Raw genomic sequence first — 70,122 nt, 5'->3', positions numbered from 1 at the left:
TCTGTTGATGGATTTTCAGTTTATTCTGTTTGTTCATTCAACAAATATTTACTCCTCGTCATTATCAGCCAGTTCTAAATCTTCATCCTACCTGAGCTGTCATTATCCTTAAGGCAGATGATCACCTCCTCCCTGAACCCTTTCAACTAGGGCACTGCACTGGCCTGGTTTTTCTCTTCCCTTCCTGACCAAGCCCTCTCAGCCTCTACTGTTGGTTCCTCCTCAGCTCCCTCCTTCTTAATGTTGCAGTCGGTGCCACAGGTTCAGTCCTTATCCCTCTTCTCTTGGACTGCCCTCACTTCCCAGGGGATCTCCTCCAAGCTCATGGTTGAGGGACTCTCTCTCTGCCAGTGACTCTCAAGTCTCAGGTGCATTTCCTCAGCACACACCTCTGCCCTGAGCTCCAGACTGCGCATCCATTGGTTTGCTCATTTCCACCTGGATGGCTATAAGGTATCTCAGACTTTAACCAAACTCTGGATTCCCACCCCTAACCTTTTTCTCCCATAGTCGACTCAAACTTGACAAGTGGCAGCTCCATAAATGGTAACTCTTCAGTGACTCTCACCAAAGACCTTGGAGTTACCTCTCAACTCCTCAGGAAACTCAGTCCAAGCCACTATGATCTCTTGTCTGGGTCACTGCCGTGGCCCCACTCTTGTCTCCCTGCTTCTGCCTTTGTCTTCATCTCCCCTCAACAGCCTCAGATTGGAGGCTCTGCCACTTGCCCTGTTCTCACCTGCCGTGCCAGCCACAGACTGACGGTCTTGGCCCAGTGCTTTTCCCTTTCTCCTGGGTCAGCCCTGACCTCTCATTCCCATAGGCCTGGCTCCTGTTCCTACTACACTAGACCTCCTGATGGTGACATCAGCTCAGAAGTGACACAGACAACTCTTCTGTTCCTACCCATGCTATCTCTTCTATCTGTCCTCTGTCACTGCAGATCCAGTATTTTTGTGTCCACACTTAGTAGTCCTGAGGAAAAAAAAAAAAAAAACAAAAACAGCCAGGCCTAAATCTCCAGGCCCTTGGCCAATATCTGGGGCTCAAGAGCCTGCCAGGAGCTGAAGGTCATGGGGCTGGGGATGCCAAGAGGGTGGGGTATTTCTTTTCTGTTAGGCTTTCACATTCCCTGTCTCCTTTAATTTCCCCCAGATCCCTGTGAGGCAGGAGTAATTTCCCCTCCTGTAGGTGAGGGGAAGGAGAAAAGAGAACTCACTTGACCACAGCTGCACAGTTAGTTGGGATCGGAACCTGAGCCACCTGGCCCCATGCTCCTGCAGCTTGACCTCCATGGTCATTAAAGACCAAGTCACATTCCTCCCACCCTTCATACCTCCCCCTCCTCATTTTTCATTTACAGAAGAGGTCACTGAAATCCAGAGGTGGGGAGGGCCTTTCCCAAAGTCACAGAGTGGCTCGGTGACTGGGCCTGAAGGAGTCCCAGGCCTCCAGGCACTGCTGTTCCCCAGTGGCCCAGAGGCAGGACGGGCACACACCCCAAGGCCAGCCCTCCCCCAACATGGCTCAGTTCCTGCCTCCCAGACTGAGGTCTGGAGCCCTAAATAGAATAAGCACCGCCGTCTCCCTTCTCAGGGAGGGGAAGCCAGCTGCGGCAGTTGTGGCGGGCGGAGAGAAATTTTCCCTTTCTGTAGATTGGATCAGTCACTCTCAGAATTGATGGCAACGGCTTCATCACAAAGATCTAATGCTTTAATTATGTTGTGACATGACCTGACATGGGGGTGGCATTTGATGGATTCTCTGGTGTCATCAGCATGGCCCTGACATAGGAAAGTGGCAGAAGGCAGGGGGTGGGGAAGATGAAGGGCTCTCAGTGGGAGACGTGTCCTTCCAGGGCCCCCTACCTTCCCCTGCTCTCTGTCTTCCAAGGCAGTCCTGCAGCAGTGGAGACTCAGGAGAGGAGGGGGAGCAGCCCCTGTGCAGGGGAGGGTGGCTGTGCCCTTCCGGGATGGACTGGATCCTGGGGGCCCCGTAGGAGTGCATGTGTGTGTGTACCTGTGTGCATGTGCCTAGATACACAGGGACATGTCGGAGCGGTGAGAGGGATTCAGACCCATGTGGTAGAAGTAACAGCTGCACTGCTGTCTGGCCTGCAGAGGACTAGGAGGTGGAGGCCAGGGCAGGACACCTGGCTGGTCTGCATGTCCTGGGCTGTCGTGAGCAGAAGGAGCAGATGTACTCAGGCAGCCTGGGAGCAGGCTTAGCTCAGCCAGAGAGAGGGCTCCCTGGCCAGGGAATGCACAGCTTTAAAAGGCACTGAGCAAATGTCTCTGGGAAGGACTGAGGGGTTGCTACAGAGCAGATCTTTTCCCTTGGTGGACACTTGGTGACTCCCTACCTCTGGGGTTAGGATTGCATGTATCTGTGGGTGAAGGGGTTTGCCTCCCTCTTTTCCTCCCACCCCAGCTGCCTGCTCAGAGCCTTATGGGGCCTTCGGTGTGGCAAGAGTGAGAAGCAGGCTGCCGCCACCCGGCCAAGCTCATTTCCAGGATGCTGGCACACGCGCCCCTCCTCTGTCCGCTTTCCCATCCGTTCCTGTGGCAAGCTCTTCTTCCCCAAGGCCGGTGGGCTCTAGGGAGTCCCACTCCTCTGCCAGCCAAGTGAGAACGCAGGCTTGAAGGGGAAGGAGGAAGAGAGACTTGTTGGCGGGGCTCCTGCTGGGTCAAGAGCAGTGCCTTCTGGAGGGATGCAGCGTCTTGAGGAATCCTCATGACTACGGATAACTGGGGGTGAGCTGGTATCTCTCTCTTACACTGGAGGACAGTGAAGCTCAGAGACACGAAATTGCCTGCTTAAGACTACACAGCTAGGAAGGAGTGAATTGGTTTCAATTTAGCAAATGTTTGTTAAGTGACACCTGCATACCAGGCCCTGCCGAAGAAGTTGCAGGTCCAGGCCCTGCTGAAGAAGTTGCAGGTCCAGACCCTGCCCTCAAGCAGCACAGCATGCCCGCAGCTGTCCCTGATTCCGATGACGCTGCCCCTTCCACTGCTCTGCTCTGCCTTTGCCAGGGGTATCTGTGGTCAGCAGCCCAGGGTGGGGGGAAAGCATCAGAGCAGGTGACCAGGGAGTGGGGTCTGGCTCTGGCGCCTCAGTCACCAGTCCTGGTCTTTGGGGAAAGTACAGTTTGAGAAATATAAGACTGGAGGGTCCTTTCAAGCTCAGTTTAGTGCTCTCCTCCCGCCCCACCCCCATGGTGCAGAAGAAGAAATTGAGGCCCAGAAAAAAGACTAGATGGGCCCAGGGTCACCCAGGAAATTAGAATAGGAGCCAGGATTTCGACCTGGTTCTCCTGACTCCTGGGTCAAACTTGACCATGGCTGTACCCAGGGGCCGGTGCTACCAGGCATGGTCAGGAAAGGCTTCCAGGGGAGCCTTGCATTTCTTCTAGAAAGATAAGTTACAGAAAGACCAGTCAGAAAGGAAACTCCCAATGCCTGGGAAGGTTTCACAGCCTGAAGAAAGCTCCACAAGCCCATGCTCATTCCTAAACCCACCCGAACCCAGCCTCAGAGAAGGGTGTGGGAGGAGGCCTGACTGGTGAGGCCCGAGGTTGCTTGCTGCTGGGGCTGTGTCTCAGAGATGTCAAGGTGGGGAGAAGGCAGGAGCTGTGCCTTGATTGGTCTCTAAAATCCCCTGCAGGACTGGATGCTCGAAAGTGATGCTTGAGCAAGACAGGAGAACAGAAGGGCCTCCCTGATATAGAAGCAGCCGCAACATGTGTCTGGACATGCACAGAAGCAGGTGCTTCTGTGTGTAGCCTGGGAACTGACTGTCCCCGGGTGGCAGGAAGACTTTTTTAGTAGCCCCATGAATGAGGAACTGACGGTCTGCACAGGTGAAGGTTTGTGAGCAAGAGCTGGGTCAGAGAGGAGGCACCTGTTCTTCCAGAGGGGCCTGTGTCTGGGTGTGATGGGGTAATGCAGTGTGTGTGGTGCGCCGCTGCTGGGTGACTACCCAAGGCTTAACTGTGGCTGGGTATTGTGGGTGTCTGTGTGTCAACGTGTGGTCAGGTATAGCCATATCTGGCCAGGCTGGTATGGACACCTGTTCCTGTCTTCATGTCCCATGGGTGTAGCTGTGTGTACCAACCCAAGTGTGAGTCTGAATGGAGCTGGACTTTTTTTTTTTTTTTTTTTGAGATGGAGTTTCTCTCTTGTTGTCCAGGCTGGAGTGCAATGGTGTGATCTTGGCTCACTGCAACCTCTGCCTCCCGGATTCAAGCGATTCTCCTGCCTCAGCCTCCTAAGTAGCTGGGATTACAGGCATGTGCCACCACGCCCAGCTAATTTTGTATTTTTAGTAGAGATGGGGTTTCTCCATGTTGGTCAGGCTGGTCTTGAACTCCCGACCTCAGGTGATCCGCCCACTTCCCAAAGTGCTGGGGTTACAGGTGTGAGCTACCACGCCTGGCTGGACTTTTAGTGACTGTAGCTCCAGACATAGCCATAGCCCCCAACAGCTCTGTGTGCTGGAGCTGTACCTTTGTGTGGGTGTGTTGGAGACGGCCTCTGGGGTAGCCTTGGCCCTGTGACCTGGGCTGTTGGAGCTCTGTAGCAGGTGGCCCCCATCACAAGGGGGCACTGTGCATCTTCCTAAACCATCACCACCAGCTGGTGGCCAGTGTGTGGGCAAGGAAGGCTGGGAACTGGCACAAAGATGCCCTCAGCCAGGCCCAGCGCTTCTGCCCCTATTTCTCTGGGCAGTCCTGGCTCTCCTCAGAGTTTTTGCCCTGGGGGAAGGGAAAGGATGTCATTAAAAATCCTACCTAGTAAGTCTCATGGGAGGGATCCATAGCAATGTCTCTCCCAACTGCCTCATTTGACAAGTGGAGAAACTAAGGTTCAGTTGGGAAATAACCTCTCTCAGACCCAAGCCCGGGATCACTTCCCAACCCTGAGATAAAGCCACATGTGCAACATGTTCCAACGTGTGCAACAGCTTCCAACACAGGCCGTAAGTGCCCATTGCAAGACGGGTACTGACAGTGCATGTTGGAGCTGCTCTGGCCTGGGTTTCTGGTTCTGACTCCATCACTTACCTGGCGTGTGACTCTGAGTCTCTGATGCCTTTCTCTGGGCTTCTTTTTCCCATCAGTAAACTGAGAGGATTGATGCCTTTGCTCTTCAAGCCCCTCTTTTCCAGCATGGGCCTTCTAGTTCCTACAGGTTAGAGGTCAGTGTGACCTGGGAGCAGTGATGGTTCTGTGCACCTGGTGGGTAATTATCATTGTTAAAGACGGCTGGGCATTAAGCATAGCCCAGAGAACTTAGGGTCACACATGACTTAGTGGCTGAGTCAGGATGAGAAGAAAGTCAGGCCTCCTGGTCCCTCACCAGCGCCCGCTGCCCTACCCCAGCACCCCCTGCCCTACCCCAGCAGCTATCCTGACCCTCTCTCTGGGCATAGGTATCAGTGCTTCATTGATACAACCCTGTGTTCCTCCTTGAAGTTGTCTTGCCATTTCCCAAGTCATCTGCCTCCCATATCCATGCCGGGTAGGTCCTGTGCTGGAGACTGTCCTCTCCACTCCCTTATTGAGTCCTAGGAGAAGCCCCATTTTACAGATGGGGAAACCAAGGCTTGATGGAGTTAAGAAATAATAGAGGCTATTATTTTTAAACCTTCTGTGTCTCAATGCCAGACGCTGTGCTGGACACTCACTAAAGTGGGCACAGAGTGACTAGTCCAACCTCCCAAATATTCCCCCAAATGGTGCTGAGACCTGCCCGGGATCTGCCAGCCTGATTTAGACAGCAATTTGCATACAATTTACCCAGAAAGCTGCACTGTGAAAAAATATAATTACTTTTTTAATATTCTCGCTCTGATGTGAATGCTTACTGCCCGGTAATGAATTACTTGCTTAATGAAGATAAACCTGAATTGGAGATGCACTTTGGAGGGCTGCTGGGGCGTCCGGTTTGATGCCATCATTTGCAGCTGTTAATTTCTGAAATTGATGCCCTTGTTGGTGGGATCATAAATTGAGGGGGAAATCTATGAGCTCCAGCACTTCCAGTTTTTTACTCTGTGGCATTGGTGGAGCTACTTAGCCTCTCTGTGCCTCAGTTTCCTCATCTATAACAAGGGTATTGGGGTAAGTTAGAAGTATATTAATGTGGGTCCATCTCACAGTAAAGTGATCTTTACTGGAGAATGATTGAGCATCTACAATGTGTCAGGTGAGAGACAGAGGGGAAGTGATTTATTCAAAGACACTCATGAACTCAGAGGCTTCTGAACTAGAATGAGTAGCCACAGCTTTGTGTCCAGGTGCTACACTTGGATCTCTTCTCCTAAATGGCCTTGAAGACGCCTCCTGACTGCTGGTGATGTGAAAGAGAGCCAGGCTGAAGTCAGACACTGGTAGGAGGAAAAAAAAAAAAAAAAAAAAAAAAAAACTGTGGAGCTGTGGCCACTGGAAACTCTACCCGTTCCTCTACCTGATGCTAACCATGTCTGGGAACTGATCACAGAAGAGCACAGGGCTGGGGGCCAGCACAACAAGCCAACGATTCAGCAAATATGTAGTTACTGCCATCTATGGCCATATGTTTTAGGCTCCTAGCACACAGCCATGAGTAAGACCAGCAAGGTCCCTGCCTACATGGACCTGAAATTCTAAAAGATGTGGTGAACACATAGCGATAATAGATGAGTTAACTAAGAATAAAGATAAAGTCAGATAATGATAAGTGAAATAAAATTTTTTAAATAGATAATATGAAACAGATCAATTGAGGGGGTAATTTTGACTTGGCCTAAAAGACTTCCCTAAAGAGGTGACACCTGGACTGAAATGTAAATGATATTAAGTCCCAGCATTTTGGGAGGCTGAGGCAGGAGGATTGCTTGAGCCCAGGAGTTTGAGGCTGCAGTGAGCTATGATTGTGCAACTACATTCCAGCCTGGGTGACAGAGCAAGAACCCATCTCTAACTAACTAACTTAATAACTAACAAACTGAATGAATGGATGAATGAATAAATGATATTAAGGAATCAGCCCTGTAAATATTAGAAATGTGATTCCAGGTGAGATCAGAAAAGTAGGTAGGAGGTAGATCATAAAGGGCCTTATAGGTTGTGGAAGGGACTTTGGTTTTATTTTTTGTGCAAAGGGAAGCCACTGAGGGCTTTCATAAGGGGAGTGATATAATTTATTGGCATTTATGAAGATTATTCCATAAAAGAAAATAGAAAATCTGGAAAACGATATCTATTAAAGAAATTGAATTTATAATATAAAAATTTCCCACCCAGATGGTTTCACTGGTAAATTCTATCAAATATTTAAGGAATAAATGATACCAATCATACACAAACTCTCAGAAAATATATGAGAGAACATACCCCAACTAATTTTACGAGCCCAGAGTAATCCTCCTGCTGAATTATTTAGTTCTCCATAGCTAACTATGCTGATAAGTAGTGGCTTAAAACAATAATTTGTTGTTATTATATCTCATGATTCTAGGGTCAGGAATTTGGACAGACCACAGTGGAGATGGTTAATCTATGCCCCACGGTGTCTGGGGCCTCAGCCGGGGTGACTCAAAGGTGTCTGTGATATGTAACAATTGGAGGCTGAGTAGGCATCTTTCTCTCCTCTCCAGGTGGCCTCTCGGTGAGCTTAGGTTCCCTCACAGTATGGCGGCCTCAGGGTGGTTGGATTTCCTACATAGCAGCTTGGATCTCCAAGTATGAGTATTGCAAGAGGCCTGGGAAGAAGCTTCAAAGCTTCTTACAACTTTACTTTGAAAGGGCAGCTCTTCTTCTTCTTCTTTATTTTTTATTTTATTTTATTTTATTTATTTATTTATTTTTGAGACGGAATCTCACTCTGTCACCCAAACTGGAGTGCAGAGGTATGATCTCAGCTCACCACAACCTCCGCCTGCTGGGTTCAAGCGATTCTCCTGCCTCAGCCAGGTAGCTGGGACTACAGGTGTGCACCACCATGCCCACTATGTTTTTAGTTGAGATGGGGTGTCACCATGTTGGCCAGGCTGGTCAACTTGAGCAACTAGGCCATGATGGTGTGTGACTTACTGAGATGGAACAACTGGTAGAGGAATGGTTTGGGGCGAGAGGAATCAAGTCTCTGTTTCATATGTACTAAGTTTGGGAGACCCATGAGGCCATATGGAGAGGTGTCAAGGAGGCAGTTGAATATATAGGTTTGGATCCTGGGAAGAGATCAGGACTGGGGATTTATATTTTAAAGTCAATGTGTAGATGATATTCAGAGCCAAGAGGGTGCCAGGTGCAGTGGCTCATGCCTGTAATCCCAGCACTTTGGGAGGCTGAGGCTGATCATTTGAGCCCAGGAGTTTGAGAGCAGCCAGGGCAACATAGTGAGACCCCATCTCTACAAAACATAGAAATTAGTCAGCTGTGATGGCGCAGCCTATAGTCCAAGCTGCTTGAGAAGCTGAGGTGGGGTGAATGCTTAAGCTGGGAAGTTGAGGCTGCAGTGAGCCACGACTGTACTCCAGCCTGGGTGACAGAATAAGACCCTGTCCCACAAAAAAAGAAAGAAAGAAAGAGAAAGAAAGAAAGAAAGAAAAAGTGAGTTAAAGCCATGGGGCAGAATGAGCTCAGCTGGTGAGGGAGACTAGATAGAAGAGAGAAGAGAGCCAAGGCTTGTTCCCCGGGCCACTCCCACTTTTAGAAGAGGGGACAAGCAATAGAGTTTAACACAGGAGCCTGAGAGAGGTAGGGAGACGGACAATTGGGAGAATGAGGTGTAGAGAAAGTCACTGGGCTTGGGGAGGGGAGAACGGGGAATGTGGGAGGGGGCCTAACCCCCATTTTCCAGTGTCTTCTATGTGCCAGACGCTGTCTTGGGAGATTTACATGCACTCCTTCAGGACAATGTTGCCAAGTAGGTATTATTGTTCCTATTTCATGGATGATAAAACTGAGACCCAGATTGGTGAAATGACTTGCCCAAATCATACAAATAGGGATGGAGAGCCTGGATTAGCAGCCAGATCTGTCTTTGAGATTCTTTCCACCACCCTCCAGCAATCATGCCTCCAGCAGGGGTTGCAGGATTGGGGGAAGCCACTTATGGTTTCTCATCTGTAAAATGTTCACCTTTCAGGGTTATGAGGATAAAATGGGATAATCCGTGTTAAGCACCTGGCAGCGCTTAACCGGGTGGGCCCTTAGTAAACAATAATGATTGTGGCTATATGTGCAGAGTGCAACAGAGTCTCGCAGACAGTGACTGGTACTGGGGGGAGCTAGGGGGTGACGGGGTGAGGCTGTGGAGTAGGCTTCCTGGAGGAGGCCCAATGTGAGCTGAGGATTCCGTGGTTTGAAACACTGATCTGTGACAAAGTTTCCAGTGGTTCATGGGGTGAAATGAGAAAAAGGACAACACAATGGGTTTTATGTAAAGCTAAATGTGTTCAATGTAAAGGATTACTCTTTATCCTGAGATTATGTCCTTCCTACTTTGTTGGTATTAAAGCATCCTTTTTATGAAACGATGGTGGTTAGAGGATGGTAGTTATATTTTAAATATCTTTACTAATGAAATGAAAACTTGGCAACCTTCGATCATTCCCCAAACTTTCTTTTGAAGTTTTTAACTGATCCATGAAATTCAAAAGTCTGACAGCCACTGACAGCTGGAGCAGGGAGGGCATTCTAGGCAGAGAACTGCATGTGCAAGGGCAAAGTTGGCGGGAGAGGCACAGGCTGGTCTGGAACTGCAAATAAGTAGCAAGAGCAGTAAGGGCAGCTGGGAGGTCCAACAAGGAACCAGGAGGCCCCATCCTGGGGTGGGGTGGTCACCCTGTGAAGTCCCTACCCTCTCTTCCTGCTGCCCAGCATGGCAGGAGAATTCCCTGTGCACTAAGGCTGCTCCCCAGGGCATCCCATGACCATGTGCAATGTGTGCGTGTGTGTGCATGCGTGCATGTGTGTGTGCCTGCATCCTTGGTGAGGCAAGGAGGCCAGCCATGGACTGATGGGGTCTTGCCTAATAAATCTTGAAGAGACATACAGGATGGAAATAGAGATCAGGAAAGACACTGGGGAGAAAGACACTGGGGAGAAAGACAAGAAAACCCGGGACTATCTGAGTAGAAGGAGCAGTGTCTGCATGTTGGGGCACATATGTGCATGTGTATGTGTGCGTATGTCCCTGAGAGCATGTGGACCGGTGTGTGTGTGTACATTTGCATTGTAAGAAAGTGTGTGCTATTTCTGGGTTATCCATGTGGGCAGGGGGAAAATCTCTGCTGGCTCTATTAGGCTTTGGCTTGAGTGTATGTCCAGTGTATGTTGGGGTGCTTTGCTGCTGGTGCAAATGTGGCACGGTTGTGCATACTGTACATATACAGATATGAGAGATAGGTGAGAGGTGTCAATACTGTGTAGCTCAGTGTGTCTGTGTGCTGTTAGGTGGTCTGTTCAACCTGGGTAATGTCTCTGGGCTGTGTGTGTCTGTGTGTGGGCAGGAGCCACGGTGGGCGTGTACTGATGGTACTGAGTGTGAACTGTGTGTGTCTGTATGTGGGGAGGGAGTCTATGGTGGGTGTGTGCTGATGGTACTGAGTATGAACTGTGTGTGTCTGTATGTGGGGAGGGATCCCATGGTGGATGTGTGCTGATGGTACTGAGTGTGAACTGTGTGTGTCTGTATGTGGGCGGGAGTCCATGGTGGGTGTGTGCTGATGGTACTGAGTGTGAACTATGTGTGTCTGTATGTGGGCAGGGAGTCTGTGGTGGGAGTGTACTGCTGGTATTAAGTGTGAGCTGTGTGTGTCTGTGGGGAGGGAGTCCATGGTGGGCATGTGCTGATGGTATTGAGTGTAAGCTGTGTGTGTCTGTATGTGGGGAGGGAATCCGTGGTGGGCGTGTGCTGATGGTACTGAGTGTGAGCTGTGTGTGTCTGTATGTGGGGAGGGAGTCCATGGTGGGCATGTGCTGATGGTATTGAGTGTGGGCTGTGTGTGTCTGTATGTGGGCAGGGAATCTGTGGTGGGTGTGTGCTGATGGCATTGAGTGTCTGTTGGAGCCCAGGCTCCCCTCCCTTCCCCCACTCTTCTGATGACCCAGGCTGCCAGTCTTGTTTATTTCCATATGTTGTCTGTCTCTTCCAGGCCTATGTCTGACTCTGACCAAGGGCTCATATACATGACCCTTGGAGATGGAGATTGGTACAGGCAAAGTCCTTGCTCCCTTCCTCTCCAACCCTCCCAGGCTCCGGTCAGCCCTAGGCTGCTAAGCCTCAGGATCCTACTTTCTGACCTGAGGAGGAAGAGGCCTTGTGGTTTAGGGATGGCCATTGCCAACCCATGTTCCCAGCTTACTTTGGTCCTGTAGAGGCTCTCCATGCCTCTCTATATCCTTCCCATTCCCTGGCCCCGGCCAGCCTGTATTTCAGCTTTCTCCTGGTCCCTGTGGGGAGGCTTGGGTCAGCCTGCTCATCTCCAGCCTCCTCCATCATCCTTTCTGCCAGCCCCAGGCCCCTTCTCCAGCTTGTTCAGATTCAGGTTTCTGGACCAGGCTGGCTCATGGGGAGCAAGTGTCTTCCCCAGTCCTGCCCTTTCCACAGGGGCCACTTGTCCTCTGCCCAGGAGCCTGCTGAGAGAGTTCAATGGAGAGAAAGAAATGCGGTGGGGGTGAGACAGTCTGTACAATGTAAACAAGGGTTCCCCCGTGAGTGGGTGTTTGTGAGTCTCTGCAAGTTGGGGCGTAGGAGGGGGGTGTCAGTGCTGCCGCCAGGGCCCATGCATGCAGCGTGTGCAGACAGACTGGGTGGGGGCGGGGCCTCACATTTATCCAGCGCTCACTGCTCGCCAGTCAGGATGCTAAGTGCTTTACTCAGATTATCTCATTTAATAAGTGTGACAGTGTGTGAGAGGGTGACAGAGACGGGGCAGAGAAGGGCAGGTGGTCAGGAGGCGGCTGCTTGCAAGTCCCTGGCAGAGTATTTCCTTAATCCATCCCAACAGCGTGCCCTGCTGGGTCTGACCCAGGCCTCAGTCTGGGGAGCAACCTCTTAGCCCCTCTCCATATGGAGACACAGGAGGTGGGAGCAGGCTATGCCCCAAGTTCCCGGCCCACCTCCCTGCCCTGTCCTCAGCCAGAGGATGTCCCCTCCCAGAACAGAGGGCTGCCTGCTCCTTTTCTTTTCTCCTGCGTGTGCTCAGTACAGGGCCCAAGCACTGCAGGTGCCTAATTGGTCCCTACCCCTTAGCAGAGGCCAGGCCGACCTGAGGAGTTGTCTGTACATTCAATCAGCCTAGTCCCTACTCTGTAAATCTCATATAGAGGAAATGAGAACCCCCATGGTTCAGAGGAGCCAGGCCCCAGATATGAAGGAAGCAAAGGGGTCCAAGCTAAGGCCAAGACAGCTCACCGGTCATTCCACCGGAGGGAGCAGGGCTGCAGGCCCCACCAAGGTCTCGGAGTCCTGCCTCTGACACCCACTGCTTCACCTACTCCAATTCGTTGCTGGCTTTTAGGTAAGCTAATATTTGCCTGAGGGTGCTTAGAAGTGAGGACTGGGGTCTCTTGTCACCCAGGTGGGATCGTCGCAGAGGTCTGATGGCAAGGATGCCATGGATTTCTAGAGGAAGAGGGACAAGGAAGGAAGGGAGGAGGGAGGGAGGGAGACCATGAACATGAATGGACTCCCTCCTATGCACAAACTACCCCAGGGGACCAAGCGGCTACCCAGAGACACTCAGACAAGTATCAGAAGACCGACCCTGAGCCGCAACAGGGGGAGGGCTTCCAGGAGGAAGTGGGCCTGGGACCGAAGCTTGGAGGGATTGCCATGGTGAGGAACACTGGGGGAGGAGGTGTGGGAGTGGCAAGCCCGGAGGAACACAGCCTTTCCGAAGAGCACAGCGCCCCCACCTTCCCCGGAGCTGCAATGATAACAGTAGCTATGAGCACCGAATGTTTTCGGGAAAACAAAAATATTAGCCATTATTTAAGGAGTATTTTGGGGAAAATGCCATTATTATTCACCCAAAGTCTGTGGCACCACCAGGTACTCAGGCTGAAAACCTCAGTCACTGTCCACGTCCCCCTCCACAACCCACTTCCACCCACTTCCAAGCAGTCACCAGATCCTGAGTATCCTCTTTCTCAGGGATTGGGGTCAGACAGACCTGGGTTCCATCCCAGCTCCATCACTTGTCTGCTGTGTGATCTTGGGCAAGTCACTTAACCTCTCTGTGCCCCAATTTTCTCTACTGTACTGAGAGGATGATAACAGTACTTACAGGTTTGTTGTGAGAATTCAACAAGTTAACACATGTAAAGAGCTTAACACAATGTCTAGCAGAATAGACACTTAGGAAACATGAGCTATTTTTATTTCCACTAAACTATGTGTTTCCCCAGATCAAAACTGTGCTTATAACACTGTCCTGCTGAGGAACCTGCCAGTGCTGCCTTGCACCTTGCAGCCCAGCAAGGTGGAACAGTCAGGTCTTCCTAAATGCATCATGCTACCTATATTAATTAGTCTTCCACAGTGAAATAACACAAGCTGAGCAGCTGACACAACAGAAATTTATTTTCTCACAATTCTGGAGGCTGGAAGGCCAAGATCAAGGTGTTGGCAGATTTGGTTTCTCCCGAGGCCTCTCTCCTTGGCTTGCAGAGGGCTGCTTTCTCACTGTGTCCTCACATGTTCTTCCTCTGTGCACATGCAGCCCTGGTATCTTTTTATGAGTCCAAATTTCCTCCTTTTATAAAGACACCAGTCAAGGCCACGCACGGTGGCTCACGCCTGCACTCCCAGCACTTTGGGAGACCAAGGCGGGTGGATCACTTGAGGCCAGGAGTTCGAGGACCAGCCTGACCAACATGGCGAAACCTTGTCTCTGCTAAAAATACAAAACTTACCTGGGTGTAGTGGTGCATGCCTATAGTCCCAGCTACTTGGGAGGTTGAGGCACAAGAATTGCTTGAACCTGGGAGGCGGAGGTTGCAGTGAGCTGAGATCGTGCCATTGCATTCCAGCCTGGGTGACAGAGCAAGACTCTGTCTCCAAAATAAATAAATAAATAAATAAACCAGTCAAACTGGATTGGGGCCCACCTTAGGGCCTAATTTTAATGTAATCACCTCTTTAAATGGCCCATGTCCAAATACAGTCACATTCTGAGCAACTAGGGGTTAGGGCTTCAACAAATGATTTTTGGGGCTGGGCATGGTGGCTCACACCTGTAATCCCAGCACTTTGGGAGACCGAGGCTGGCAGATCAACTGAGGTCAGGAGTTCGAGACCAGCCCGGCCAACATGGTGAAACCCCATCTCTACCAAAAAAACATACAAAAATTAGCTGGGCGTGGTGGTGCACACTTGTAGTCCTAGCTACTGAGGAGGCTGAGGCAGAAGAATTGCTTGAACTTGGGAGATGGAGGTTGCAGTGAGCCAAGATTGTGCCACTGCACTCCAGCCTGGGCAACAGAGCAAGACTCTGTCTCAAAAAAAAAAAAAAAAAAAAAAATTTTGGGGGGGGTCGTAATTCAGCCCATAGCGCCACCTTCCTTCTCTGCATCTTTCTGCATGTTGCTGTTCTCTCTGCCTGAAACACTGTCCACATTTTCTCTTCTTCTCCCATGAAGTTCTCCTACTCATCATCTAAAACCTAGACAGAGCGTCACCGCCTCCAGGAAGGCTTCCTAGCTAGACTGCTGCCTCCTCTGGGCTCTCACAGCCCACTGTGTTGACCTATATCATGACATGTATCACACTCTAAGAACTGTCATTTGCTGGGGTGGATGCCTGTTGTTTTGATCTGTACAGCATCCCGTTCCCCCTCTGATAACAGCATCTTCTTCTCTTTGAAGAAGTGACGCCCCCTCACCCCCTCCACTCCTGTGACTGTGGCTCAGATGACTCAGTAAATTACAGTTGCTGCTTCTTGCCACAGGAATGAGCATGTGATGAAGCAGAGCCAATCAGAGTACTTCCTTGAGATTTTTATCTACAAATGTTGGGCAGGAAAATGCTGATCTTTCCTCTGGGGTCCAGAATGACGTAAACTTGGAGCTTTGTGTGGTCATGGCCCAGATTTGTCCTGCCAGGAAGGACGTCTATCTGCAGGGGAAAGAATCAGGCCCACGCCCAAGGGAAGCACCTATGAAGAGCTGGTCACTCTATGTAAATTTTAAGCTTTTCATATGTAATTTTTTGTGTGTTTTGGGCAATACATTTAAAAGGTTCAAAAATCAAAATAATACACACAGCTATACAATAAAAAGTTTCAGTTTTATCCTTGTTCCTGTTAACTCATCTCCTATCACATGGATAATCACGTTTTAATATTTCTTGTGGGTCCTTCCTATGGTTCTTTATGAAAATATAAGTGGCCGGTCACGGTGATTCACGCCTGTAATCCCAGCACTTTGGGAGGCTGAGGTGGGTGGATCATGAGGCCAGGAGATTGAGACCATCCTGGCCAACATGGTGAAGCCCCGTTTCTACTAAAATACAAAAACAACAACAACAACAAAAAATTAGCCTGGCATGGTGGTGCATGCCTGTAGTCCCAGCTACTCTGGAGGCTGAGGCAGGGGAATCACTTGAACCTGGGAGGTGGAGGTTGCAGTGAGCCGAGATCACACCACTGCACTCTACCCTGGTAACAGAGCTAGACTCCGTCTCAAAAAGAAAAAAAAAAAAAAAGCAAAGAAAATACAAGCAAATAATAATATATATTATTTTTCTCTCTTCTTGGAAAAAAGGATACTATACATTCTGTTCTACACCTTGCTTGGTTTTATTCATTTAGCAATATATCCTGGGGTACTTTCCATAAATTACTCTGTGACCTTTCTCTCTCTTTTCACAGCTGCATAATATTTCATTGTATGGATAAACTACACAGTTCCCAGTGATGAAGACCAAGATTGTTCCCAATCTGTTTGCTATTATAAACAGTGTTGCAACAAACAGGCTTTGTGTGTATCATTTCATATGAGTACAAGAGTTTCTGTAGACTTGACAATAAAAAGATAACCCAATTGAAAAAACAAAGGATTTGAATAGTCATTGCTCCAAAGAAGATATGATAAGTATATTAAAAAGTTGCTCACCATCATTACCCATTAGGGAAATGCAAATCAAAACCACAGTGAGATACTGCACATTCACTAGGATGGCTATAATCAAAAAGACACATAATAACAAGTGTCTTAGTTCATTTCAGCTGCTATAACAAAATATCGCAGACTGGTTGGCTCAAACAACAGAAATGTTATTTCTCATGGTTCTGGAGGCTGGGAAGTCCAAGATCAAGGGGCTGGCTGATTTGGTTTCTGGTGAGCCCTCTCTTCTGGGCCTGTAGAGGACCACTGTTGCACTGAGTACCTAGGACCTTTTTTTCCTCTGCATGTGTAGAGAGAGAGAGACAGAAAGAGAGCACACAAATGTATGCTGGTGTTTCTTTCTCTTTTATTTTTATCAACTTAATTTAATTTTTAGATTTCAAATTATGAAATATTTAAAGAATACAGTAAAGTACAGAAAAATATAACTGACCTCTATATAGCCCATTCACTTGATTTAACAAATGTGTGGTATTTTGCCACGTTTACTTCAGAACTCGCTCTTTTTGTAGAAAATAAAAATATTAAAAACATAGCTAAAGCCCAATCTCATCCCTTCCCGCTCCCTCTCCTCATGTTAACCACTAGCCTGAAATTATGTTTTTATACTTTTATTGCATATTTGAATGAGATCATAAATAATATATTGGCAGCTTTTTTCCAATATTTTTATTGTGCTAAAATACATACAACATGAAATTTACCATCTTAACCATTTTAAAGCATATAGTTCAGTGGCATTAAACACATTCATAAAGTTGTGTGACCGTTACCCCCATTCATCTCCATAACTCTTTTCATCTTATAAAATTGAAACTCCATTAAACAATAACTCCCCATTTCCACTTCCCCCTAGCCCCTGGAAACCACCATTGTACTTTCTATCATTATGATTTTGACCACTCTAAGTACCTTATGTAAGTGGAATCATACAGAATTTGTCTTTTTGTGGCTGGCTTATTTCACTAGTATAATGTCCTCAGGGTTCATCCATGTTATAACATATTGCAGAATCTCCTTCCTTTTTTAGGGCTGAGGAATATTCCATTGTATGGACATATCACCTTTTGCTTATCTGCTCATCCACTGATGGACATCTGGGGTGCTTCCACACTGTAGCTATTGTGAGTAATACCGCTATGAACGTGGGTTGATAAATATCTTCCTCTTCTTATAAGTGCACCTATAAGAGCCATATTAGGGCCTCACCCTTATGATAAAGGTATAACCTTTATCACCTTCTCACAGGTCCTATCTCTAATACAATGACATAGAGCTTCAACACATACATTTTGAAGGGACACAAACATTTAGTCCAAGACAATGGATGAGAATATGGAGAAATTGGAACTCTAATACATTGCTGGTGGGAATGTAAAATGGTACAGCAAATTTGGAAAACAGTTTGGAAGTTCTTCAAAATGTTAACATGGAGTTATCATGTGACCCAGAAATTATCCTAGGTATACAACTAAGAGAAATAATAACACGTTCATAAAATTGCACAAAAGCTTGTACATGACTGTTCATAGCAGCATTATTCATAATAGCAAAAAATAAAAATAATCCAAATGTCATCAACTGATGAATGGATAAACGTGGCATATTCATATGATGAAATATTATTTGGCAATAAAAAGAAATGAAGTACTGATACAGGCTACAACACAGATGAACCTTAAAAACATTATGCTAAGTGAAAGAAGCCAGTTGTGAAGGATCACGTATGATTCCATTTATACAAAACGCTCAGAATAGGCAAATCTATATACAGAGAAAGTAGATTAGTGGTGGCCTAGGGCTGGAGAAATTGGTAGAAAATGGAAGTGACTCCTTAATGGGTATGAAATGTTAGGGGAGAGATGAAAATGTTTTAAAATAAATTGTGGTAAAGGTTGCACAACTCTGAAAACAAACTAAAATTTGTTGACTTATACACTTTAAATGGGTGAATTGTGTGGTATGGGAATTAGATCTTAGAAGAGCTGTTAAAGAAAAAAAAAAGTTTCTTGTAGAATAAATTCCCAGAACTGGGACTGTTGGGTCAAAGGGAAAATGCATTAAAAATTTTTTACATTTTTACCCTCATCAGCAATGTATGAAATAGCAAGGCAGGTACATTTTATGTAGGAGGAAACTGAGGCATGGACAATCCAAAATCACATAATTAATAACACCCGAGCTGTAACTGAAATCAGGTCTGTTGGACTCCAAAACATGTGCTCTGCTGCAGACAATTCATTTGGTATTTTTCCAATAGTCATTTGATCTTCTTTAAAAAAAAAAAAAGTAACTTTTGATTGCATTGATTTTCTTTGTTGCTTTTTCGTTTTTCTATATCATTTATTTCTGCTCTGATCTTTATTATTTCCTTTTTTTCTGCTGATTTTGGTTAAATTCACTCTTCTTTTTTCTATTTCTTAAGATAGAAGCTGATAACACTATTTGAGACCTTTCTTCTTTTCTAATATAGGTGTCTAGTCCTATAAATTTCCCCCTAAGTACTGCTTTAGTGGTATCCTACAAATTCTGATATGTTGCATTTTTATTTTCACTTGGCTCAAAATACTTTCTAATGTCTCTTTTGATTTTTTTTTTTAACTTGGAGGTTATTTAAAGTGTCTTATTTTGTTCTCAACTATTTGGGGATTTTCCAGATCCCTTTTTGTTATTGATTTGTAATTTAATTCCACTGTGGTCAGAGAACATGCTTTGACTAATTTTAGATGTATTGAAATTTGTTTTATGGTCAGAATATGGTCTATCTTGATAAATGTTTTTATGTACACTGAAAAATGTGTATTCTTCTGTTGTTGGGTAAAATGTTTTATAAATGTCAGTTAAGTTGGTTGATAGTGTTGTTCAAGTTTACTATACATTCTTGATGATTTTCTGCCTGCTTGTTCTATCAATTATTGAGAGAGGGACATTGAAATATCTCCAACTGTAATTGTAGATTTGTACATTTTTCCTTGTAATTCTATCAGGTTTTACTTAATGTATTTTGAAACTCTGCTATTAGGTGTATAAATGTTTGGCACTGTTATATTTTCTTAACTAAACACTTTATCATTATGAAATGACTCTTTATCTCTGGTAATATTCTTCACTTGAAATCTACTTTGTATTATATTAATATAGCCATTTCAGTTTTCTGTTGATTATTGTTAGCACAGTACATCTTTACTCATAATTTTTACTTACTTTAACTTATTTCATATTTAAAGTGGATTTCTTTCTTTCTTCTTCTTTTTTTTTTTTTGAGAGGTAGTCTCGCTGTGTTGCCTAGGCTGGAGTGCAGTGGCACAATTTCGGCTCACTGCAACCTCCACCTCATGGATTCAAGCGCTTCTCCTGTCTCAGCCTCCCAGGTAGCCACCACACCCAGCTAATTTTTGTATTTTTAGTAGAGACAGGGTTTTGCCATGTTGGCCAGGCTGGTCTTGAACTCCTGGCCTCAAGTGATCTGCCCAGCTCAGCCTCCCAAGTTGCTGGGATTATAGGCATGAGCCACTGCGCCCGGCCTAAAGTGGATTTCTTAGAAACCCACTATGAATCAAGATTCATAGAATTGAATCTTGCTCTGTATAAACAATCTGACAGTTTGGCTTTTTAATTGTGGTATTTAGACCATTTATACAGAATGCGATTATTGATATGATTAGGTTTAAATCTACCTGCTTGCTATTTGTCCCATGTATTGTTTCTTCTCTTTTCCCTCTTTTTCTGCCTTTTTTGGATTGGATATTTTGTGACTTCATTTTATCTCCTTTATTAGCTTAATTAGATACAACTATTTTTTAGTGGTTACTTTTGGGTTTATAGTGTACATCCTCAATCCCAAACCACTTTGAGTAATATTATACCACTTCACACAGAGTAAGAACCTTACAACAGCATGCTTCTCTTTCCTCCTTCACAACCTTTAGGCTATTGTTGTCATGTGTTTAATTTCTATACATGTTATAAACCCAGAATACTTGTTGTTTTGCCTTAACCAATAAATTATCTTTTAAAGATACTTTCAAAATAAAAAAGTATTCAATGTTTTCTCACATAACTACTTTTCCAGAGGCCCTTTATTCCTTGGTGTAGATTAAAATTTCCATCTGGTGTCATTTTTGCTTCTATCTCGAGGACTTTCTTTAACATTTCTTGTAGATCAAGTCTGCCAGTGATGAATGTTTTCAACTTTTTATTTTGGAAAAAGTAATCATTTCTCCTCTGTTTTGAAATATATTTTCACTGGGTACAGAATTCTGGGTTGACAGGTTTTTCCATTATTTTTTTGCCTTCTGTACTCTAATGATGTTATTCCACTGTCTTCTTGCTTGAAATATTTCCAATGAGAAGTCTGCTGTCATTCATTGTTCTTTTGTATATGATGTGTCTCTTTTTCTCTGCTACTTTTCAGATTTTCTCTTTATTACTGGTTTTAAGCAATTTAATCATTACATGCCTTGGTGCTTGATGTTTGTTGGTATTTTTGAATCCATGGTTTATGGTTCATATCAAATATGGGAAATTATTGGTTATTTATTTAAATATTTTTATGCTCCTCTCTTTGAGAGACTCTTAACTACATATATGTTAGACTGCATAAAATTATCCACAGCTCACTGATGAGCTGTTCACTTTATATATATCTATATATATCATTATATATATTTTTCTGTATTTTATTTTAAATAGTTTCTATTGCTATGTCTTCAAATTTACTAGTCCTTTCTTCTGTGTTAATTCAAATCTGTATTAATTCAAATCTGCTGTTAATGCCATCCAGTGTCATTTTTCACTGCAGACATTGTATTTTTTTATATCTAGAAGTTTGATTTGGGTCTTTTCTCCCCTTTCTCTCTACTTAACATGATCAGTCATTACTCTAGTTTTCTGAGCTTATGGAATACAGTCATTATAATTGTTTTAATGTCTTGTATACTAATTCTATCTTCTGTGCTATTTTGGGGTATGTTTCTTTTCTTTTCTTTTTTTTTTTAGATGAAGTCTCACCCTGTAGCCCAGGCTGGAGTGCAGTGGCATGATTAACCTCTACCTCCTGGGTTCAAGCAATTCTCCTGCATCAGCTTCCAGAATAGCTGGGATTACAGGTGCGTGCCACTGCACCTGGCTAATTTTTTGTATTTTTAGTAGAGACAGGGTTTCACCATGTTAGCCAGGCTGGCCTTGAACTCCTGACCTCAGGTAATCCGCCTGCTTCGGTCTCCCAAAGTGCTAGGATTACAGGCGTGAGCCACCACACCTGGCCAGTTATGTTTCTATTGCTTAATTTTTTATCGTTATTATCGGTTGTATTTTTCTGTTTCTTTGCATGCCTAGTAGTTTTTTGTTGGATGTGAAACATTATGAACTTCACCTTGTGTGCTGATCATTTTAATATTCCTATAAATATTCTTAAACTTTGTTCTGGGATGCAGTTAAGTTACTTGAAAAGTTTGATTTTTTGAGGCTCACTTTGCAGCGTTCTTAGGCAGGACCACTATGTTTCCTCCCACTGTTAAAGCAATGCCCTTTTAAGGAATCTGCTTGATGCTTTGTGATTTATGAAGTTTTCCACTCTGGTTGATAGGGAGGCAAACCACTCCAGGTCTTCGGAAACTGGTTCCTCTGCTCATTTGGGATATTCTTTTCTTAAACCTGGGTAGTTTCCTCACATACAAATACTGTTCGATATTCACCCGAAGGCTTTCAGGGGGCTCTCTGCAGATCTTTGGAGCTCTCTCTCTGAGAAGCTCTCCTCTCCAGTTCTCTGCCCTGTGAACTCTAGTCACGTTGGCCTCTTAGCCTCTCTGTTCTGTCTCCTCCACTCAGGGAGCTATAATAGCTTGGATGCTACTCCTTGTGCTGCAGCCTGGAAACTCTCCCCAGGTAGAAGCTGGCAAGTAAGTGTAGGGCTTACCTCATTAGTTTCTTGTCTCGGAGGAATTGCTGTTTTGTATTTGCCTTATGTTCAGTGTCTGAAAACTGTTGTTTCATATATTTTATCTAGGTTTTCAGTTGCTTTAGGAGAGAGGGTGAATCGACTCCCTGTTATTTCTTCTGTCCAGAAGCCCTGTAACTACATTTCCACACTTAATTATCACACATATCTTGTATATTAGGTATGATTATCCCCATTTTATAGATAAGGAAAGTTGAGTCTTAGGGATTAAGTTGTAGTATACTAGAGTTGAGAGGTAGAATAATGTAACAGATAAAAAGATGGACTGTGTGGCCAATCTGGGTTTCAGTCTCAGATTTCCCACTTCTTAGTTATGTGACCTTGTGCAAATTAACCTCTCTGTGCCTCAGTTTCCCCACCTGTAAGAATTCAGATGCTAATAATAGAAATGACCTATAGAATTGCTGGGGGAATTAAATGAGTAAATATATAACTGGCTCATAATTACTATATATTAGCTATTATTAACAGAGTGAGTAGTTAACCATCTTCAGCTGGGTGACAGGAACACCCATTTTGAACTCCAGCTCCATCACTATCTTACTCTGGAAACTTGGCCATGTGTATCAGTCAGGTTTCAATTACAGAAACAGAACCACTAGGGGATTCTAACCTGAAACATACAGGAAAGGGAATTCTGGGAAACATAGTTCAGCTAAGCCTAGTTGACAATTACAAAGACATCACACCATGCTACCTAGCTGCTCTGAGGGCTTATTTCCTTGTTGGTGAGATGGGACAGTAACACCTCTCTTTGGATTAAATGGGATAGAACACATGAAGCATTTGGGTCTGGCACAGGGAAGTGTTCAATAAATGGTTCTTAGCATAGCTGCTCAGGATCCCACAGATAATAACTGCCAGAGGAGTGATCTGAACTCACAGTTGTTGTCCCTAATGCCTAATGCTCCTCCCACTTCACCCTGCCACCTCCTGTGCTGGGCCTGAGAGTGTGGAAATGAGTAAGACAAGTCCCTGCTCTCAGGATCCCATATTTCAGTAGCGGGTAAGCCAGGGACACAAATAAATACAATATAGGTCAGGAAAAGGAAGGCAGACACCATTAATGGGGGATTTCTATAAGACTAGCTCTGAGCTGGATTCCCTATACAGGGGAAGGGAAGGATGCAAGGGTTGGGGGGTGAATGGTTTGCTGCATAGGTCCTCTGTGCCAGGCTCTGTAGTAGGAAGTTTACGTGATGATCACATTTAGTCTTCACAATTAAAGAATGAGCTAGATATTATTATCCCCGCAATACAGATAAGAGAACTGAGACCCTGAGAGATTAAGTCATTTGCCCTAGGTCACAGAGTGACCAAATGACAGAACCCCTGCATCCCAGGAGATGGCTAGAGTGCAGTGGAAGCTGCAGCTCAGGGTCTGTCCCCGGGTCACTGCCAAAGAAGGGTACTCCCCCTGAGCTCAGAAGCCAGGGCTGGCTCTTTAGCCCCCTCCCGGGCCTGCCCCTTGCACCTGTGTGTGCCCGTGGGCGGTGGGCCCGTGGTGGCTGCAGTGCCGTGGTGGTGGCAGCAGCGGCGGGCGGCAGCAGGGAGACAGTCACACCTCGCTGTTTTGTAAACTGTTTCTCACAGCTTGTTTGTTCCGGGTTAGGGCTGGAGCGGCACCGTATGGAAGTGTGACTCATTGTTTAATGTGGCAGCTCATTAGCAGAGCTTGTTGCTGCCTCTGATTTCTCTGCTCTTGCTAATTGGAGAGCCCAGTGGGGCCCTGGCTTCCCGTGAAGAACCAACCCAGCTTCCCCAGGGCTCTAGCTGGCCCTTGCCCCTCCAGGCTCCCTGAGGAGGCCACCCCATGCCTGTGGGCCCTGGGATCAGCCAGACTGGGTTCAAATCCCAGCTCATCCTGGCTGTGTAACCTGGGATAAAGCATTCCTCCTCTCTGAGCCTCAGTTTCCTTATCCACCTAATAATTGGGAAATAGTACCCACTTCCTCGGGGTAGGCGAGAGACACAGTAATAATGTGTGTAAAGTCCCCTGGTATGTATAGATGCTCAATAAGCAGTTTTGTAGTGTTATTAGGCTGAAATCTCAGAGAGCCCCTCTGTTTTGGCCTACCTGGGGCAGCCACCCAGCCCAGAGGTGCTCCAGAGGCTCAAGGTGTGAGGACCTCTTCCACTGCAGATAATCTAACACATTTCTTTCTTCTGTGCTTCACCCCTCCCAAGGCAAATCTGCCAAGGGGCCCCAAATGCCATTCCCTCTCTGTGACCCCAGAAAAGGAAGCACAGCCTGGCTTTGGAGGGCCCTGGGCCTTCCTTAAAGTGGAAGTCTGCTCCCTGGAGCTCTCCCTCAAATTTCAGCTCTCCTCTTTGAAGCCACACAGAACACATCTGTCCCCAGTGTCCCGTGACTGTCCTTTGCTATTTGAAGACAGTGATCACATCCCCTCTCCAAGTCTTCTCTCCAGGTGGAACATGTCCAGTTTCTTCAACTGTCCCTTAAATGACATAGCTCATATGCCTGCTGGACCATACCATCAGTGGTGACCTTAGAGTTGTGCAATGCCGTGACCTCATTCTGAGTCCCTTCCCCACCCTCCTCATGCTCTGAGTCTACTCCTCTTTGCTTAGGTGCCTCCTGAGATGTGCAGTCTAGAATTCAGCTCAGTCCTCTGAACAGCATAGGGCAGCCCCATCTCCTACTACATCAAGACCTGTGCTATCCAGTGATAATATAATGTGAGCCATGGGTATAATTTTAAATTTTCTAGTGGCTGCCTTAATAAAAGGAGCTGGGCATGGTGGCATGCGCCTATAATCCCAGTGCTTTGGGAGGCTGGGGTGGGAGGATTGCTGGAGCCCAGCAGTTCAAGGCTGCAGTGAGCTATGATTGTGCCACTGCACTCCAGCCTGGGCAACAGGGTGAAATACCATCTCAATAAATAAATAATAAATAAGCACTCATCTTTTTTAAAAAGTAAAAAGAAATAGGTAACATTAACTTAAAAAATATTTTCACTTAACCAAATGTAGTCAAAATGTTATTTCAGCATGTAATCAGTATCAAAAAATCATTCATGAGATACTTGAAACCTTTTTTCATACAAAATGTTCAAATCCGGTGTGTTTTTATACTTAACAGAACATCTCATTTGGACTAGCCACGTTTCAGGTGCTCGGGAACTCCACGGAATTAGTGGCTCCAGTGCTGGGCAGTGCCGTCCAGACTCTACCTTTGTTAACATGATCTGAACTGCTGTGGTGCTGTAGCTGACACATCACTCTGGTTCAGGAGGAAGGAGTCATCAAGTGCCTAAGGGCTGGGGCCTCTGGGTGATAGGCAATCGCGACCCCAGTCTTGGTTTCATCATTAGTTCACTATGTATGTGATGTCGCTCTTCCTTTCCAGGCCTCAGCATCCTCATCTGACAATCACGAGGTGGGAAGAAGAAAGCAGCGCCTGCTCGGTGCCAGGAACCCCCCGGGGCGCTCCCCATGTGCTGTGTTACATGTTTCTTGGAAAGCCCACTGTTTTAGGTTTTCTTATCTCTGTTTCATTCCCACTTGACCCTGAGACTTCCTCCAGGGCCTTGTGGACTCATAGCTGGTGTGTTGGTTGCTTCTGCCCTCCTGGCCACCATGGATACCAGTGGGCTCAGTTTTAGGCATGCAGCCCTCAAACCTCTTCCCTTCCTTGTCATGACTCTTTCCCTAAGTCGTAGACTAAGGACAGTGATGGCAGTGTTTTGATACGTGTCTGCAGGTGGCGGGCTCCTGCTGGATGAAAACGCCTCTGCCTGCCCAGGTGTCTGGTCTGTCACTTGCAGAGCCGTCCCTTCATGGTGGTGGTTGTGAGGCCAGGTCCCAGCCCCTCCCTGTGCCTGGTACTGTTCTGCTAGAATGTATTAGAGTGAAACCCAGACATCACATTGCCCACAGCTTCCTCCCTCATTGGCTTCCTCCCCAACTCCTCACATCCAGCTTACTTCTCCTTCCTGACCACAGGCACTCGTTCCCGTCCAAGAGCCACCTGTGTGACTTTGAGAACATCACTTCACTTGACAGAATCTCCGTGTCCATGTGTGAGATAGAGGAGAATTCCATCTTCCTCCTGAGGTTGGTGAGAGTGACAACTGAGACCGTGTGATATGTGATATGTGACCGTGCCTCGCTCAGTACTTGGGGTAAATGTTAACTGTGACTGAATCTTTACCAGTCATTTTAAGAACAACTTAGCCTTACTCTCCTAACCTGAACCCCCTCTGGGGCTCCTCTGTGAGCTCTGCATGGCTTTCCTCTCATTCCCCAGCCATCTGGGTCTTTCTAGACTAGCCGGGAAAGCACCCCATCACTTCTGAACAGGGAGCTAATTGGCAGATGCCCACTTCCTTCCAGGAAAAGCCACTAAATCATGGTGCTGAAGGGGAGCTTGGTGGTCATGCTGGGGATACCCCATCACCAAGACAAACCGTCTTCGAAAATAAGACAGATGTGACTTCTACTGTGAATCTGTCTTTTCTTTTTCTTTCTTTTTTTTTTTTTGAGACAGTCTCACTCTGTCGCCCAGACTGGAGTGCAGTGGTGCGATCTTGGCTCACTGCAAGCTCCACCTCCCGGGTTCACACAGTTCTCCTGCCTCAGCCTCCTGAGGAGCTGGGACTACAGGCGCCTGGCACCATGCCCGGCTAATTTTTGGTATTTTTAGTACAGACGGGGTTTCACCGTGTTACCCAGGATGGTCTCAATCTCCTGACCTCGTGATCCGCCGGCCTCGGCCTCCCAAAGTGCTGGGATTACAGGTGTGAGCCACTGCGCCCGGCCTACTGTGAATCCTTCTAAAGTCCATTACACCCTTCCCTGTGTTTCCAAAAGAAGGGTAACTGACCTGAATGTAACTTTTTCTTGGTGATTCAGGACCATCATTAGGGATCAATATTTTTATATTAAAATAGTGGAGAACACTAACCTTTGAGTGCCCATTGTATACTGGGTATCTTATGATGTCATCCAATTCTTATGCAACCCTGATATAAAGTTTGGATATTATCTCCTTTTTGCAGATTAGGAAACTGTCTCAGAGCTGTTTAGAGGCCTGCCAGGGTTTCACGGTCTCATACAGAGAGGTTCAGCCCCTCTCCTCCTCTACATTGCCTTTCGAGAGCCTTGAGGTTCCATTTTGAGGGCCCCTGGCTGACTCACAGTTCTTACGTGAGCTTTACAGGTTGGCCTTGCTTGGCTGGGCGCTGGTAGTATATACTCAGGGCAGTCACTGCCTCACTTTTTGGCCTGCACTGGCCTGAGAAAGCATGTACTGTAGCATATGCTTTTAGGCCTTTGATTTCTTGACCTTTCCATGACATATGTGCTATTTACTAGTTCCTTCTTTAACCACTCTCTTCTGGTTCTCATGAGTTCACTCTTTCTGAGCTTACTGGCTGCTCCTTCCCAGAAGCTTCCAGTCTGCCCTGGTTTTGCTCCCCCTAACATCTTGGTGTTCTTCAGCAGCCCCCTTTGGCTCTCTGTTCTTTTCATATTCTGCTCCAGCATCACCCTTGGGGTCTTCACTCCCCACCAGCCATGGTTTCACCACCTCTGTGCCAAGGACTTCCAAATTTACACCTCCTGTCCAGACCTTTGCTCAGAGTTCCAGACTGTGGCCTCATGACCACTACCATATCAACTGCCTGCCAAATGGACTTCTTCCCTGGCTGACCCACTGGCACACAAACTCAGCTCCCCCAAACTGAATCCATCATCTTCCTCTGAAGCATCCACCCCTTCTTGTGATCTCTGTCTCAGTAACCACCCCTCCCCTCTGCCCCATGCCTTATAATAATACGGGCTAATATTTCTCAAGGGCTTATAAAATGCAGCCTCTGTGCTAAGTGATTCCATGGCTCTCACTTGATCCTTAATCAATCCGGAGAGGTTGGCATTATTTGATTGTCATCCTCATTTCACAGATGAAAAGAGGGAAACAGAAGTTCCTGGCACATGGTAGGCACTTGACAAGTGCTGGTTCTTTCTATGGCTTTTTGTTTCCCAACTATCTAAATTCATAAATTAAATCCACTATTCTCTTTTTTTTTCTGGGTCTGTTTTTTTTTTTAATTTTTATTTTTGGTTCTGGGGTACATATGCAGGATGTGCAGGTTTGTTACACAGGTAAACGTGTACCATGGTGGTCTGCTGCACCTATCTATGTATTAAGCCCGCATTAGCTATTCTTCCTGATGCTCTCCCTCCTCCAATCCACCCCCCGACAGGCCCCAGTGTGTGTTGTTTCCCTCCCTGTGTCCATGTGTTCTCATTGTTCAGCTCCCACTTATAAGTGAGAACATGCGGTGTTTGGTTTTCTGTTCCTGTGTTAGTTTGCTGAGGATAATGACTTCCAGCTCCATCCACGTCGCTGCCAAGGACATGATCTCATTTCTTTTTATGGCTGCATAGTATTCCATGGTGTATATGTACCACATTTTCTTTATCCAGTCTATCACTGATGGGCATTTGGGTTGATTCTAATGTCTTTGCTGCTGTAAATAGTGCTGCAATGAACATATGCGTGCATGCATCTTTGTAATAGAACGATTTCTATTTCTTCGGGTATATACCCCGTAATGGGATTGATGGGTCAAATGGTATTTCTGGTCCTAGATCTTTGAGGAATCACCACACCGTCTTCCACAACGGTTGAACTAATTTATGTTCCCACCAACCGTACACAGCAGCTGTTCCTACCTGGGACATCTCTGGGTGTCCAGCTTGCTCAGTGACTCTAGCTTGGTAAATGAATCATCCAGGCTGGCTTCTTGTTCTGAGATATCTCATCCAAAGATCTTTCCCAGCTGAACTGAGACTCTGCCTCAGGAGGCAGCTGCTGTTGGTGAAGACAGGCAATGTGCAGAGAGTTACACAGGAACCCAATATGAGGCATGCAGCCACTAAACCTGCCCTTCCTCTCTGCCACTCCTCCCTCAAGTAACACCCTCAGGCAGGTGATAGCAATTTTCAGGGTGTTTTTTCAGGTGGTGATCTGCTAGATGAAAACTGTTCTACCTACCCAGGTGTCTGGTCTGTCACTTCAGAGCTGTCCCACCCCGATAGTGGTCGTGAAGCCAGTTCTCAGCCCTTCCCCTGTTATTATTACCACTATTGTCACTGTCATCCTCACGACAATCCTGTGAAGTAGGTTTTTTGTTTTTTTTTTGAGACAGAGTCTTGCTCTGTCCCCCCAGACTGGAGTGCAGTGGCGTGATCTTGGCTCACTGCAATCTCTGCCTCCTAGGTTCAAGTGATTCTCGTGCCTCAGCCTGCCAAGTAGCTGGGACTACAGGCACTTGCCACCATGCCTGGCTGATTTTTTTTTGTAGTTTTAGTAGAGACAGGGTTTCACCATGTTGGCCAGGCTGGTCTTGAACTCCTGACCTCAAGTGATCCACCCGCCTCAGCCTCCCAAATTTCTGGGATTACAGGCGTGAGCCACCGTGCCTGGCTGAAGTAGATATTATCAATGCTACCTTATAGCTAAGAAAATTAGGGCTCAGAGAGGCAAAGTGACTTTGCCAAGGACACAGAGCTAGAGCCAGGATCTAAACCAGGCCTGTCAGGCTCAGAGTATGTATGCTTTCCACATTAAGTTTCAGGGAGTTAATTTGGTCAAGGAGAGTAAAGCTAAGTTATTCTTAAACTGACTGTAAAATGTAGGCATCCAAAAAAAAAAAAAAAAAAGTCTTGTGAAGAAAAAGTCACAATGAACATCTACCCTTAGACGAGCGTTGTGCAGACACTGGGCAAGACACGTTCACGCATAGGGCCTCACTTGTCACTCCCACCAGCCCTGTGAAGAAGGAGGAATTCTCCTCCATTATCCCAGGACTGGAAATGGAGATTCTGTCAAGTGCAGAGATTTGTTCAAAATCCCACAGGTGACAGGGGATGCCTGGGATTGGAAGGTGAGTCTTTGAGACTCCAAGCCCAGTGCTCACTCCTCCCACAAGACTGTGGTCAGAAATGAGGAGCTATGGCAAATAAAGTGGAAGGGGGGAGGTTTGGATGACGTGGTATCTGGAGTTTTACTTTATTATTTTTTAATTTTTTATGGAAACAGGGTCTCACTCTGTTGCCCAGGCTGAAGTGCAGTGGCACAATTATGGCTCACTGCAACCTCGACCTTCTAGGCTCAGGAGATCCTCCCACTTCAGCTTCCTGAGTAGTTGGGACCACAGGTGTGTGCCACCATGCTCAGCTAATTTTTGTAGAGACAGGGTTTTGCTATGTTGCTCAGGCTGGTCTCAAACTCCTGAGCTCAAGCGATCTGCCTGTCTCAGCCTCCTGAAGCACTGGGATTACAGGTATGAGCCACTATGCCCAGCCTAGAGTTCCACTTTAATATATCTGGTAGAGCAGGAACAGGCACAAAAATCAACTTTTTTAGTTAGGGAAACTGAGGCTTAGAGAAGGACAGCTGGAAAGTAGAGATGCTGGCATTTTGCTCGAATCTGACTTTCAGGCTTTTGCTCTCTTCACCACTCCACATTGTGGTTGCCAAAGCCAGACACCTCCTCCTTCTGACAATCTCTTCTCCAAGCCACAGCCTGAGGTCCACTGGGAACTCTGGGTCTTTTTCTCTCAGGTGGAAAAGATTTGAGCCTCTTTGCCTTACAACCCCTAATAGTGTCAGGCACTGTACTAGGTAATTTACAAGCATTTATTCATTTAATTCCCATAACAAGCCTGTGAGGTAGAAACTACTATTATCCCCATTTTTATGATGAAGGATCTCATGCCTGGAGAGGTCATATGATTAGAAGTGAGGGAATGGAATTTGCATTGGAGACTGACTCCAGACCAAGTTCTTCACTGCTGGGGTTGAGTGTAGATTCCACTCTCTGAGGTATATAATGCATGAGACCTAAAGACCAGAGTCCAAAGTCCCAGCTACCCTGTCCCTATCCATGAATTCCCACCCCCTCCTAAAGACACCCCTCATGCCCATCTTAACACCATGGATTAAGTCCTACTTCAGTTAGAGACTTCCTTTGGCCACCTTCGTACCTAATCCAGCTCTCACAATTACCCTCAAGAGAGGCATTATTGCTTCCATTTTCCTGAGGAGGCAGTTGAGGCCCTAGGGTCTCACAGGGTGGGTGTCAAGCTCCGAAACCACTTGTGTCTCTCTCTAAGACTCGTGCTCTCCCTGCTGGGGAGCCATGCGGGAGCCTGGGAAATCAGCTACTCCAAATCACGATTCCTGAATTCTGCCCCTGCCCATGTGCCTGACCCCCTCCCCACACGGAGGAGGGGCATTGGCTCAGTGATGTCCAAGGCTCCCTCTTTATCTCAGAGCATTGGGTCCTGTCTTCATGACTCCATCAGGGCCCAGCTCTGGCAGAGGACCAACCTCCTGAGTACACAGGGCTGACCTTCAGGCAGCTCTGGCCACCCCTGTGGCTCCACAGGGGTCCCAAGTCACATCCCTTCTCAGGGGAGGCCAATTCCCCTACCTCTGATTTCTGTGGGACCCTGGGACCTTCTCCAAGGCCCTTTCCATCAGACTCCATGTCTTCCTATCCCTTGCACTCATCAGGCCTGTCCTGGGGCGGTGGAAGTCACAAGGCCAGGCTGCTGGACCACACACTTCACCAAGTCACTGGGCTTTTCACCGAGGCTCTGGTTGGGGCACTCATTCATTAATTATTCACTCAAATACATGCCTTCTGTAGCAACTCTTCTTTTTCCCTTCAGTATTTTTAAATTTATTATAAAAATATTCAACAATATAAAACTATATAAAGTAAAAGGGGAGGCTTTCCTCAATCCACAATATCACTCTTGATTGGAACTAACTACTCTTAACAGATTTGGGGAATCCTTCCAGAAATGTCTATATGTGTGCATATATATGTGCAAATATAATGCACATGTGTAGTATTTACAGTCATGTAATCATATGACACGTTACCTAGCATGCAATAGGCACTGTGACTTTTCCATCACTTCCTTTCTTCCTGAGTGTTGTCTCAGAACCAACTTTCTGTGTTAGTCCATAGAAGTCTACTTTATTACTTTTGAGCACTGCATAGTTTTTCTCTGTGTAATTGTGCCAACAGCACAATCTCCTTCAGAAGACCTTCAGTGTTTTCCTATTACAACTATGGCTGTCACTTCCTGAGTTCCTATCATGTGCCTGTCACTACGGGAGGCCCTTTATGTACTCTTTTTTTTTTTTTTGAGACAGGGTCTCGCTCTGTTGCCCAGCATGGAGTGTGCAGTGGCTCACTGCAATCGTGACCTGCTAGGCTCAAGTGATCCTCCCACTTCAGCCTTCCAAGTAGCTGGGACCACACGTGCGCACCACCAAGCCTGGCTAATTTTTGTATTTTTTGTAGAGACAGGGTTTTGCCATGTTGCCCATGCTGGTCTCGAACTCCCGAGCTCAAGGGATCCACCTGCCCCAGCTTCCCAAAGTGCTGGGATTACAGGTGTGAGCCACCGTGCCTGGCCTACATACATTTTTTTAATGATATGGCATTCTTATTCTTGGATACTTCATGCCCAGCATATAATAGGTGCTCAGGAAATTACTGGAAGACCTAGCTCAAATGTTTCACCTCTGTGAAGCCTCTTATATTCCCTTTCCCTGTTCCCTTCCATCTCCCATTCAGGTCCTGCACTGGGCCTGACAGAGGAATGAGCAAGGCAAAGACCCTGGCTAGAGAAACTCACAGACTATAAACAGGCCTGGAAACAGAAAATTACAGCAGAGAATGGGAACAAGAAGCATACACCAGGAACATAGGAAGAATGACTGATACATTTGTGATGGTTTCTCGTATGTGTTAGCTTGACTGGGCCAAGGGGTGCCCAGATGAGATGTTATTTCTGGGTGTGTCTGTGAGGGTGTTTCCAGATGAGATTAGCCTCTGAGTTAGTGGACTCGGTAAAGTAGATTGAGCTCCCGAATGTGGGTGGGCATCATCCAAACTGTTGCAGGCCTGATTAGAACAAAGAGGAGGGAAGGAGAGGATTTGTCTCCTTCCTGCCTGCCTGCTGCTTGAGCTGGGACATCGGTCTTCTCCTGCCCTTGGACTGGCGTTTATACCAGCAGTTCCCCTGGTTCTCAGGCACTTGGGGTTGGGCTGGAAACAATATCACTGGCTCTCCTGGACCTCCAGCTTGCAAGGGCAGACTGTGGAACTTTTTAGCCTCCATAACTTCTCAGTCTCCATAATTGTGTGAGCCAGTTTCCTCATTATCTATCTATCTATCTATCTATCTATCTATCTATCTATCTATCTATCATCTATCTATCTATTCATCAATCAATCTGTTTAATCTATCTCCAGTTGGCTCTGTTTCTCTGGAGAAACCTAAGGCATCATCCAAAGTGATCCAAGGAGGCTTCTTAGAAGAGGTGACAGACAAGCTGACTTTCAAAGGCGTTGGTCAGGGATGTGAGGAAGCTGCCTGAGTTCTGTCTCACCCTATATGTGGATTGACTTCCTGTATCTGTACTACTATTCCTCCCTCATCATTTATGCCCCTACTTCCATAAAAAGGGATTTGGGTAGATTCTGATTTTTATAAAATGACACATACAATAAAAATACAACCATTAAGTAAGGAAAAGAAGTAAGAACTTTGTAATACAACGGGAAAAGAGAATGAACTACAAACCTATACTTAGAATAGTTCCTGTGTTTGATACAAGATTTAACTCTGTGCTTCCCAGCAGGCAAGAAGGTAGCATATCTGCACACATTGCAATGTGGGGACGGAGGGCCCATCCAGTGATATCAGGAGACCGCTTGCTCACCCACCCCCTCTCTATTGATTTGTTCACTGTGTTTATGGCTCCCTTTTGGGTTTGGCTGGTCAGTGTTTTGAATTGGTCTTTAATTATATCTCATGCAAATGACTAAGGCATATGGAGAGGTTGTGGAGCCAAAAGTTTAGAAGCACCTATTATGTGCCACTCCTACTACTCTTCTCTGCAACATAAATAGAGGAAACTGAGGCTCGGAGGAGTTAAGTAAAACACTGGTCAAGTTGGCCCAGGGGCCCACATCTCCTGACCCCAGCATAGGCTCTTTATGAGTTTGGATGGATGAGATCTTTGGATGAGATATCTCAGAACAAGGAGCCAGCCTGGGCGATCCGTTTGCCAAGCTAGAGTCACTGAGCAAGCCAGACACCTACAGATGCCACAGGTAGGAACAACTGCTGTGTACTCTGGCTTAGCTTAAGAATAGTTGGTTTAATTTATGAATTTAGATGGTTGAAAAACCAAAAGCCATAGAAACAATCAACACTTGTCAAGTGCCTACTATGTGCCAGGAACTTCTGTTTCCCCCTTTTCATCTGTGAAATGGGGATGACAGTAAAATAATGCCAACCTCTCCTGATTGATGAAGGATCAAGTGAGAGCCATGGAATCACTTAGCACAGAGGCTGTACTTAATATGTTCTGGAGAAATATTATTGTTATTTTCTTTTGTCTCTTTTTTTTTTTTTTTTTTTTGAGATAGAGTCTCGCTGTCACCCAGGCTGGAGTGCAGTGGCACGATCTCAGCTCACTGCAACCTCTGCCTCCCAGGTTCAAGTGATTCTCCTGCTTCAGCCTCCCAAGTAGCTGGGATTACTGGCGCCCACCACCACGCCTGGCTAATTTTTGTATTTTTAGTAGAGACAGGGATTCACCTAAAGAGCAGACGTGAGCCACCGTGCCCGGCCCACCTCAGCCTTCTGAGTAGCTAGACCACAGGCACTGGCCACTGTGTCTGGCTAAGTTTTTGATTTTTTTGTAGGGACATTGCCCAGGCTGGTCTGGAGTTCCTGGGCTCAAGTGATCCCGCCACCTCGAGCTCCCAAAGTGCTGGGATTATAGGCGTGAGCATGTTGGCCAGGCTGGTCTCGAACTCCTGACCTCAAGTGATCCACCTACCTCGGCCTCCCAAAGTGCTGGGATTACAGGCGTAAGCCACCACATCCAGCCTGTCATTATTATTATTATTATTATTATCATCCTCACAATAGTCCTGTGCTGTTGCTGCCAACGCCAGTGCTGTCTTACTGCTAAGGAACTGAGGCTCAGGGAAATGAAATGTCCAAGGTCACCAAGTTAGAGCCGGGATTCTAACCCAAGCCTTTTGGGCTCAATTCCTGCACTCTCCATGTTAAGGGACAGAGGCCAGGAGATCAGGAGATAAAAATGAAGGTTCAGGAAAAGCATGTTAGGCAGGTAGGCCTAGGATAAGCACGCACGGCATGAGGTCTTTCTACTGGGTGAGAGGGCCTCTGAACTGCAGCTGCAGAGAGAATGTGGGCGGCACACGTGGCTGGCCTGGGCCCTGCGGGTAAGAGTTGTGGTCATAGTGGTGGGGCCCTGCTCAGGCCATGCCTAGCACCCAGAGGAGCAGCAGAGAAGTGACTGCAAAGCAGCCTGGGGCCGGAACCAGGTCCCAGGGCGGTCAGGTCAGCTGAGGGACTATCGGCTGGTTGATGAGAGTTTACAAAGGGTAGGATGACAGCATTGGTGGGGACCACATTTTTGGCTTGTCCTCACTTACTCTAACCCAAATATTAAATTGCAGTAATTAAAAGTAGAAGTTAAGGGTGTGGGCTAAGCATATTTCACACAACACAAAGGGGAGAAGAGGGCATGCCCCCTCCCTGCCACCGTCTGCTCCATTTGGCCTGGGAAGTCTGTGCCCCACTTATTTGGCATCACCCACCTGTGCAGGCAGCAACCAGGTGAGAGAAAGCAGCTGTAGCCATGAAAGCGTTGGCTTCGGGGCTGGAAAATATGGGCTGAGGTTCTGGCTCTGTGACCTGGGGAAATTTATTTTACTTCTCTGAGCCTCTGCTGTCCTTTCTAAAATAACCCCAGGCTCTAGGATTAATTTAGGATCAAGTGAGAGCCAGGGACTCACTTTGCATAAAGGGTGCACTTAGTAAGTGCTTTGATACATTATTTTCTCGTCATTGTCTTAGTCACGTGGGCTGCTATAACTGGGTAGCTTATAATCAACAGAAATGTGCCTCTCACCTTTCTGGAGCCTGGAAAGTCCAAGATCCAGGTGCTGGCAGATTCAGTGTCTGGTGAGGGCCTGTATTCTGGTTCATAGACTTTGACTTTTTGGTGCAACCTCACATGACAGAAGGGGCAGGGGGTCTCTCTAGGGCCTCTTTATAAAGGCACAAATCCCATTCATAACAGCTCCAGCCCCAAGACTTAATCACCACACAAAGGCCCCACCTTCTAATACCATCACCTTGCAGGTGAGGATTTGAACATATTAATTTTGGGGCGGACTTAAACGTTTCGACCATAGCAGTCATTATTATTATCATTCTCACAATGGCACTGTGAAGTTTCCTCAGGAGTGCTGCCTCAGTTTCCCCATCTGCAATGGGAATAGCTGTGGCTACTCCAGAATGTGGCTTTCAGGATTAAATAAGATGGAGCACACAACACAGTGCCTGGCACACAGGAGGCCTTTCCTCCCTCCCTCCGTCAGCCACTTCTGCAGGGCTGGTTGTTCTAATTATCTTAATTCACCAGGAGGCGCCAGCCTCTCTACCAGGGTTCCCTGTGCGGTGGGGCCCTGAGACCAACAGTCAAGTTGAGGAGGTGGTGACGCTGGCCATGCATCTAGAGGACACAGGGCAAGGCCAAGCTGTCAGCCAGAGAGAGAAATACTTACAATTTTTCAGAGGCCACATAGCTCCTTCCCTACCTCATTATCTCCTTTTATTCTTGTACCTCCTCTGGGGGAGTGGGATAGATGTGATCTTCATTTTGCAGATGGGGAAACTGAGGTAAGTAACCATTCCATGGCTACACAGTGGGTCCTTAATGGAGCTGGTACTAGCTACCTCCTTCCACAGTCACCTACCAGTGCTGGGGCTATGGCCACCAAGGGGAGAAGCAGCAAGTCTGGGGGGTCCTCACAGGTGGAGGCTTACTGACTTGGGAAAGTCCACTGCCTCCATGGCCTGGTGGGGATTGGGAGGGCCTGGTGGGAGGAGGGAAGCTGGAAGGGGTAGCTTTCTCCTAGAAAGCTCACTCCCTTTTCAGTGACTTCTTATAGTGATGGTTGTGTCTTTAAAGAGTTCCAAACTAGTATTTTGCAAGGAGGTCTCAAGACTCTGTGAACATCACCCTCAGATGGAAGCTTCGAGAGTATCTGCCTAGGTCCTCCACCCATTTGACTGATGAGGCAACAGAGCTCCAGAAAGAAGTGACTTAACCAAGAGCAGGGCCAGTAGCAGAATACTGCAGCCCAGTGTTTTCACACCACTGTTGGAGGCCCTGGGGACAGAACAATCCAGAGGAGAGGACATTTGGGCAGGACATGGCAGGCAGTGAGGCCACAGTGAGATGCTAGGTCTTATTCTGCCAGGCACTGCCATCAAATCATCACTTATCTTTTCCCTGCAACAACCCTGGGAGGTCAAGGTTATTGTCCTCACGTTACAGGGTAAGAAACAAGACGACTCAGAGAAGGCCAAAGTCAAATAGCTTCTTCGTGAAGGAGGCAGAATTCAAATCTGGACCTGCCTGTCTCCAAATCCTACACATTTTCTATTACATCTCTTGCAATGGGTTCCATAGTGGCCCCCCAAAATTCTTGCCTTTCCAGGAACCTCAGAATATAGCCTTGTTTGAAAATAAAGTCTCTGCAGATATAATTAGCTAAGTTAAAATGAGGTCATTCTAGAATGGAATGGGCCCTAAATCCAATATGGTAGGTGTCATTACAAGAATAGGAAAGATACAGAGATGGACAGGAGATTGCCATGTGAAGACACACGCGGGGAAGAACACCATGTTGAGACCGAGGCAGAGACTCGAATGATGCGTCTACAAGACAAGAAACACGCAGGATTGCTGGCAACTGCACGAAGCTAGAAGAGGCAAGGAAGGATTCTCCCCTAGAGCCTTCAGAGACAGTGTGGTCCTGCCAACACCTTGATTTCAGACTTCTAGCTTCCAGAACTGTGAGACAATACATTCCTATTGTTTTAAGCCACCCAGTTTGTGGTACTTTATCACAGCAGTGCTAACAAATTAATATACCTCCTTCCCATGGTACAGAAGGGGGGTGACATACAGGCATCATAGCTCCCAGGTGTGGTCCTGCTGAAATTTAGACTATCAGGACAAACCCAAGGCAGAGGAGGAGGATGAAGGACATGTGATGTTTGACATACTCTTTGCAGGGCTTTGTGCTTGGCACTTCACATATGGGATCTTGATGTAAGTGCAGCCATTCCCATTTCCCAGATGAGGAAACTGAGACTTAGAAAAGGGAAGTTACTTGCCCCAAGCTCATTTTTTCCCTGCCCCTCAGTGCTATGCAAGGAGCAAACCCAGACTCTAGTTTGAGTTCCAGGGAAGTAAGTTACTCACTTCCCTTCTCTCAGCCTCACTTTCCCCATCCAGAAAATGGGAATAATACTTTCTGCTTCTCAGGTGGTTGTGATTTCTTCTCACATCCCTTCACTCAACAGATATTTACAGAAGGTCTCCTCTGTGTCAGCCTCTGCTCTAGGCCCCAGAGACACAGCAGTGAACGAGATGTGCCCAGTTCTTGCTCCTAGGAGTCTGATTCTTTTGGGTAATGCCTGTCAGGTGCTCCACAGGGGCCAGCACTTAGTGAGTGCTTGGGGAACCTTATGGGGATAAGAATATAGGATTGAATGGGATGGTGTGCAGAATGGGCTTGGCCTGTAAGAGGAGCTCACTTTGGCATTCCTTTCTTAATCACTATGCCAGTGATTCTCTACCCTGCCAGTGGTGGTACAGCCTCCTGGACAAGGAAGGTACAAGGTCCTTTGGGCCTGGGCTCCATGTTCTTGGGCACCCAGCAGTTGCTGCTGTAAGCTGCCTGCCCAGAGCCAGCAGAACTCTCTGCCCAGGCCTGGTCTGTGGTCTGTGCAGGCCGCCGAAGGGGCCTTGGGTCTTCTTATAGGGGCTGCATTGCTGCACTGTCCCCCTCAGCTGAGCCTCCTCAGCTCAGCCCCACCCACTCCCTGACACTGTCCCTGCAGGGGCCAGGCCTGAGCCTGTCCTGGAGGCGCTCCCAGCTGTCCTGATATCCCCTCTGGCTTCTGCAGACACTCCCCCTTTCTGCCCCTGGAGGCCTCCTCTGGTCACCAGCCCCTTCCCCTCCCCTCCAGAGGTGTCCCCAGACATCATCTCTGTGCTATTCTTTTTTCCTGGCAACGGTGGCATTAAATATCAGCCAGGCTCTGCTCAGTGCTGGCAGGGTGGGGGTTCTTGATAACCATGTGGTTTAGGGGAGGGTCTTCTCAAGCCCCTGCATGATGGGCTAGGAATGATTGGGTTGATTGTGGTCTGGCTCTGTTCCCAACTCACTGCGCTTCCTTGAGCAAACCTCCTCCTTCCCAGACCTGGGTTTCTCTGAGAGGCAGCCCTCTCTGCTTTCAGCCGGGGGTATGAGGACCAGGGCACACAGGTCCTGAGCAAGTGGCAGCAGCCAATCCCAGGATGGCTGACTTTTTCCAGGTGGGCTCTGGGGATGCAGCGCAGCTATGCCCATCAAGCCTCAGAGAAGCGCGTCCTCCTGTCCTCACTTGCCCTGAGTGAGCTGGGAAAGCTGGCAGCAAGCACTGGGAAGCGGGCTCTGGCGGGCCCTGATGGCTCAGCGGTGGCAGCAGCAGTGGTGGCAGGGGCTATTCTGAGCGCTGGGAGGGGCTGGGGAGCTGAGACTGGAGGAGGGGAAGTGACAGGGAGGAGACAGTCTCGAGGGCGAGGGGAGTGCCACAGTAGCCCCGGGTGGGGGGTGTCTGCCGATGGCAGTGTGTGTTGGGAGAATTGTGTGGTGTGTGCTCCTCACTGGGAGTGGGCGAGTCAGCTGAGGTATTGAGGCATGCGCTGGGATTGTTTGAGTGTATGTGTACAAGTTTTGTGATCCAAGCACGAGTTGAGTGGGTAACGCGCACATCCATCTGCCTGTGGGCAAGTGAGTGCGCGTGCACTGGAATGCGAGCATGTTCCAGTGTCCAGGGAGGTGTGAGTGAAGAATATGTGCCTGCATGTGGAAAAACGAGGAATGAAAGGGGAAGCAAGTGGGGGCTTGTTTGTGAACAGAAATGAATGTGGGCATGGTAGGGAGGGTGGATGGGAGCTTGAGAGCCAGCCTGGGGGAGTGGGGAAGGGTGAGAGCTGGTGGTCAAGGGAACTGTAGGTAGAAACCATGGGTCTGTGTAATTGAGACACAAGTGTGAGGCACGTGGCGAGTGTGCTTGTGAGTGAGCCTACATGTGTGAGCGGCTGTGAGTGTGTGCATGGTAAGAGCAGGTGGGACTGTATGAGCTGGGCAAAGTAGGAAGGGAAGGTATGTACACACAAAAGCAGCAATAAAAACAGCTAGCATTTATTGCGCGCTTATTCTGAGCCTGGTGCTCACATTCATAAATGTATTTAATTTTTCAAATATCCTGTGAAGGTAGTGCTATTATGGTAGTCATTTGTGGAGTAGGAAAGAGTGGCTTTGAGCAGTTATGTAACTTGCCCATGCTCTTAATCACTATGTTATACTGCCTCAAAATGAATGTGTGAGCAGGGGCCAAGTTGTGAGTGAGAAGAATGTGTGCCATTGGGTGTGAGTTTGAATGTGTGTGTGTGTGTGTGTGTAGGAGCTGAGTGTACCAGACATGGGCCTCAGAGGAGAGTCCAGGCAGCAGCTGTGGACACCGGGCAGGGCAGGGGCCTGAGTCAGCCTCTAGTGCATCTCTGCCAACCTGGCTTCCCAGACCCATAGTGGCAGCCTGTGCCAGGGCCCCCAGCTAAGGATCCTCCCAGCAATGGTATGGCCCTCAGCAGGCCTCTGCCTCACAGCTCAGAGCTGGGCCAGGGCCGCAGACTGGCGGGAGGCTTGCTCGGTCTCCAGGGTCCCTTAGGGGAGCAGCTCCCAGTATGGACTCCCCAGGCATGGAGGGCATACGAGTGATGTGGTGGTGGGGGGTGGATTCAGCAATGATTTCAGGCTCCTTGTGACTCTAAACAGAATCACCTGGAGGATGTGTGTATGTGTATGGATCGGAGGGGTCGTCAGCCAGCACTTCCCATGCCCACCCTTGCCTTGGGATGTGACTCAGGCAAATGCCACGCCAGGCATCTGCAAGCAAGTCCTGCTCCCACCCTGGGGAATGAGGAGGGGCTCCTCCAGCCCCACCCCCACCCTCACCCTTGGCCCTGCTCCTCAGGTCCTAAACTGGAAGGAAGAAATTTTTGAGAAAGGAGGCCATCTCCCATGGCCTGGGCTCAGCCCTCCCACTGCCCAGAGACTTTCGCATCTCCAGCATCCTCAGGAGCAAGGTACTGGCTGGTAAAGAAATCAGGAGCTTGAGATTCCAGTCCTGGCCATGCCACCAGGGGAATCACCTGCTCATTCTGGGCCTCAGTTTCCTGATTGGCAAAATAGGAATATTGTGCTAAAGGGGCACAAGGCGTTGCTGGCAGCTCAACAAGTGGTCTGGGCAAGCAGAGAACAGAAAGTGTTGGGAGTTGGGGCTAGAGAAGGTGTCAGGGTTAAGTTGACATTTGCACGGAGCTTTGAAGAGTGGGAGAATCTCTGATGAGGGCCTTGCGGCGGGGAAATGGTGTTCTAGGCAGAGGGGATAAATACCCTGAGCGAAGGCCAGCAGGTGCAGTGGTGACTGGGAAACCTAGCTCAGCAGCCTGTAGGATGAGGCCACGGACTGCCCAACCTCTCGGCTAGCCTCGCCCTTCTGAGCTCATGTGATGATCTGATTAGCATCTGACTCCTGACTAGTCTATGCAGTAGGGGACCTCATTTGTTTCAGTTGCTGCTCTCACTGTAGAGCCCTGGACAGTGCCTGGTGCGTCAGAGGTGCTCAATAAATATCCAGGAACTGATTGAGAAGCATCTCCCCAAACACTGTGAACTTTAGACAAGTGCTTGTTCCAACAACCGCAGTAAGAACCTCCCACAGACTCTAAAACAATGGTTTGCAAGGTGTGGTCTCTCATGCATCACCCGGGAGCTGGTTAGAAATGCAAAGTCTGGGGCCCCAACCCAGACCTGCCGAATCAGAAACTCTGGAGTTGGGGTCCAGCAATGTTAACAAGCTCTAGGGGATGATTCTGCTCTGCGTCAAACTTTGAGAACTGGAGCTCTAAAACTATGCCCACAGGCACCATGAAGAACATGTTTGCGGATGGAGGAGCGAGAATTGTGGCAAAGCGTGGCCTAGAACCCAGGTATTCTTGACCCATTCTTTTCCCCCAGCCCAGTCCAGGGCACAAAGAAGAGCAGAGTTCGATCATCCTCCCTGTCAGAGTCCTGGAACGGAGACTTGGGAACGTCAGGAGTCTACAAACAGAGGGCGGGGCAGTCCTCTCCGGAGTAGAAGGCGGGGCCAGTGCCCTGAGCCCCGCCCCATCCCGTTGCCCCGGGAAACCCCGGGTTGTAACAATAACCGGTGACGCGCTTCTGGGAGGGATCCTGTCGAGCCCATGGGCAGGACAGTCCAGCCGCGGACCAATGGGAGTGTTAGGGCTCCGCCCCCTAGCCCCCCCGCCTCCGCGCCGAGCAGGGGGCGGGGTCGCGCCAGCCGCTCCGCCCCTGCTCCGTAGGCGGCGCTGTTGCTTGCAGGGGCTGCGGCGGGGTCGCCCCGAGCTGGGAGCTCAGCGCCCGGTCTCCCAGCCCGCGGGCGGGGCACCTGGGCTGGCTGAGGATTCCGCGGCCGCAGGCGAAACGCCCCGCCCCCTCCCGCGTCGGGCCCGCCCCCTCCCCGTCCCCCGCCCATCCCGAGGTGCAGCCGGCGCTGAGCGCGGCAGGCGCGGGAGCTGGCGCTGGAGCCGGAGCGGCGGCGGCGGCGGCATTCACCGGGCGGCGGCGGCGCGGGCTCCGGCACCGGCTCGGGCTCCGGCATGGTGCAATCCGGCCTCGTCCCGGGAGAGCAGGGCCCGTGCGCAGGGCCGGCGCCCGGGGAGCGGCGGCAGCGGCGGTGGCGGTGGTGGCTGCAGGCGCAGGCAGGCGGCAGGTGCTAGAAGCGGGGCTGGGCGAGGTGTGTGCCCGCTGGGCTCCCGGGCCGCCGCCCCCTCACTGCCCAGGTCTTTCCCTCCCTTCGTGCTCCCCAGCGCGTCCAGCCCCCTGCCTCCGCGCCTCGGCCCATGGCGCCCCGCGGCTGAGACAGCGCCGCCAGGGACCCCTCCCGCGGGCCTCCCCGGGGCGTGCAGATCCCGGAGCCGCCCGCCCACCCTCCGCGAAGCCTCCCTCCCCTCCTCGCCCGAGCCGGGCGGGACCATGGCTGCGAAGCTGCGAGCGCATCAGGTGGACGTGGACCCGGACTTCGCGCCGCAGAGCCGGCCGCGCTCGTGTACCTGGCCCCTGCCGCAGCCTGACTTGGCCGGCGACGAGGACGGAGCGCTGGGCGCAGGGGTGGCCGAGGGCGCCGAGGACTGCGGGCCGGAGCGCCGGGCTACGGCCCCGGCGATGGCCCCAGCGCCGCCCCTGGGCGCGGAGGTCGGACCGCTGCGGAAAGCGAAGAGCTCTCGGCGGAACGCGTGGGGGAACCTGTCCTACGCCGACCTCATCACCAAAGCCATCGAGAGCGCCCCGGACAAGCGGCTCACGCTCTCGCAGATCTACGACTGGATGGTCCGTTACGTGCCCTACTTCAAGGATAAAGGCGACAGCAACAGCTCGGCCGGCTGGAAGGTGGGGGCGTCCGGCTGGGGAGGGGGCTGGGGACGCCGACTGGGGCTTCCAGGGGCTGCTAGGTGTGCTGGGCTCCAGGCGGGCCGTCAGGAGGAGGGCTTTTTGGCACCCCCCGGGGTCACAGAGTGTGCGCCCAGGGCGTGGGGCCGGCCAGCGGACGGGCGGGGGCGTACTGGGAGCAGCTGTGTGCGTGCTCCCTTGCGGGGAGGGATGCGGGGTGGGAGGTCTGGTAGGGTGACAAGGGACTGCCGCTTTGAGGCGTCCCCGAGGCACGTCCCCACCCTGTCCTTGGGGGCATAGCAGAGGAACCCATTCCCAGGCCGCGGACATTGGGGAGCCTCCCCCTCCTCCCCCAAGTCTGCTTTGTGTGACTCTTGTTTTACCCTTTCCACCAGGACACCCTTCTTAGAGCGCTGGAATAATGACTTGGGGCCAATGCCGGCTTTCCCTCCCAAATCTCTATCATTGCGCTTCCTGGAGCTGTCCCCAGGGTGAGGAGTGTGACCATGGGCCCACAGTTCTTCTTGTGGTGCCAGAGTTCACCGTAGGGCACCAACCAGCCTGGAGTGGGGAACTCGGCAGGTGACCTGAGATCTGAGTTCTCCATGGGGTGGCTGCTGCCCCCCTTACCTAGATCAGGATGGGGGTCACTGGTGATGGCCCCTGCTGGTGTGAGGACAGGGTGTTGAGAGCTGGGGATCTGTCTGTACCCACCCAGGATGCTTTTTTCCACTTCCCTAGCTGTCAGAGCCCAGATCCATTTAGGGGCTGGGGGAGGGGCAGGGTACCCCAGGGAGGCCTCAGTGCCAGCCAGTGGAAAGGGGGGAGCCATCTTAGGAGGGGACAGGGGCTTGCTTGGATTGTGGCCTCTCGACCCAGCTCCTCCCCTGGCCATCTTGTTGGAGAGTGGGGATAGTCTATGCCTTTGGGGGAGAGGAGGCTGGAGACCCCTCCTGTGCCTAGGAGGCGAACTGTCAGCCTCCCTATGGGAGGGGTGGCCTCTGTGAGGGAGGCATGCCTATGTCAAGGGAGGGGGCTGTGCCCTGTGGTGCCTGCGAGCTGGGTCAGAGGAAGGAGGTGTGCCAGTGGAGGAGGGGAGACTTGTGGGCATGAACAGCTCTAGATACCCAGGGGCAGCATTGTAGAGCCAGGGTATCCTGACCTGGGAGCCCATGGCTCTCAGGGTTAGTGCTGGCAGCTTCTGTCCCTCACCGGCCACTGTGGGGCAGGAACACAGGCTGGAGGAGTAGACCTGGGTCTCTTTCCGCATCCCCTCTCCCATCCCCTTGGGCTCAACCCCCACCAGAACACATTTCCCCCAAGTGTGTCCTGCACTCCCCATGCCCTGGCTTACTCCTCCCTGTAGATGTATTCACTGTCCTCAAGGGTACAGAGTTCAGATGCCTCCTCCAGGAAGCCTTCCCTAACCCTTTTTAGCTAGCTTAGGACTCCCCCTTCTCTGGCCCTCTCCCTGCTGGTAGCAGGTTTTAGTCATTTGTGTTCTGTCTCATTTCCCCTCTCTACCCTGCTTTTGGAAGACAGTGGCAGTGTCAGAACCATTCTGTGCCCACAGCACCCAGCATACCGTCTTGACACCAAGAAGCCACCAGTGTGTGTCTAGTGAAAGAGTAGGGAACTGAGTGGATGGTGCAGGATGCTGAGGCAGGGGACAGTACATTGGGCCAGAGTGGCTGGGAGGGCTTCTTGCAGGACATGTAGATCCAGCTGGGCTTGCTGCATCAGGCAGCATGGGGAAAGATGGGAAGAGGGAACATGAGGCTGGAAGTAAGCAGAGAACTGCAGTTCATTGAAGGTCTTGGGGCCAAACACTGTGAGAGGCACCTTCACACATCTGCCTTTAACGCTCTCAGCAGTCCCTGAGGTGGTTTTACTGTGACCAGATGGTCTCCCTCCAGGGTCCCCAAAGCCGGCATTGGCCCCAGGTACAAGGAAGGCCCTGAGGCCCGTATTTAGGAGTGAACTGGTCACACAGTTAGTAGATGGGAAAGCTGGAATCCAGCCTACATGTGTCTCCCTCCAGGGTCCCCAAGCACCTCTGGAACAGTGTCCTGCTGGCGGGGGGGTGGGGGGTGGGAGGGACACACTGAAGGCTTTGAATATGGGCAGGTATAAATCCTAAAACGTGATTGAGAATATGCTTGGAGATAGTTTAGACCCATGAGTTCATTTCTCAGACGGTGAGACTGAGGCCCTGGAAGGGGATAGGAGTCTTGCCACGGCATCACTGAGCAGCAGGCCTTGGATGAGGGCCCAGGCCTCCCGCCTGCCCATTGGATGCGGTTTCCACTGCACCACACTGCTAGGGACACACCGATTCTCCCTGTGCCTGGGCTCCCAGTCATGGGCTGGGTGTTGGAGAGGGAGCCTAAGGCGTGGGCTCCTGACCTAGGTTTTGGCAGAGACCACCCAGGCACTGGAAAGGGGCCTGCCTGATGCTGTCCCCTTCCACTTCACCCTCTACCCAGCTCCCCAGCAAGCCTACTTCCCCACTTATTCCTGGAGCTTCCTGCATGGTGCCCTTCCCCATTCCCAGTCGTTTCCTCCAGAGGCCTGGTGAAAGAGCCATCCCAGCTCCCAGCCAGGCTCAGGTTGACAGACAGAACACCTCAGGTGCCAGGCCTGGGGCCAGGGCCCACTGTTCTCTCCTCATTCCCCTCCCCTACAAATATACTGCAATTGAATCCCTGGGGTGTACCAAACCCTGTGTTAGATGGGGCAGGGGACCAAAGGAGAAGGCATTAATTGGATCTATTTCAGAATAATCAGGACTTAGCCAGTTCCACACCCAGGCTTGTGTTTTGTAGATAGGAAAGGCTGGGGATGGGGGTAGGGATTAGGGGAAGGGGAGTTAGATACCCTGGGGGAGCCAGGGAGGTCCTCACAGAGGAGGTGGCACTTGGTCTGCACTGCCTTCACTGGGGAGGGGAGAATTTGGGAGATAGTCTTCCAGGAAATATTGACTGCATTCCCAAAGGCAGGGAGGTGAAATTGTGCATGTCTGATTTGGGGACAGTTTGGGTGTGCCAGACTCAAACCAAGGGTGTCCAGGCAAGACAGGGAGGTGGCATGGGAAGGGTGGAATGGGCCAGATCAGGAAGAGATGACATGCTTAGCCTTATCCCTGTGGTCACACCTGTGATGCAGGGAGGTGGCTGAGTGGTACAGGACAGCAATTGGAGAAGACAAGACCAGCAGCAGGCTTGGGGACACCCAGACTATGCTGAGGCCTAGAGAGGCTGGGCTCATTGCTGGGAACCCAACCAAAGGGGCTGGTCATGTTCCCCTCCAGGCCTAGGATGGGGGCTTGGATAGGCGGTCCCTCTACAGTGTCCCAAGACTGAATATCCAGGTAGAGCCTCCTACTTTCTCTCAGATGCTCCAGTCTCACTTTCCCTTGGCCCTGGACTCCTCTGGGAAGCCTTTCAGGCTGCTCTGAGTTCTGGCACACCTTCCACTTAGTGCCCCTGGAGTTGTTCTGCCTGCTTTTGTGTTTCCTGGCTGCCAGCTCCATTGGGAGCTCCCAGGCCAGGCCTGGGCGCCTCCCATTCCTGTCCCCAGAAGGAGCACTCTGGATGGGAACTTCCCTTCTCTCCCAGGGGCTGGGGCAGCCTGGGTGATGAGAGGTGGGATCAGGAGGGGTGGCACCACCCCCATCTGGCCCAGTAAGTTCCAGGTGGGGTGGGGCTGGAAGAGAGGGACTCATCTGAGAGGGTGGGGGCAGGGTCCTGCTACAGCCCTGAGCAGTGGCTGTCAGCTGAAGCCACCCCCTTCCTCTCCCCCCAGCCTGCTCCAGCAGGGCTCCCTCCTCCTCCTTTGTCCTCCGGGGATCCCCAGCCCCAAGGGCTGATGGGGGTGCGGGAGGAGGCGGTGTGAGCCCCGGTTGGGGGGTGTCCTCACCCCCCTCACTGCATGAGCGGGGGGCTGGCAGCTGCCCGCCTCCTGGGCACGAGCCCGTGCCAGCCGCTCCTGGCACAGTTGCTGGCACGCCCGGCAGACTCCCACGGCCACCTGCTCACACCCACCCACGAGCGCTGGCGCGCTTCGGGCCCTTCCGGCTTCCCGGGCCTCCCGGCGCCCCTCCCCCGCCGCCGTGCCCAGCCCCCCCACCCCGCTCTGCTCCCCGCGGACCCCCTCGCTCCCTTCCTGCCCCACGGCGGCCGCCCCCGCCACACCCCCGCGCAACTTAGGGAGCTGAGGAGGCGGGGCTTAGGGAGGCCCCTGGGGCAGCCACGCGGCGGGAGAGGAGGGGGCCTGGAGGCAGACAGACCGACAGACAGGGTGAGGGCCCCGCCTGCCACCTGGCGCCGCTCCAGCGGGACGATGGCGGGCAGCGCCGTGCCAGGCGGTAATTGCAGACAGACTAATTTAAAGAGATGAGACGGTTATTTTTAACTCGCGTTAAGGTAATGAACGGCGCGGGGGGTTTGCGGGTTCGAAAGTTCAGCGCCCCCAGCCCCCACTTTCTGCGGGTCTGGGGGGCCCCTCTCTGCACGCCCCGAGGGCTCCAGCCAAGGGACTGACTAGAGGGAGCAGGGAGGTTGAGGAACTGGAGAGGCCCTGCCAGAGGGGCGGAGGGCTGAGGGGGCCGGGACAGAGGCGCCCGCCGGTCCAGAGCACTCCCATCAGACCCTCATCGCCACCCAGGCGGGCTGGCACCCCTGTGTTCCAGGTGGGGAAGTGACTTTCCCTGAGGTCGCTACCTGTGAAGTAGTGGACCTGGGAATTGGACCCCAAGCTCGAGCTTTTTCTGTTCCATTGGGTAGGATTGAGGTGGGGCAGGGGCTGGAGGGAAGGGCTTGTTTTCGACTCTGAAAGGCTTCAGGGCTTGTTCCCTGCCGCCTACCTTCCCTGTCTTTGAGTGGCAGCTAGTGGTGACCACCACATGGGGTTCTATCTGTGACTTGTAAGGGTTGAGGGGTAGTCAAGTACTGGGTGGGATGTGGGTGCATCAGCTACAGCAGGGGGAGCCCCTTCCTCACCTCAGTTTCCCTTACCTCCCAGCAGACTCACTAGATCCCCTTCCCAACTCCCGTTTACCCAGAGTGGGGGGTGCCTGGGAAACAGGAGAGGGTGGGGCTGGGCCTGCCTATGCATTGGTGCCTGCTCCCTCACGTTCAAATCAGACTTGGGTTCTCCAAAGAGCTGCAGAGTCCTGGAACCCAGTCTCTGCACCCCTGACTCCTCCCCAGCTCAACCCCCTCTGACACACTCCCAGCGACTGGAAACTCACCGTCTCTGGGATTGCCCATTCTGTTGCTAGACAAGTCTTTTTTTTTTTTTTTTTTTTTTTCTGAGACAAGGTCTCACTCTGTCACCCAGGCTGGGGTGCAGTGGCAGAGATCACTGCAGCCTCGACCTCCTGGGCTCAAGTGATCCTCCCACCTCGGCCTCCTGAGTGACTAGGACCATGGGCACGGGCCATCCCACCTGGGCTAATTTAAAAAAGATGTTTTTGTAGAGACAGGGGTCTTCCCTATGTTGTCCAGGCTGGTCTTGAACTTCTAGGTTCAAAGGATCCACCTGCCTCAGCCTCCCAAAGTGCTGGGATTACATCGTGGCATGAGCCACCATGTCTGGCTGCTAGGTGAGTCTTAAAGCTTTTAGGACTTATTTCCTTCTCCCCAGCAGTACCCCATCCCCTTTCAGCATCACACAGGGTTTTCTAGTCCAGCCCTTTGGTGTCATTTGGAGTTAGCTGTGGAGTCAGGAGTAGGTGAGGGGCTGGACAGAACACCTACCTGTAGGGAACCTGATCCATTGCATGTGTGAGCTGGAGCAAAGTTCTCTCCCATTCTGGTTCTCAGTGTTCTCATCTGTGTCCAAAGGGCCTTAACTCAGTCTCTTACCGGTTCAGTGCCGTAACTGACAAGCACACTGGTTCTAGGAGCCATGAGGGGTTCATTGGAAAGAGGGCACATAGTACTGAGAGGACTTCTCCCAGGTGGACACATGTGAGTAGGTGTGGGTGGACTTGACTTTGGGACTCCTGTTTAAAGATGCCTGTCCTGTCTGTGGCAGTACCCAGGTGGCAGATATGCTCTGGGTACAATGAAAGGAGTGTTTATGGCAGTTCCAGCTGGCCCCCAGAGCAGGCAGATGGGGGTTCAGGGTGTTGGGTGGGCATGAGCTCAGGCTCTGGGGCCTGGGTAGGGTTCTCAGGGGGACAGCTGGATCTGGAGCACCCCCCTTCTCCTGGCACCCTGGTTACCATAGAAACCAACTCCTGTTTGGGAGGGTTTGGCTGTTTGCTGCCTCTCCCCACCCCCCAACCCATATGTGGAGGTGGGAGGGGGGCCAGGTGGCGTGTGGGGGAGGGGCCTCCCACACCCTCCCCCAAGGGCCTCCCTCTTTGCAGAGAGAAACCTTTCTGGTCTCTAAGTGGGGGTGCTTCTTATGGAAAGGAGAAAGAGAGGTAAGAGAATTAATGTTTGGGTGCTAGGCAGTCAGTTGGGCAGTTCACATAAATTCTCTCATTTCATCTTCCCTGGATCCCGCTAGGTACACATTAATAACCCCATTTTGCAGTTGAGGAAACGGAGGCCCGGAAAAATGAGGTCATTTGGCCAAGGCAGCATAGCTGGGACAGGCGGAGCCTGGATTTAGCCGCAGACCCGTCTGTCTCTGCCACATTTCTGCATCTCCCCATGCTGGTGCTGTCAGCTCCACACGCCAGCCAGCCTTCCTGCCCCCAGGCTCTCCTGCTCCAGAACCCTCCTGGGCTCCTTGGTTCACCTGGAAGTCAACCAAGTACCCAAACTGCTCTGCTGGGACCCATAGGCCCTCAGCCCCCCTTGTCCAGGCCCTGCCCTTCCTCCCACTTTTCCTGCTTCCTCTGATCTCAGGTCGCCCTGGCATCTCCACCTTCACACCTGACACTGGAATTCTCAACCCACACCCCACTGCCGTTGTCACACGGTCACCAAGGCACCTATTGATTCTCCTTGGCTGATCCCTCGGGATACCCCTCAGAAACTAGGCGGGGTCTTGGGTGGTTTGAACAAAGCCCTACCTTCCAGGTGATTCTGGAACCCAATACTTCTGATTGAGAATTCCTGCCTCAAGTCCTTAGTTGTTTGCAAACCTGGCTGATGATCAGAGTCACCTAGAAGCTTTCTGACAACACAGGCTTCCAGTCCCCAGCTCAGATCCTCTATATCAGCATGGGCTCTGGAATCTGTGTATGGCTGGTGACAGGTCATTCTGAACTGATGCCTTAGAGGGTGGCTTCTTCGCCTCCTGCCTGTCCCCCTGTCTCTTCCTCCCAGCATGGACCAGCTTCTACTCCAAGCAGGCTGCCCAGGTTGAGGCTACGCCCCTCTTCCTCACTCCTTCTGGGTCCTCCAGAGTTCTGAACCCCATGCAGTCAGCACCCAGGGACTGGGCCACCACGTCAGCATCATGCAGCCACCCCATGGCTTAGAAATCACACTGTATAGGACATGGATGAAGAGAATGGAGCCACAGCCAGGGCTGATAGGCTTTGCTACTAGGAGCCTTTGCTGCAGGAGGGAGGGAGGGCTGCCCTGGGCTCCTGCAGTCCCTTGGCAAGGGGACAGAGAACCCAGGGCAGCCCCTGGGGACAAGGCCAGAGTCTGTGTGGTTGTAAATACTCAGGAAGCCTCTCTGGAACTGGAATGGTGAAGAAACTAAAAGTCACGGCCGGGCGTGGTGGCTCACGCTTGTAATCCCAGCACTTTGGGAGGCCGAGGCAAGCGGATCACGAGGTCAGGAGATCGAGACCATCCTGGCTAACACGGTGAAACCCCGTCTCTACTAAAAATACAAAAAATTAGCCAGGCGTGGTGGCGGGCACCTGTAGTCCCAGCTACTGGGGAGGCTGAGGCAGGAGAATGGCATGAACCTGGGAGGTGGAGCTTGCAGTGAGCTGAGATTGCGCCACTACACTCCAGCCTGGGTGACAGAGCGAGACTCCGTCTCAAAAAAAAAAAAAAAAAAAAAAAGTCACAGCCCCTGCTCTGAGAGAGCAGAGAAGAGGGAGAGAAGAGGGTCATGTGTATAGCTGCTTAATCCAGTCCTGGGGCCTTAGTAGGACACTCAAGGCCTGGCCACCAGCCCTAGTCAACCTTTCCAGCCACCCTCCCATCTTCTGACCCTTGCCCTAGCCACACTGAACTATTCCAGCTCAGGATTCAACCTGCCATGTGCCATTACTTACATTCTTTCATTTAATTTCCCAGCAACCCTGTGAAGCTGGTAGGGTTACTTTCCCCATTTTGCAGGTGAGGAAACAAAGAATGAGAAAAGTAAGCAGCTTGAACAGTACCCTACTCTAAGTGGCAGAAACGAAACTCTCCAGGACTAACTCCACCCTAGCCCAGGGCTCTGACCTTCCTCCCCTCTGCCCCTTCCCCCTCCCAATCATTGTCTCTCTGCTATCCCTTGGAGTTTGGCCCTCAGGCTTCTGGCCTGGGGAATGGCCCTGGGGTCCCTGGCTCCCATTCCCAGATAGAGAGCACCCTGAAGGTGGGGGCAGACCAGCCTGATGTTCCCCTGGTCTGCAGCCCCCAGGGCTGAGGCAGCTCCCTCCATTCCGTGATCCAGGGCTACATCCACTGGGTACCTATTATGCAGGGCTGCTGGGTGGGGACTGGACTAGCTCCTTGACCTTGAGATCCCAGCCTGCAGGGGTCAAGCTAGGGAGATAAAAGGAGGACACTGACTCTGATGCAGGGTAAAACCTGCTCAGGGTCATGATGGAAGGCCAGATAATGAGCTGAGTGTTTGGAGGTAGAAGAGGGGAAGGGAGACAAAGCAGACAAAGAGGGTCAAGGCCTCAGGACTGTGTGGGGAGCCGCTGAGGGTCTGGCTGTGCTTATGTGGGGCCCAGCAGGCGTTGAAACTAGGAAAGCAAGTGAGTGGCCTTGAAGAGCAGCATCCCAGGCTCTGGGCTTCTCACTGCGAATTCTCCATGGGAATGACATGGGCAGAGGTCACTCAAGCGTGCTGTGGGGAGTGGACAGGAAGGAGAGGCTGGCCCAGGTGCCCACTGTGGGCCTGCTACTGGGGTCCAGGGGAGAAAATGAGCCTGAGATAGGGCAGAGGCCCAAAGAGTCCCAGATGCCAGGCCTGGCATAGGCAGCACCCCTTGGTGCCTTGAGAATCCCTTAGGTGAGGCCAAGCTGTGTGGTTAGGAGTCTTGGAGGCAAACAGGCGGGCAGAGCCTAGCTCTACTTACCCTCTGCGTAGCCTTGGGCAACTGAGCCTCAGTTTCTTCCTCTATAAAATAGGATAATAATAGGGTCCTTCCTCTAATGCTTCCCTTTCTTGTCCCTGAGACCGAGGTGTCAGATATTCAGGATGTCCAAGTTCCCTCCTGCCCTTAGTTGGGCCCGCTGCTTTCTAGCCTCCAGAGCCTTCCCCATAGCCTTGGATGACAAGCAGGGCAGGTTTTAGGCACCCCATTTTCACAGATGAAGGACATGTCTTGTTCAAGGTCACCCTTGAACCCAGGACTGCCCGCCCCTGGACATTAGCTCCTCTTTGCCCCACTGGCAAGCTGTGTGACCTTGGGCATGGCCCTTCCCTCTTTGGCTCTGAGTTCCCCTCCCCCAACACTCTGGGAAGCTGTGAGGCCTCTTCCTTCTCTCTCCTGTCCCCTCCCTCTGTCCTCAGCTGGCCTCCTCCTCCTCCTCTTGTAACCTGAGCTGGGGCCCTGGGGGAAGGGGCTTGCCCTCTTCCTGAGGCACCTGCCAGCTGAACAGATGTGCCAAGATGGAGGGCCCCGGGAAGGGATTGAGGGCTCTTAGCCAGACAAGGATGGGGCCGGGGCTGGGGGAGGCAGTGCTCAGCACACCCTACCCTGGCCTCTGGCCTCTGCCCCTAGGGCTTACTCTGATCACTTGTTCATTTTCCAGTGGACATTTGAGTGCTCCAGCATGTCCTGCAAGGACCTCTCAATCTCTAGGAGAAGACAGATGGCAGATGAGGGCTGGTGCCCCAGTCTGGGTGGGCCGCCCTGGGCTCCTGGAGCCCCTTGGCATGGGGACCAAGGGCAGCCCCTGGGGGCAAGGCCAGTGTCTGTGCGGGTGGCCATGCCCCTGGGAGAGCAGATGGTTCCCTTGGCACCATGCCCACTCTTCCTCTTTCTCCCCCAGGAGCCAGCCTGCAGGGCTGGGGCACAGCTGCTGGGCCCTCCCCAGAGCTGGGCTCAGGGCAGGGCTGGGTGAGGTCACTGCAGCTGCTCCCAGGGCCTGGGGCAGGGGAGTGGGGAAGTGCTGCCTGCAGAGGGAGGGAGGGGCTCAGACTGAGAGGGGAGATGGAAAAGTCTGAATGCTTTGCATTTAGGAGTTCTTTTTAATCCTGAATGAAGGAGGGTCTGTGAAGGGGTTGCTGAACTAGTACGGAGAGTCCCCTTACCCCTACCCCAGGCTCACTCTGGAGCTTCTGCGTGGCTTTGGCTCCTCTCTGGAGGTCTCTCAGGGCAGGAGAAAGAGCAAGGGCCCTGGGTGTAAATTCCTGCACCACCACTGACACTATGCGACCCTGGGCAAGTCAGTTTGTCTCTTGGAGCCTCAGTTTCTCATCTGTAAAATGGGGACAATAAACCAACCAGAGGGTTGTTACAAAAATTCAATGAGATAATTTTCGAGTGGCAGCACAGGGCATGGCATGTGGTCAATGTCTCAGAAGCAGTAGTCCTTCCCCATTCACTGCCTCACTTTCCCAAGGAGGCAGGAAGTACTGGGGTCAAGTAAGGAGGTGACAGAGGCAACAGGAGCTGCAGGAGAGAGCAGCAGGGAGGAGGGTCAGACAGGACCCTGGTAGAGGGTGGGCAAGCCTTGGAGCTCTGGCCTGAGATTTTGCTGAACAGAAACTACACAGAAATGCCAGGCATGAGCAGCTCGTGGCTACTGAGGGTTCCATCCTATCTCTTGACTTCTCTTGAGCCAAGAATTGCCCCACAGAGTTCGAGTAGGGAGGTGGGCTCAGACACCACTTTGCTCTGGTTTGCTGTTAGATCTCTGCAGGAGCACTAAGGTGGGAGCATCTATCTTTGGGGCTTGCATAGGGGATGAGGAAGGTGCCACAGAGCTAGCCTTGATGGAGGAACAGGAACTGATAGAGCAGAGAAAGGGACAAGAGTAAAGGGAATAGTGTGCAAAGGCACAGGGATGGGGACATCCAAGGTGGTTGGAGGCCCAGATGGCCCTAAGGGAAGGGGGCGATAAGGCTGGAGGACATCAGAGGGCTCTTTAGTATCAGCCTGGTTTTGGACCCAAGCCCGCAGGTGACAAGGACGAATGGGCATTGGAGCAGTGTGAGGTTGGACTTTCGTTGGTGGTTTATTTGCTGCCGAGCCTGGGTATGTGGGCTCTGCTTTCTCTGGGGGGTGCCAGAGCCTCATGCCTTCCTTTGGATATTGGTTCCTCCTGGCCCCAGGCTGCCCACTCTGGGATCCGCTGCTGATCCTGAGCCCACTCACCTGGAGACATCTGTGTCCCATGGTCCCCAGCTGCCCTTCTATCCCTTCTCCACTGCAGACCCTAGTGCCGAGGATTTGCACATGGCCTCGGGTCCCTGGCATCATCCAGGTCACATCTTTTGCCAGGAAGAGGCCTGGACTGAGAACCTGAACTTCACCCCAGATGGCAGGGCAAGTGACTCTCAGGGTGTCTGTGGCTCTGTCTGACACAGGTGTGTGTTCCTAGGCCAGGCTGGGGCCCCAGAGTTGGGTGGGGGCAAGGGGTAGGATGGGGAGGCTCCTGGGGCTCTGAGACAGGGATGAGATGACATTCTTGACATGTGAGGTCTCATCCAGGTCCCATATGTCCCTGTGGATGCTGGGATTGTTATCTTCGTTATAGTGGAGGCCCACTGTCACATGGATGAAGTTGGGATTCAGTCCCCTGTCTTTGACCTCTCCGTATGCAGGAAGGAAGGCCAGGAGGGAAGGAGGAAATGGGAATCATAGAGGGGATCAGAGCCCTCACCACAGCCCCACAGGAGGTCACTGCAGTAACAGGTGCTGGGTCATTTTCCCCATCAGGTAGTCAGGGTCAGTCTCCTGAGGGAGGGGCTGGGCTGAGCCTTTGACTGTGATGCAACCTGGACAGGCATCCACACCTGACCTTGGGCTTGGGCTGCGATGGGTGGACACAAGATGCAGGGCCGCACTTGGATCCTGAAAGACCCCAGGTACCAGGGAGGCCAGGAGGTAGCACAGGGTTGGTGGTAGGTGGGGGCACAGTCCTTGTCTCCTGTCTCTGATGAAAGCTAGGAGAGCTTGGGCTTGAGCATCAAGGTGGAGATGGCCACTGGGGTGGACAGCAGAGTGTCCCCTGCCACATTAGGGGTAGGTGTGGGAAGAGCTCTGGCTTTGGAATCCAGCAGCCCTAAGACCCAAGCCTGGCTCCGTCATTTCCCAGCTTTGTGGCCTCAGGAGTCATTTATCCCACCTGAGCTTCAGTTTGCCCCCTTTGTAAAATCGCAGTACCTACTCACAGGATGGTTATCAGGATTAAAGGAGCCTAGCCTATGTTAGGCATGTAGTAGGTGGTGCCCTTCTCTGGTTTCAGCATTTGAAGCACATGCCAGTGGTGTGCGAGAGCTGGTTTGCACTGGCTCATGAGGGCTGATCGTGCACACTTCTTCCCAATTCTGCACTCGGTGACGTCATGTGGCAGTTTAAAATTGGCTATGATGTGAGTATCCATACCACAGAAAGCAGCAACAGCTACAAATCAAATCAGGTAGGTTTTTTTTTTTAACTTCCAGAAGAGCTGGTGGTTAAACATTTGCCAGCACACCACTAAATGTGCCCCAGAAAAGGTAACTTCCCCTAGTCCCACTGCCCAGGATCAGAAGAAGATGGCACAGAGATGGCCAGGCAAGTTGGCTCACACCTGTAATCCCAGCACTTTGGGAGGCTGAGGCAGGAAGATCACTTGAGGTCAGGAGTTTGAGACCAACGTGGGCAACATAAGAAATCCTCCTCTCTGCAAAAAATATAAAAATTAGCCGAGTGTGGTGGCGCACACCTGTGGTCCCAGCTACTTGGGAGGGTAGGGCGGGAGGATCACTTGAGCCCAGGAGGTCAAGGGTACCATGAGCTATAATTGCACCACTGCACTCCAGCCTGGGTGACAGAGGGAGGCCCTGGCTCTAAATAAATAAATAAATAAATAAATAAATAAATAAATACCCTGGCAAGAAAGAAAGAAAGAAAAGAAAAGAGGAAAAGAAAAGAAAGAATGAACGAACCTGGCTAAAAATAAATAAGAAGATGGTACAGCAACCATGAGTCCATGTCCCAGAATCCATCCTGTGGGCCCTCTGTAGCCATGGTGGGGACAGAACAGGAGGCAGGGCAATAGTGGAGTTCTGGCTTGGCCAAGCAGCCTAGAACTCAAAGTCCATGGCCCCTTCTGGGCCTGGAGAAATTGGATGGTTATAGCACCAGGCAGCCCTTGTGGGTGGGGGACAGCAAATGAGGGACCTCTCTTTTCTCTACACTCTCCTTTGGCTCCCGGAGATCTGGCAGGCCCTGGCTGGAGGCATAAGATTAGATGAGGTTGAGCTGTCGGAGAATGAAGCTGTGTTGGGAGAAGAAATGAGGTTGTGCTGTCAGGGAATGAGGTGGTACTTGGAGGCAAGGTGAGGCTGCATTATTAGATAAATGAGGTTGTACTGTCAGGGGATGAAGCGTACTTGTAGTAGAGATGGCGTCCTGCTGGATCAGTCGGCTTTTGCTCCGTCAGAGAACACAGCCACACCACAGGAGGAAGGAGAGTGTCCGACTCAGAGGATAAATGAGGGTGTCCTGCTGGATAAATGAGGGGGCCCGTCAGGTGAATGGAGTGCTGTTAGCAAATGAGGTTGTACTTGCTGGATAAATGGGACTGGTGTGCTGGATAAATGGGGTTGTGCTGTCAGGTGAATGCATTACTGCTCGTGGGTGAAGGGCATCCTGGGAATAGATGAGGGTGTCCTGCTGGATAGATGAGCTGCCACCACCAAATGGATCAGACCCTGTCCATGAGGGAGGCACCATCAGCAAGGACGAGGTTATTCTGTTCCCACTGGGGCTCCTGGAGTGTCTTCTGGCCCAGGGGACACCTCGGTGTGTGCCAGCCCTGGGTTATCCAAGTCTCTCTGGGAAGCAGGGTGGGGGGCTGGGGAGGGCAGGCAGCTGCATTGTGCACCCTGGGACCTCTCCTTCACCCCCAACGGATGCCCTACCCCTCTCCCTGGCACCCCTCAGTGGGTCAGACTGCTTCGGACATTCTCACCCCACTGCCTGCTTCTCATCCTGCCTGTGTCTTCTTTCTGCCCAGTTTGGAAAAGCCCCTATTATGTGCCAGCCACTCTGCCCAGTCTTATTTAATCTCCCTACAACACAGTATTACTCCTCCTTGCACATACACACTTTCTCTTATTCATTCATCCATTCATTCATTTGACAAACATTTAAGTGTCTAGTATGTACCAAACACATGAGGTACAGTTTAAAAAAGGATAAAAATCACTGCCCTCATGAAGCTTATATTCTAATATAAAGATAGGATAAATAATGTATTAATTTAGAATGTGAAAATGCTTTAGAAAAACATAGAGCAGGATCAGGGGGCCAAGAAATTCCAGGGAAGAGGAACAGTTTTTAAGAGAGGTCAGGATGGGCCCCGTTCCAAAAGATGGCATCTGAACAAAGACTGGAAGGAGAGGAGCGATCTCTGTGGATATCTGGGGGCAGGCGGGACCGTGCCTGGTAGGTTTGAGGATGGGAGGGAGGGATGGAGCGGGGTACCTGCATGGTCACTGTGGGTCTTGTGGGCCATGGCAAGGCCTTTGTTCCTCACTGTGAGTGAGATGGAGGGTGTCGGAGGGATCTGGGCAGGAATGGACGTGATCTCGGTTATTGGAAGGGTCACCCTGGCTGCTGCGTGGAGTGCTATAAGGAGGTGAGGGAGGGAGCAGGGAGCCATTTGAGGAATGGAGCTTGAAAACATCTTGCCCCAGGGTCATAGCACTCACAGGTGATGGGGCTGAAACTGGGAATCCAGTTCGAACGCTACAGCTGATGTACTTTGCCCTACTCTAGCCTCCTCCCTGGTGGGGGAATCCCTGGGGGCTGGGCTACCTGGCCCAGGTTCTGAGGGAGAACGGGGTAGGCATGAGATATAACCCACTGTCCTTTCCCTCTGCCCCCAGATGGTCTCCCTCGGGCCCTGAATCAGGTATGTCCTGACTCCCCTAGCAACATGCTCCAGGTCTGGATGTAGGTGTGGGAGGCATGAGGCCCCAGAAGCTGGGCCCAGCTCTGGGCACCAGGGGAGCCCGGGCATGCCAGGGCTGTGGCTGTGGTGGTGGGTTGCTAGGCGACTCTAAGAGGGAGCCCTGGTTACTGCTGCCTGGCAGAGGCATCTCCCTCCTCTGCGTCTTTCACCTCCTCCATGGCCTCTGGCCTCCCAGGAGGCCTTGTGGTGTGAGCCAGAGCTGTGATCAGTGCTTGCCACTGGATCTGGCAGGGAGCTCTGATTGGTACCAGGTGGCTGGGCCCTGAGGAGCCAGACTGGGCTGCAGGGCCTGAGCTTCTCTCATGGGGCACAGCCCTGGAGCACACCTGGTTCAGAGCCCAGCTCAGCAGTCAGAGGCCTAGGTCCTCGCTCAGCTCTGAGCCACCTTGTCTGACCCTGAGCAAGGCATGGCATCCCTCTGTGCCTCGAAGACCCCATCCATCTGGCCTGCAGAATCCTCCCCAGGAGCTTCATTTTCTGTGAAAAAGGGTGCTGAGTGCACAGGGATCCAGGTACTCCTGTCCCCACCACCATTGGCTTGAGTGTGTAACGCTTAAGTTTTGCACTAAATCTCATTTACAGAAAGAGTTCCACTATTTAAGAAAAATGTTTTGAAAACCTCTGGACTGAATGATTCTAAGGATTTTCAGTGTCAAACTGAAAAGGTCCCCAGAGTACAACTTGCCCATCTCCTTAGTTTATAGTTCAGGACACTGAGGCCCCCAAAGAAGGAGAAACTTCATCTAGGTCAGGCTTGGTAGAGTGGGAGGAACACTGGGCTGGGGGTTGGGAGGCCTGGGCTCACATCCCTGCTCTGCCACCAGGTCTCGGACAGCCTTGGGCAAGTCCTTTCTTCCCCATGGGTTGGGCCAGCCATGGTTTCAGGCTGAGGCCTGAGCTCCAGGGGTACCTGGCTGGATATGGGACAGAGCAGGGAAGGATGCAAACCTTCAGAGGCCTGGAGTTTGTCTTGGCGGTAATTCTAAAACATGTGAATAATGTGTATAAAGAAAATGTGGGTGGATTATGAAGTCTATGCAAAATTTCCTTGAAGTCTAAAAAGGAAGCTTAGACTTGCAGGAAATTGTGACCTGTGCAACATGCCCCCAGACTTCCCCTGCTGCCAGCTTCTAGGGATGGTTTACATGGAAAGTTTGAGGAGCCCTGGAATACTGGCTTCCTAAGATTCTTTGGGATTCTCAGACCTGTTTCTGTCTTCCATGGCAGAATGTGATGTCCTTTAGACTTAGAATAAGCCCAACCTGTAATCCCAGCACTTTGGGAGGCCGAGGCGGGTGGATCATCTGAGGTCAGGAGTTCAAGACCAGTCTGGTCAACGTGGTGAAACCCCATCTCTACTAAAAATACAAAAATTAGCTGGGTGGCAGTGGCACGCACCTGTAATTCCAGCTACTTGGGAGGCTGAGGCAGGAGAATCACTTGAGCCTGGGAGGTGGAGGTTGCAGTGAGCCGAGATCGTGCCACTGTACTCCAGTCTGGGCTAGAGTGAAACCCTGTCTCAACAAAACAAAACAAAACAAAACAAAAAACAAAACACCAACCTGAAATCAATACATGGCACAGCACTTAAGCTGTGTGACCCTGGCAACTCACTTAACATCTCTGAGCCTCACTCTCCGGTTATGAGATAGGGATCACAATCCCTGACTTGTGTGGAGTTCATCTAATGATTACATTAGATAAAGTACTTAGAGTGCCCAGGGCTGAATGGGCAAGCGTTTGCTAGGTGCTGGTACCTGGTACTGTCCTTCCTCCAGGACATAATGACATTGATAAAGAGGTGTTGCCTGAGTGACCTCCAGCTGGAGAAATGGGGAGGTGGGAGGTGGAGCCTCTTGTAAGCCAGACAGTCCTATGGGGGAGGAGAACTGAGGCCTCCTAGGAGGCTGAACACAGGTGTTGGGGAGGGGCTGGGGAGCCAGGTGCAGGGGTGGGAACAGGAAGGGCGTATCTACTTGAGGGAGCACTGCTCCCTGGGGGCCCAGCTCCCCTCCCCTCAGGGTCTCCAGAGAACCAGGCAGGGCAAGGCTGGCAAGTCCCAGCTGTTGCCTTCAAAGGCCAGAAAGTGCCAGAGACAGGGAGCCTGGGGCCCTGAGGAGTCATCAGTGCCTGGAGCTGGGGGTGAGGGGTGGGAGGGTACCCTGGGCAGCAGGAAGGACCCCTCGTCCAGGAGACTGGTGGGAAGGAGGCAGGAGGGAGAGCCTCACAGAGCAGTGGCTGTGAGTGTGGCTGGGTGGATTCACAGGTTAAGAGCAGGTCCATGAGCTGGGCAGAGCTGGAGTGGTACCGGGCATGGTTGCCTAGCTGTGGGGCCATGGGAAGTTACATCATGCCTCTGGGCCTCCGGTCCCTAGTGTATGAAATTGGAGAATGCCAGCTTCCCAGAGTTGTTGGTGCCCAGCACAGTTGCACACAAGGCATCATGTTAAAGAGATGGAAACAGAGCAGGTCTGTTGGGGGACCTAAGGGGTGAGAGCTTCTGGCCAGAGTGAGGATATAACCAACGTTTATAAGCACCTGGTGTGCAAATACTTATTCATGCACATGTAATGATCTTACAGCCTTAAGAGGTAGTTACTGAATGTAGCCCACTTTTTCAGAGTAGTTCACTGAGGCTCACAGAAACTGAGTAAACACCCCATGGTCACATAGCTAGGCAGCCAAAGAGCCAGGCATCCTGTCCCACCCTCTGATACCCAAGCCCCTGCTGTTTCCATAGCAGTACCTGGACCAGGAAGTTGAGGCCACCAGGTGGGAGGCCCCAGAGGTGGGGTGCGGCAGGCCCAGCAGAAGTTCTACTCCAGATTCCAGTGGGGCCAGTGGACTTCCTGCCTTCCTCTGTCCTCAGAACAGGCCTGGCAAAAGCAGGCAGTGACATGGGGAGCACTGGAGACTGGCACAGCAGAATTAAAAAGAGGATGTATGGAGAGATGGCAGAGGTGAAGCCCAGGGAGGAACCGAGGGACAGCAGAAAAGGCCACCTTGGGCAAGCCATTCCTCTCTCTGAGCCTAGGTCTTCTGGCGTGTGAATGGGGACTTTGCCACACACTGTGGGGATTTTGAGAAGGCTCCAACAGGAAGGGGCTTGGAGGGCAGGCAGGTGGGTCAGGAGAGGAGGGCAGGGTGCAGCCCAAAGGGCAGGCAGGAGAGCTGGGCTGGCCTGAAGGTGGGCACTGAAGAGGGTGAAGGCTGAGGTCTCTGTGGCAAAAGGATGTCTTTTGAGGGGCCTGCTGGAATCCAAACCCTCTGTGGAGTTCACAGCAGCTAAGAGGAGTTGGGGTGATACCTCCGAAAAGTCTCAGGCCTGGACCCACCTTGGGGACCCCCAGCCTACTCTGTTTCCCCTGGCCAGGCCCTCCCAGCAAAGGGTTAACAGTCTTCTCTACCTGCAGTTGCATTTTAAAGACACGAAATTAAAGCAGGTAATTTATTCTCCCCACACACGAAAGAGCAATTAGTTCTAAACAGGGCTTAATCAGTCACCGCGAGATTGATTTCTGGAGCCCTGGGTTTTCGGGCTCCTGGCGCCACGCCAGGCTGGGGAGGGAGGGGGGCGGACAAATGAGCCGCGGCGGCATAAGCCCTTACGTAATCTGCTGGGGGCCCTGGCAGCCTGGTTAGCCCCGCGTGGGGCTTGGCTGAGCTGGGGAGACGGGGTCCTGCTCCCTGCTGCAGGCCCCCCGCAGGCTCAGAGTAGCCCACAGGGTTGGCCATGCCCCCAGGGAAAGGCTAGGCCCAAAGCTGTGGCCCCACCCTCCGGGCAGTCTGTGTGTGGGAGTGGGGAGGGATGGGGGTGCAGTTCTGGGGCAGAGGGTGGGTACTCTGGGTTTGTCCAACCCGGTACTTACACCTGTCCCCTCCCTCTCCCAACCCCCTTACCTCATCTTCATCCCTATCTCCCTCCTCCTCCTACACTCTCTTATCCTCCCCCTCTTCTTTCCATCACGTCCCCTCTCTCCCCATGGCCTCCTCACCCCCCGACTCCCACCCGCGTCCTTGTCTCTGGCCACAGAACTCCATCCGGCACAACCTGTCGCTTCACACCCGTTTCATCCGCGTGCAGAACGAGGGCACCGGCAAGAGTTCGTGGTGGATGCTGAACCCCGAGGGCGGAAAGACAGGCAAGACCCCGCGGCGCAGGGCCGTGTCCATGGACAACGGAGCCAAATTCCTGCGCATCAAGGGCAAGGCGAGCAAGAAGAAGCAGCTGCAGGCGCCCGAGCGAAGCCCGGACGACAGCTCCCCGAGCGCGCCCGCCCCGGGGCCGGTGCCTGCCGCAGCCAAGTGGGCCGCCAGCCCCGCCTCGCACGCCAGCGACGACTACGAGGCTTGGGCCGACTTCCGCGGCGGCGGGAGACCCCTGCTCGGGGAGGCGGCCGAGCTGGAGGACGACGAGGCCCTGGAGGCCCTGGCGCCATCATCGCCGCTCATGTACCCAAGCCCCGCCAGCGCGCTGTCGCCGGCGCTGGGCGCGCGCTGTCCGGGTGAGCTGCCCCGCCTGGCCGAGCTGGGAGGCCCGCTGGGCCTGCACGGCGGCGGCGGCGCGGGGCTGCCCGAGGGCCTGCTGGACGGCGCGCAGGACGCGTACGGGCCGCGGGCCCGCGCCGGGACGCCCGCCTACTTCGGCGGCTGCAAGGGCGGCGCCTACGGCGGGGGCGGGGGCTTCGGGCCGCCGGCGATGGGCGCTCTGCGCCGCCTGCCCATGCAGACCATCCAGGAGAACAAGCAGGCCAGCTTCGCGCCAGCCGCGGCGCCCTTCCGCCCTGGGGCGCTGCCCGCGCTGCTGCCGCCGCCGCCGCCCGCGCCCAGGCCCGGCCCGGTGCTGGGTGCGCCGGGGGAGCTGGCGCTGGCGGGCGCAGCCGCCGCCTACCCCGGCAAGGGGGCGGCCCCGTACGCGCCGCCCGCGCCCTCGCGCAGTGCCTTAGCCCACCCCATCAGCCTTATGACGCTGCCCGGCGAGGCGGGCGCCGCGGGCCTGGCACCGCCGGGCCACGCCGCCGCCTTCGGGGGCCCGCCCGGCGGCCTCCTGCTGGACGCGCTGCCGGGGCCCTACGCGGCCGCCGCCGCCGGGCCGCTGGGCGCCGCGCCCGACCGCTTCCCGGCCGACCTGGACCTCGACATGTTCAGCGGGAGCCTCGAGTGCGACGTGGAGTCCATCATCCTCAACGACTTCATGGACAGCGACGAAATGGACTTCAACTTCGATTCGGCCCTGCCTCCGCCGCCGCCGGGCCTGGCCGGGGCCCCGCCCCCCAACCAGAGCTGGGTGCCGGGCTGAGGGCCGCCTCCCGCCTCCGGGCGCCCCGTCCCGTCCCCAGGGGGCCTCTGTCTTCCCATCCTGATTCCCGGGTCCCTGCCCCCGACTCTAGCTCCCCAGGAGGCGGCCCCAGCCCAGCTAGGGACCCCTCTCGGAGGCCGGCCGCCGGGGAAGGGGAGGGAGGGGCCGGGGCACCCCACTGCTCCTGCCCACACTCCTGAGATCCACCCCCTTCTCCTGGGCAGGAAGCCTGGGAGAGGAGGCTGAATTCCAGGCTGGCTGGGAGTAGGGAGGAGCGGGGTGGGCCGCCTGGTGTGGACGGTGGTTGGGGAAGCCAACTAGGAGATGGGCCAGGGAGCGTTTACAAATCTTCAGTTTCATTTGCGGAGCCCTAGCCGTGACCCCGCGCCCACCCCAAACACGGATCTGATTCCCACTTGACACACTTTCCCACTGGTCTTGGTCTCACCCACCCGAAGCCAGCAACCCTCTGCGGAAAACTCACACCTACCTATATCCACCCACCCTGAGCAGCCCTCCACCCCCAAATCGCCCTCCGACGACCGCCACCCCCACAGTTCAGTCTCCCCCTCCCATCCCTGTCGGCCCTCGCTTCTCCCCTCCCCCGTCGGAGTCAGTCCCTCTCTTCAACCGCCCCCACCCCCTAGTACTGGTCTCAGCTTCTCCAGCGGGCCTCAGCCCTGTCCACCCCCAACCCCGACGCCCCTTTCTCCGCGCCAGTTCTGGCCCTTCTCCCATATTTATAAGTGTCCGGCCGGGACGGGCGGTGGGCGCGGCGTCCCCGGCGCGTATCGTAGGCAGTGTACCGTGGCCGTGCCGTCAGAGTGTGCGTGTGCGTGTGTGCCGTGTCGAGGCTGTGTAGAGTGCATTGTACAGCATATTTTCATGAATAAAATTGTTTTAAATATTTCCCGCGCCTTGGGCTAGAGGAAGGGGAGTGGTGGCGGAGAATAATTGACAGGGAACTTGGGGCAGGGGGAGGGTTCCTGTGCCTGAGTCACTATTGTGGCTTTTTGTCTGGGTACTCGTCAGCCTTTGCTAAACTAATGCTCCTCTGCCCGGCACATATTGGTTAAGCGCCAACTGAGTCCCCCGTGCTGAAGATGTGCTTCGTCGAGCTCTGCACCTGTTTCTGTGAACATGTGCATGCACGAAGTTTTGGCCCAGGAAAATGCGTCCTAAATAAGCCTCAGAGATTGGGAGAGGATGCACAAATATTTACTGAGAACCTTTAGTGCCAGGCTCTGTGTTGGGCACGATTTTTGTTCCCATTGTACAGATGAGAAAACAAGGTCAGAGAGAGAAAATGACTTGGGAAGGAGGGTAGAGATGGTGAGAAGAGAACCCTTTGAGGTGCACAGACTGCTGTTGGAATCCATTTCCTACAGTTTGCCAGCTGTGTGACCTCGGGCAAATTTTCAGCCTCTGAAACCTTGTCTTCCTGGACTACACCATGGAATAGTAGCATCCACCTCATGAACTTCTGTCAGGCATGAGGAAAGGTATGGAAAGTGTTCAGCGCAGGTCCTGCACTCCTTCATTCCAGGAAGATTCGGTGAGCACCTGTTAAGTTCTTATACCAAGCATTGGGGCTGCCCTAGAGCCACACGGACACAGTCTCTACTCTTAAGGAACTTAGAGGCTCCTGGGGAGAACTGGCCAGCAAATAGGCGATTATAGATCAAAGCTGTGCTGATCGGAGGAGGAGCTGGGGGCTGTCGTGGGAACGAATGATGGGGCAGCACTCATCTTGGACTTGAGTCAGGGAAGGTGCCTGGACTGGTGCTGCCTCAGCTAAGCTTGGTAGGAGGAGCTGTCATTGGGAAGGGGATTTAGATGAAATGGCATGTTCAAAGGCCCAGAGTCAAGAGGTGTGTGGATTCCAGAACCAAAAGCAGTTGAGTGTGGCTAAAGTTCAGAGAGGGACAGATTACTGATGGCAGGGAGGCTAACGGGCCAGAGGGTTCAACAGTGGAAGAGGGACAGTGTGGCCCAGCCAGAGGTGCTGACGTGGCTCAAACCAAGGGATGGGGGAGGACAGCGGGGCTGAAAGGGAAAGGATGAGTTCACATCTACTTTGGATATGGAGTCTTTAGGGACTTGGTTGTGGATTGGACCTGGGGGATGAAGGACAGGGAAACATCAATTGATGCTTGGTTTTTGTTTGGGTATCTGGGGAGACAGGGCCATTCCTTGAGATGGGGCACACCAAAGCAGGAGGAGCCCTAGGGAAATTGATGTGCTCATTTGAGCTACAGTTCATGAGAATCTTTGGGATTTGGAGCAGAGGGAGGGATGTTCAGGAGCATACACACTGCATGAAATGACATTCTCTGGCACTGGGCAACATAGTGGCCCTGAGGTGTCCACTTGCATAGTGGGGTCAGAGCCCAGAAGGTGTCTGGGCTGGAAAGGGAGGTCAAGAATCAGGAACACAGAAGGTGTCACTGAGGGGTTGGATATGGCTTGGGAGGGGGAGGATTGCAGAGTTGGAAGAGTAGGAAGTCCAAGTCTGCTTTGATGAACATCTTGGCACAGGAGGGACCCACTGGCTGAGAGGAGAAGAGAAGGAAAACCAGGACCCCAGGGAATTGGGGACGGTGTCCTAGAAAGGAATACCCAATGTTCTTGCCTTCTGGAGCCTCACTTTCTTGGTCTGGAAGATGGGGCAGTAGCACCTGTTTCACACATTTGTTTTGAGGAGTAAATAAGATAGGAATTATTGTGTGAGGTCACACTATTGGCAAGGGCCAGAGCCCCTGAGTGTGTATCTCCAACACCCAGGCTCTCGTGCAGCCCCCACTGCCTCTGATGAGGTGGCTGAGAGCAGAGGAGCAGAGGAACTCAGAGCCAGTAGAATCTGCACAGATTCTGGGCTCTGAGTTGGGGCTGAGACCCAACCTGGTATGGCGGGTGTCCCTGCCAAGTGGGGAGCACATAGAGGCTGATGGCCCCTCCCCTGGGACAGATGCCCCAGCCCCACCCTACAGCCAGCCTCTGAGACAGCCGAGCTGGGTGTGGGCTCCATATGGGCTGCAGAACTGCCCCCACCCTAGGCTGACGGAGGGTGGGCCGCTGGTGTGTGTGTGCAGGGCTGTGTGTTTCCATGTAGTCCCATATGTGTCTGTGTGGGCCTGTGTGTGTGTTAGGGGTTAGTGAGTGTGCTGGGGGGCAGGTGGGGTGGTGCTTGAGGTTCTCCCTGCCGAGTGTGCACATGGCTGGGCGTGTGTGTGTGTGCATGTGTGTGTGGTGGGAATGACAGTGGAACTGCCTCCAAGTGTGCCCACACAAGTGCCGGGGCTGTGCAGTCCATGCCTGTGTGAGGTGCTGTCTCTGTCCCCACATGTGCCATGCACACCCTCCTCTCTGGGCTTGCCTGCCTGTCTTGGCACAAAGCTCTCTCCGGGAGCACCAGCACTGGTGTTCCCCTGCCAGGAGTGTCTTCTGGGCTGCTCTGCTGTCTGTCGGAGGGGAGGGGAGCAGAGGGACACTCCAGACCCTGGGATCCAGCCCAGCTTATGAGCAGGGAGGAGTGGGACCACCTCAGAGCTCTGACCGAGCTCTGCCTGGCTCAGGCCAGGGATCATTCCAGACACAGCTTCTGTCCTGCTGGGCCTCATCAGGAGAAAGGGGGCAACACCCCTGTGGCTGGGGGGCTGCAACTGGCTCTTCCCCATCAGCTTTGGAGCCCAGCAGACGCACTCCCCTCTATGCCCACTCCCTGGGAGGCGTCTGACACATGATTTATTCATAAAAAGCCATTATTTGTGCCAAAGAAGAACTGAGCCGCTGGCTTTTTAAGTGCTGATAATGCTTTCAGCCTCCCTGCCTCTCCTCCTCTCCCTTCCCCTCCCGTCTTCTCTCTTCTCTCTCACCTCCTTCCTATCCTTTCTCCTCCTCCCCTTTCTTCCCCTTCCCCTCCGTTCTTTCCCTTGATATTCCTTGATTGTTCTCCCCACACCTCCTCTCCTATTTCTTTATAGACCTCCCCTCTCACGCCACTCAGCTCCTTCTCTCTACAGTGAGGCTGGGTCAGGGAGGCTCAGAATCAATTGTCCCAAACTGGGTAAGGCCTGCACTAGCCTGGAGACCCAAGGGCCCCAAGGACCCCAAGGACCCCACCCCTCCACCTCATCCTTCACCTCCAAAGGACCAGAGGAAGGCTGGGAGGAGGGGGGCCAGGCTGAGAAAGGTGGCGGGGTGAGGGGGGTCTTTGGAGGCTGTCCTGACCAGCTCCCCCTATGCTAAAGGGTGTGATTTCAGCACTCTTATTAGCACCAGTACCCCAGACTCCCAAGTAAACATTCAGTCTTGGTAAAAACAATGCACTTGCTATACAGGTTCAAGGTAAGCCCCTTAGAATGCCTTTCTCCCCTAAAGAATGCCCCCATATAGAAATTCTGGAGTCACCATTATTGAGGTGGTGCCAGGAGAGGATGGCATCAAGGGAGGCACTTGGGCCCCATGACAGAGCATCCCCTGTTCTCAGAGAGGAGGCAGCAGAATGAGTGTGTTCACAGAGCTTGAACATGGACCCAGGAAAGGTTCTTAGAAGCAGACACCATAGACCTACATGTGTGTGGCTTCGAACGTGCACATGCACACACAGACCAGCACGTGCATAGCTGCATACTTGCTCATGCAGATGCAGAGCCATTCCTCACCCCTTTCCAAAGCTTTCCTCCCCTGAGCACCTGCAGCAGGGGCTGGAACATTCTCCCCATTCAGACACTTGCTCATTCATTCATCCATTCATTCATTCACTCCATGAACTTTGGTTTTATACCCCCTCTGTGCCAGCCTTTGTGCTGGGCACTGGGGAGGCAGAAATAAACATTATTGGGCCCTAGAGAGGGGGACTGGAGCAGAGAGGGCACTACGGGCCCTCCCCTGCAGCCTTGGGCTGGGGGTTGGGGGCCCAGCAGGCGAGGGGTTAAGTCATTTGGCATCCAGAGCTGGAGCCATTAGGCCTCCTAATTATGAAATTATCGAGGTCCTCAGGTGACTGCTAATTTCACACACACTGTTCCTCTCACGGCTAATGAATGCCCGCAGAACCCACACCTTGTCTTTCCTGCTGAACGGTGACCTGCAGTTAATGAGCTCAGGAAGGCAGACAGGCCGCCGGCTGGGTGGGTGGGGCACCAAGCCTGAGGAGGGGGCCACTCACCCCTCCTTCCCCTCCCGGCTCCCTTTGCTGGCTGCCTGCCCCAGTGAAGACTCCAGGGCCAAAGCCCAGCCCGCAGTTTCTGCAGGACAGGCTAGGCCCAGCGCTCTTGGGAACAGGGAGGGATAAAGATTTGGGAGGGCTTTGGGTCATATGATCCTGGAATGAGCATGGGCATAGTGAGGGAGGGACTGACGAGGCAGGAGTGAGAAATGAAATGTGGATGGTGGAAGAGGACCATTTCTGCTTGATTCTTGGGCCATGTCAGGGACATTTATGAAGGGTGAGGGAGTCATGACAGCTTAAGGGGTGGGGATTGGCGGGCAGGGTACAGTCACACCCTGATGCTGGAGACGACGATGACTTTGGGGGATAGTGATGCTGATGATACTGGGGATGTCAAGTGGTGAGGCTGCCGTGCTGCTGCTGCTGGTTGTGATTTGTAAAGTTTAAATTTTTTAAATTAAAAAAGTAACATAAAACATGTACCCTGCAAACTAAGAAGGAAAAAAACAAGGGACACATACTAGTTGCAATCTTAGGTGAGGCAGTGTGGGAGCCCAGGTCTAGAGGCCGTGTTCCCCCAAATGGAGGCATGTGGATCCTCTGGGCTGACCACCAGGTG

At 51.6% G+C, this 70,122-nt stretch overlaps 1 protein-coding gene and 2 long non-coding RNA genes across 6 annotated transcripts; 2 read left to right on the top strand and 1 right to left on the bottom strand.

The window, feature by feature from the left end:
- Positions 1-7,571: 7,571 nt before the first annotated feature.
- On the top strand, positions 7,572-15,965 carry LOC134807206 (uncharacterized). The gene is made up of 2 exons (XR_010147014.1): positions 7,572-7,652; positions 15,865-15,965. It is a non-coding gene; the product is annotated as an uncharacterized LOC134807206 (long non-coding RNA).
- A 26,879-nt stretch (positions 15,966-42,844) lies between these two features.
- FOXO6 (forkhead box O6) lies at positions 42,845-65,240 on the top strand. Its single transcript, XM_016960266.4, has 2 exons — positions 42,845-43,756; positions 63,065-65,240. Exons 1-2 carry the CDS (start codon positions 43,343-43,345, stop codon positions 64,328-64,330), a joined length of 1,680 nt encoding a protein of 559 aa, XP_016815755.2. The 5' UTR covers positions 42,845-43,342; the 3' UTR covers positions 64,331-65,240.
- LOC107976550 (uncharacterized) lies at positions 55,432-63,071 on the bottom strand. Of its 4 annotated transcripts, XR_008538977.2 has the most exons (5): positions 61,778-63,071; positions 60,430-60,545; positions 57,446-57,560; positions 56,999-57,330; positions 55,432-56,733 (listed from the first exon to the last, which is right to left on the bottom strand). It is a non-coding gene; the product is annotated as an uncharacterized LOC107976550 (long non-coding RNA). The 4 variants fall into 4 exon arrangements; XR_008538976.2 differs by lacking the exon at positions 56,999-57,330 and having other exon boundaries at positions 55,436-56,733; positions 57,446-57,557; XR_008538975.2 differs by lacking the exon at positions 56,999-57,330 and having other exon boundaries at positions 55,437-56,733.
- Positions 65,241-70,122: the final 4,882 nt, after the last annotated feature.

Source organism: Pan troglodytes, chromosome 1, assembly GCF_028858775.2.
Source record: "Pan troglodytes isolate AG18354 chromosome 1, NHGRI_mPanTro3-v2.0_pri, whole genome shotgun sequence".
Classification (NCBI taxonomy): Eukaryota; Metazoa; Chordata; class Mammalia; order Primates; family Hominidae; genus Pan; species Pan troglodytes.
This window is presented reverse-complemented; position numbering and strand designations above follow the sequence as displayed.

Coding starts and splice junctions, on each gene's coding strand:
- FOXO6 (XM_016960266.4), top strand. CDS start 43,343: ATGGCTGCGAAGCTGCGAGCGCATCAGGTGGACGTGGACCCGGACTTC. Junction 43,757..63,064: donor ACAGCTCGGCCGGCTGGAAG/GTGGGGGCGTCC, acceptor CTCTGGCCACAG/AACTCCATCCGGCACAACCT.